Raw genomic sequence first — 60,832 nt, 5'->3', positions numbered from 1 at the left:
ACCCGTGGGTGTATCCCATCGGGTCCAGAAGTACCATAGATCTGCTTCTACGGGAATTGTTCAGCAAATAAATTTGTGTCCACTGGCAAAATTGAGTTGTTCCATTAGTTATACATTTTTCCCTTCCTTAGGATTATAAGAAGTTTGTGGTTATGATGTCTGGTGCTACTGTGCAGAAATCTATTTAACAAAGCGCGTGTCGTTTTGAATATTGTTTTTAAAATACTTTTCTCTTAAGATATTACTTCTGAGTGATTTCTGTTCCACTTTGCAAGAACACTGAGTCCTTGGAAAAAATAAATTAGTTGTTTGATAAAATAGGGCTTGAAGAAGAAAGAGAAAGTCAGCATAGCTAGTACCTATCACTGCCACATTAGCATGAAAGTTAGCTGTCTTTCTGTGCTGTGAGAGCAGCAGGTGGGATACACACTGTGTATCCCCAGTCGACTCTGGTCTGGCTTCTGTGCAGTCCCTGCTGCCAATAACAGCTGACTCATCCACCTGGGATACCTCTTTCCAAGGACTTACTGACCCTATCAGTACAAATATGTGCCATAGTTCACTACAAAAGATCCAATCTCTTAACTGACAGTATTTGATAAAGGAAGTGAAATGGGAGAATATGAATGTGATGTAGTCCTGGTGCTGATACAGAGCACTATTCATGTGCATTTGGCCTGCTGTTGAACAGTACGCATGACTAGGAGTGGTGCATGGCCAACATTTAGTTACCCACAGTCGCTTCTCTTGGAAATGCAGCAGCAAGTTTTGGGAACTCACACTGCAGTTACACTGACCCAGCAGGTGAGGAGTCTCACTGCAGACTTGCAGTTGATCATGTTGACAAAAGCCAACGTGCTACCTCCAGAGAATTTCTGTTTCTCATCTTCCTCAGTTCTGGCTGGCTTCTCTTCTCCCTGTTGTACAGTGCTGGAGTTTGTTCATAAGAAATTCTTTTCTGGTCAGTTACTTTCAAAAAAATAGAAGTCTCCATATCTTTTGCATATATCATCATTGAACATGCTCATAACTGTAAAGAATATGCAGTGACAGTTGTATATAGTGAAAACAATATATGCGACTATGACTTTTTAGAATTGCTAGTAGTAAAATTTTGTCCACAAACTTTATCTTAGAAATTGCAGAGGAAAATATATTTCTTTATGACAGCATAGTAAAACGCTCTTTATATATTTATCCTCTTCTCCATTGTGCTTTGTTCACTCTGACCAGCTATGGCATGAAATCATGTGGGAAAGGAGGAAGGAGATAGTCACTTTGCCAAGGGAACTGACAGAAGAAGGCATGAAATGAACAGCCAGTAAATGTGCCAGGAGCCAGAAAGTTTGTCATGGTTATTTTTCTCCTCTTCCCATTTTGTCAAAGAGCTCTAACTACAAGGATCTTAGTCCAGACTCGAACTGAGTCCAGAATTTAAAAGACCAATATGTGATAGCTGGGAAAATTTATGAGGTTTGTAAAACATAAGGAGTAATTCCTTTCAAAGATAACAGTGAAAGACGGGCCACATTTATAATGTCCCTCACATTTATTTACATGGGACTAGAAAACAGACAATATAGGTTCTAACTCCAGCCCTCTAACAGACCTCCAACATGATGATGATGATGATGATCAGGTCAGTCATCCTCTTCAGCCAACACCCTGGCATCACTGAAGTATTGGGGCCAGAATTTCACTTCTCATATTTCACATGGAGAGATCAAATGCACTTCTCACTTGAAAAGAAATATTGAAAACTATCCAGAAAATTACGATGTGTTGGCTAAAAATAAACAAGAAAATTTAAAGAGGAAAATCTGGTAAGATTCTTTATTCCTCACAGTTACTCTTCCTGTTCAGAGTCTGCTGTGCATGTAAATTCTTCATTTCTGTGTGCATGATTCAAATAGGACACAATCCTGAAAACTGTGGGTTTATTATTCATCTTGATTCACTGACCTCTACAACAGAAGACATAAGCAACCAATGCACCTTCTCTGTTTTTAATTGTCTTGAGAATGAATTTGTTATGTAGACTCATCTAATCATTCACTCTACAGCAGTTTCTTTGAAAAAGGATTTTTGCCCTTTGCCGATATCAGGATCCAGCTCATTTAGCAGTAGCTTGTTTCCCCCCACTCCATTTTATGCCACAGAAATGCTCAAAGGAGAAATGCTGGCACTTGTGGGTGGCAACTTCTCTTGGGGGAGACTCCCAGAATCCACAGCAGCAGAAAACAAAAGCTCAGATTTTGGAATTTGATTCCTGACAGCCAACAAGTTAAGAGTCAAGTAACCAAACCAGCAGGAAATATGGCTCCTGTTTATTCCTGCTTTTACTTCTTCTTCATAATTGTAGTATTTTACAATCGACACTAGGAAATTTTGCCTAGTTACTTTCAGACTATTCCTCCAATTTGTCAAATTAAATTTTAATTTTAATTATGTCCTCCAAATCACTCACAAGACAGTATGAGATGTTCTGCAGTGATTAAATCACTAATTTCTAGTTTATGCAAGACATTAAATGTAACATGAAGACATTACGCATAATATCACTTTCTAATTGAGCACTGTACTTAACTAAGAAGAACAGGTTTTGGCCAGCTCTACGAGGATGAGCCTGGAGGAGTGTTTTTTTCACATTGCAGTCACTGCAAATAACAGAAAAGCTGACAAAAAGTCTTTGGTTAATATTTTTTTCCCCTGAGTCTAGTATTCAGACTAGAGATTGGACTCTGTGATTGGTTCTGACACTGACCTAACTGGGTATTTTTTTAAGATTTCATTAGTGGCTTTAAGATTTCCTCCACAGTTTGCACTTTTGACTTCAAATGTGCAGCTCTGTCCAAAATATTATTTTTATGCTTACTTTATGTGATATATAAATCATCGGTTAGCTCCTAAACAGTGACAGCTTCTGATAGTCCAGCTCAGCTATGTCCAGAGACTTTTTTGGCATGTTTGTCTTCTGTGGACTGAGTCCAGGTTAAATTCTGAAACACCACAACTTCCCCAATGAACAAATAAGATAGCGCTGGTTATTTCCTACCCTTCTGGATATGGCTAAAGCCAGGGCTTGTCCACACCTCATTGCATTCCAGGGAAACACCTACATCAGCTTCACAAAGCCCCTCTTGTGAATCACACAAACAAGTGGCACCTCTCATCCTACAAGAGAAGTGATATAGCCCAACCCAAGTACATGCCCCTGCTCTAAACGTCCATTTCAATAGTTGTGTGATTTGTCACTGGAACTTGGCATAATATCCAGAGTGCATCATCTGACATCAGTTATTTCTCCACATTGACAGCCAAACAGATACTTATGTGTATGCTGAGAGAGTGGGAGGGAGGGAGAGATTCAGGCTTCAAAGAGTTAATTTAAAGCAGCTTCTTTGCTGAAGTTTTCCCTGTTATCAATCTTTCTTTAGTTTTCTAAGGAACCTTTTAATCTCTGTACTTCTACTCAAAGATCAAAGCCTTCCTTTTTCTTAAACAGCTAACCTTACATTATGGTTAATCCATGAAGCACTAGGTTTTCTAAGAGAGCCATATGTGGAACAACCTGAAGGTTCTTGGGCAGATACCCAAAATTACGACATCTCTGAAGAAGGCTAAATTGACTTTGTGGCTGATCTGCCTTCGGGGAAGCCAGGAAAGGTGTCAGGGCAAGGAGGAAAAATCCGACCACTTCTTAAAAAGAGCTTGAACCGGGTTTCATGACGCGTGTCAGGATGTTCAAACTGTATGGAGATGACTACATAGGAGGAAGTAGTTTTTTTAAGGTTAGTGAAAAAACATCTCTCCCCAAAATCATTTGCTTATGGAAAAAAAACCAAAACAAAACAAAACTGGAGTTACAGCAAAGCTTAGAGATCCCAGGTTGGGGGAGGGTAAATTCCAAAATCTGCCTTGTTTCAAAAAGCATGAAAACTGTACATCTTTCTGCACTTGGACTATTCATATTCATTGTATGAGTAATCTTTGCACAGATGTTTCAGAAATACTTTTAAACTGGGTAGGATATGAGTGCAAAGGAATAAAGCTTTTAGCTTCTTTGGTAGCCAAAAACAAAGTAAAGCTAAATTTGTCTGTTGATGATTTAACCCAGTCGAATACTGGATTAAAAAAATATTTAAAGTGTATTCAGTGTTCCTAGTGCAAAGTATTATTTCAGTTCCTACTGAGCAAAACTCACCACACATTGGCAATTAATACTAGATCTAATACAACAAACCCCTTAACATGTTGGTTACCAGACTGTTAAGTCACCACTGTATCAGCTCTAATCCATAAAACTTCTTTCTGTATCATTAAGACACTGCACAGAGACTTCAGTGGCTCTTGTTTGGTCTTACAGAAATTTTTACCTAAGTGATACATTAAATTGACAGGGCACCTGGAGAAAAGTTGGCACCGGTGCTGACTGCAGCTCCTGGGGACCGTAGAAAACTTCATCCCTCGGTGCTGTTGCTGTGCACAGTTCAGAAATGTTACAATTCGACAGCAAAGAAGTGAGATATTAGGTTGGATTAACAGCATTTTCAATGCCTTGGGGTTTTTTTTCCAGAATTCATCTGAGTTAAGCCAGCAAGAAATTAGTGGTTCATTGTTTGCTTTCTCATTGTACCTTGAGGGAAAAACATTTGAATCTAGGAAACAAGAAAATAAAATTTAACTCCTACATGTTTATCTGTAAAGTATGTCACACTGGAAACACACTAGATGACTTCCAAATTTAAACTTGTTAGAGATCCTGTAGGGGGTTCCTGGTTATTATCTGTACAATCTCACCAAAGCAGATGATGTAGTATCAATAGTAATGGAATTATAAGTTAATAGATTAATATTGAATTGTCAGGACAGCAGGTTATATTCTTCTCAAGAGATAACCTAAAGTGTATTGTTCAAAAATTTTTTCAATGAAAGTTAAAAACATGTTATCTGTATTCCCAAACTGAAAGAGAAAATCCTGCAAATACAGCAACTATTATAGTACAGTCAAGACACAGAGAGACTGGACAAAATAGTGCATTAGCCATAGATGATCAATACTATAATAGTAATTATAAAAAGCTGGCTTCCCCATAGTTTCATTTAAATATACAATAAAAAAATATTTTTCCTGGCTTATCCCCCTTTTCTCTTTCTCCATCTTTTTCTTCCTTTTTCTGTCTTATCACTGAAGAAGGTAGTAAAAAGATAGTAGAAGGAGAATACTGGAAATTTTTACTTTAATTAAAAAAAAAGGTTAAAAAATGCAACATGTTTAGAGAATAGTTTTCTAGGAATCATTGTTTTAGCAGAAGGTGCGTCGATGAGCAGGCTCTGCAGTCAAAGAATTCTGGGACCCCTGGAGAAGCAGCATAACCAAAGTCACTAAGACAAAAGATATCTTGAGCTAGGTACATATACACATATTATCTGGTTAAATAAAGACCCTATGTTTTATTCCAAACAGGAAGGATAAAAAAAAAAAAATTAAAAGAAACATTCCCATAACATTAAGAACTCATTGCCTTCCTCATGGAACATCCTAATTGATGAAGCAATTAAGTTTGAAACATTTTAAAATACTTTTGGTCAAATGCATTTGTGCTAAATGACTTCACTCTGACAAAGATCTATTCCTACTCGTAAAGACCGTACTCATCTGTACTTCATTTTCAAACAGGCTTTTTCAAGAAATGCTTCATACTGCAGAGCGCAAGATGATGAGTATCGCTTGGAAGTTACAACTCCTTTGCAGAGGGTTGACTTGTTCATGGGCCAGTTCAACAATGTCCTGTTAACTTCAATATCTGTCTTCACCAAAGGGAACCTTACTGTTGCTAATTTGGGAACTGCGGAGGGACGCTTCATGCAGGTAAATGTTACTACCACACCTTCACAATAAAGAAACCTGCTGGAGGTTAGCAGGATGGTGAAAAGTGAGGAGCAGTATTACCCCAGTTTAACAGGGCATGAGAAGATTGAAATCGCTAAGTAAAATAGATCTTCTGGAGTAGAAACAAAACACCTAATAAAGCATTCAACATTTTAAGTGTTTACATAGGCTTTGTGATTTGGAGCAATGGTTTTTAAGCAAATTCTACCGTGATCTCCAGTTAGTCCAACTGGCTCGGTTCACAGAGCAGTTTTGGTCTATACAAACTAGATTTCTTTCAAAGGAAACTAAACTGAAAGCCCTTTTTGGATACACATCAAATATGCTCCAACTCCAGCTGGGGCACAAAGGTCCAAAACAGTGACTGATTCTTCAAATAGCTTCAGATATACACTTCATGTGGTCTAGAGGATCAGCTTAAACTTAGTTCTGTGTAAAATGGCAAGACAGCTTAAAATGTAGAAGCAGAAGCCTCAGCATTATTTTTTTCTATATACTGATCCACTCCTTTGGCACCAAATTACTTGTTAATGTACCCCTAGCCTATGACTCACAGCTGTAGAATTGAGATTAGCGCCTCCTCCACGTACTTCCAAGTTTCTCTGAGTGCATCTTAAATTTTTGAGTTCTTGCTCATTCCCATCTCACTCTGTTCTTTTGGACAGCAATTCTTCCTTTTCTAGAACAGGTTTTCCATAATAAGCGGTAAATCACCTTCCTGAGAACCTGTCTTCCTCCACTGAGTACATAACTAATCTAGACAGGTAGATTATACTGCACGACTTCTTTGTAGGTGACTAAGAATAAATCTAACCCATAGAGCCAACAGACTTTTGAAAACTTGGCAGTCACAATCAAACATCATAAGACGAAGTACTGTGAAAGCACAAAGGGTTCCCTTTATTCACTCATCTTATTTCAAGCACTGTCATCCAACAAAGACCACCTTGGAGAGCTTGGCTTTTTCAGCTGCCACAGAGTCCAGCCTAGACATGCATGTCAGCCTGGATCCCTCTTGCACCCAAGCACCTCCGTCCTTTTACTGTACCAGTATTATTTGTCTTCTAGCAGGATTCCTGACGTATTGGCTGTCTTTGGACCTTCTTGCTCTGTATGCTGCAGAGAGTCATCAAAGTTAGTAGTGTTGTCCCTCAAACATCATTAACTGAAACCTGATGAGAAGGCCATCAGTTGCTGTGTCCTTCCAGTTTTCCCATTTCCTTTAACCTTCCATTAGAAAATATTTGGGCATATACTACTTTTCATAAAAACAAACCTTCCCTTTCTTCTCTCCCTTCACCTCCCCCCACCCTTACCACATGCAGTAAGTAGAGTTACATCTTGTCCCAAATATATGCCCCCTTTCTGGACAAAGGGAATCCTATACCTTCACTTCTGTCTTCTGCACAGACAGGACACAGAACCTGCCCATAATGCAAAAACTGTAATGCTCCTACAGAGGAGAGCAAAGTGATTTACCACAAAGGACAAACTGGAGAAAATCCTATTTCTCTTTACATCTAGAAGATAGGAATTTAATGAAATGTTCCATGCCAGTTTTACCTGAACTTCCTTCCCATGATGACCTTGGTAACATTAAGTGGCATTTTGTCTTCAGCGCGGGGAAGGCAAATGCCAAGAGCTGCACACTGAGCACAGGACCAACCTGTGTGCAGTTCTTAAATGTAGATACTGGTTCACCCAGAGAACATGAGCAATTTGTTTAACCTTTCTGAAGCCATTTTCTTATCTACAAAATACAGTTAATAACAACTACTGTCTTACAGCATTTCTTCTGGGCTGTCACAAAGCTTTTAGGGAGGTTTGGTGGAAAGTACAAGGCAGCATTAGTTTTATTTGTATTGCTCTTTAAATTATTCATTCAAGTCCTGCACCACACATTTCATTCAGACATTTGCCCAACCCAAGGAACAATTAAAATATTTCCAGACTACATTTCCCATTCCACGTTCAGTTACAGATCAAAAGAAAGGCTATTGTGTAAACTGCATGTTGCCATGAGCTGAAATTCTCATCATTGAATTAGATTGGCTTGAGCTACAGGGGGAAGTCAGCACTGGGCTCATACTGTAAGAAGTAGGAGCTTTTTCTTGGAGGGCTTGCTGCAACCAGCAGAATAAGCATACTGAGTACCTTTAATGACACTTCCTCCAAATAAAAAGGTCCGTATTTGTTTTGCCTTTAAATAATCTTGGAAGGGATATTAAGTCCATAGGATATAGCAGACACAGCTTGCTGCAGAATTTAATGTTCGATTACATTAATTTTTTTTTCTTTTTTTTCACTAATAGTTATCTAGGAAATGCTTTCAAACATGTTCATTAGCAAATGCCCCACTAAAGCAGATTTTCAGTGTTTCTATGGAAATATGGCTATTAACTGCAATGAGATGGAGATCATTAAAAATTGAGCTATTAAATGACCATTACTGAAGTAAAATGGGTTAAAAAAATCTGGATAATCTAACGACTTAATTATCAAAAAAGATATCCCCAAAAGCTTCCCCTCATTTTTTAGCAAAGAAATGTAACAATGTTCTTTTCTGTTTCATTCACAAATCTACTGGAACATATTGCAAAGAATCCTGCCCTTCATTTAATATGCATCACACTTCTGCACAGTCATTTGCACTCATGTTTTTAGCTCTTTGTACAAGCAAATATTCAATTTTCCTGTGCAATCCCTTTGTAACTTGTAGCTAGCTATTCAGCCTTCAGATAGGTATGTTTTAATTACAAAATTCTACCTATCAGGGAACCTGTTTTAAAAGTGGTTATATTGTATTAATATCTTGCGAACATATTTTCATGCCAACTATTTAAAAGCAAAACAAAAATATTCATATATATGTTTCTAAAATTAGAAAATAAGTTCAACCCTTCCAGTGAATCAAGTTCATCTTGTATCCTCTTTGAAATGCCAAATCTTACCATATTTAGACAATTTAGTTTGTGACATTAATTTCAGCACTAGCAGTCAGCCATGAGATTAAAAGGAATACAGTTATACAATACCTCTGTCGTTGACAACTGCACCCTGAAATGCACAAATCTGAAACAGCTTCCTCAAAGTAATGAATATTTAATTCATATTTTTTCGCTATTAATTTAAGGTTTCCTTTAATTGTTATGAAGCATTCTGGGGGGAAAAAAAAAAAAAAAGATGTTTCAAACATACTGATCATGTCACCTAAATCAAAGGGATGCTCCAAGCCCGTGCTGTGGAAGCCAGTAAGGTGCAGCTGCAAGCTACTAATGCTCAACCTGAGAGAAATTTATTTGAAAATATTTCTCATATTCTCCTATTATACCTCTCTATACTTGATCAGCAGCCAGCCACTTGATTCTCTTTATTTACTTCCTTTCCTTTTCCTTGCCATCTTTCCATCTCCTTTTGCATTTTTTCCGCTCTTCGCTTTTCTGCCTCCCTACTGCCCCATCAGCTCTGACTCTTATTTCCACCTCCATCCATTTTTCTCTCTTTACCCTGCAACTATAGCACAGCATTGCTGCAAAAATCAACAGAAGGTTTAACATGTAGTTTCTGAGAACAAAATTTTTGCTTCTGTAGATAGTAGCTACCTGTTTCTGGGGTTTTGATGTATTTAGAGATATTTCAATCACAATTAATAGTTCCTACCTTTACAAGTGATTCCGCTGAAGCTTATGGCATTACCCACCAAAACTGTGCTAATGACCTAACTCAGAACAAGGCCTGTATTTTGATTATTTCAAAAAAGTCATCTGAGGAGACAATAATACTCAGAATGCAAAAGCAGGTACGTTTTATCCAACCAAGTAGCAGTCACCTGTTGTTTGCTGCTTATGCTTTTAGTTTGATTAAATAGAATTATTGACTTAAACAGGTCTGGAAAGCACTAACACTAGAAAGGAAATGCAGCCTCCTTCACCAAATGTTTTTTTCAGCCAAAATCTAAAACTAAAATAAAATCAATCTGGATGGTCCAAATACAGAAGATTCATGAGTTCTTTTAAGGAGGATAATTGGGGCCAGGAGGTGAATTCCAAAGCTTTCCTGGAGAGTAATTGTAACCCATTGACATATTGAGCATGTTTTGGCTGCATCAGAAATGTTAAATCTGTATTTGGCTGTAAGTAGATTGGAGTTTGTAGTTTACAAATATTGTGGAGTTTTTGTTACAAAACAGAGCACTAATAATTTTTCTAAGACAGCTGACATGCATGAGACGGAAAAGAAAAATGGTTGTACTTCCTTCCTAAGCTGGAGCCTGACAACAAGCTTTTTTTTCCCCCTCTTTTTTTTCTGTTGAAAAGTTGCAGCTGTTTCAGCCTTTCTTATTGTGCTTATTTTCAAAGTGTGACTGGGAACACAGACTGAAAGTACAGCTGTTGGGTGCAAAATGAATCAGGTATTTCACAGTGGTTATTTGATTAGAAAACAGCACCAAGTCACACTGCTATAGCTGAGGAATCAGATTTTCAGCTGGTGTAAAGCAGCCTTACTCTGCTCAAGCTACAGAAGCTACTCTGATAATACAACTTAAAACTGGAAAAGACACTTTCATTACCAGCAAGTTTTTTGAGAACTTATAGTTTGTCAAAAAAAAACACCCAATCCATGATATATTAAGATAAAATATTTTCTGGTTTTGCTCAGTTCCAAGGTGATTTTTTTTTTCTCTGCCTGGAGCTTGGTATTATTTCAGAGAGTGACTTTTGAGTGATGAAGAAGAGAGCAAAGTTCTTCAGGAATGGGAAATCTTTCTGATAGCTCTGCGGAGAGTGGGATATGGGAAAGTTTTACAAGATTTGTTCTGAAAAGTTCACATTTGGTCTGGCCTTGACAATGAAGAAGAGACCAATGCACTTAGCAAGTGCAGAGGCTGGTTTTCAGCATAAAACACTACGTTTGGAAGTAGAATGCTGCATGTGCTCCCTATGCTTGAAGGTGGCCTTACCAAGGTAAAGTCCACGCAAATGCACTGCTTCTTGGTGACCTTGAGGAAGAGAGGGATAGAGAAGTTTTCACTGTACCATTTCCAACTACTATGGACAACCACTCTCTTTAGATGCAATTTTGGCAGCATGGCTGTTTCATCCTTCTGACTGAACCAGTGAAACTTGGCTCACAGTGGGGCAGAACTGGGCTGCGTGTGGAGCGAGGAGCTCCCCAGTGTGCCCTCTCATCTTCATGGGACAAGGACATCCATCTTGCTGCTTCTGGAGGTAAAGAAAGGGTCTCGCAACGGGTATACATACACCCTGAGATGCAGTCAGCCACTTGCTGGTGGCAGTCCTCCTGTCCAATCCAGCTGGACATAAGCCAGCACTAGCAAAACATGGTCGTGCACTCTTCTGTCTGAACAGATTCTGGAATGAAAATGTCTTAGGGCATGGGAACCAAAGCATGATGGCACAGATAGACCTCACTGGAGTAGAGCATGTCACACAACAGGCCACTCACCCTCCTCAGGGCCTCTCTGCATTTGTTAGACACAAAAGGATACAGAAAATAATAATACTTATTCTAGGGACCCATTGTATCCCAATACCTTTAACCACATTTCTAACTGAGAAATGATGTATGGGGTTAGAATAAAGGTCCAAGGCGCAGAGTTTCCTATCTCCAGCAGGGACTGAGATGGATAAAGAATAACTATGAGTCGAGTCAAAGCACACAGTGATACCTCTTCCAGTATCCTCCTTCTGTCACTCAGGAGCCCAGAGATTCACAGAGCTGGAAATTGCACCATATCTGGCATTTAAGAATCCTTTATGGACTTCTTTTCCATCAATTTTGCTGATTGCTTTTTGAAATTGTTTGTTGCTTTCTCCTCCATGGTACACTGTGACAGTGACTTCCATAATTTTATTCTGCTTTGAATGGTGAAGAGCTTCCTTTGGGGTTTCCTTAACCTGCTGCTTTATTGTTTCATTTGGTTGCCCTGATTCTGTCTAATGAGGAATAAGGAGGGACTTCCACAGACCAAAGGTTTGGGAAATGTTCACACGCTGAGCACGAACCTGCTGACTTTCACATCCAAGTAGACAGAACAATTCATAGTCATACTCTTTTCCCAGGAATACTTACGATTAAAAACACCACCACCACCACCACCAAACTTTAACACACATCTCATTTCCCTGCAAACAGAGAAATTAGCATGTGTCGTGGCTGCTTTCATAGATTACATGCCAGGGAATGTAATGCGTGCTACAGAAATTAGTACAGATAAAAATAATCACATCTGCTTTTTATTTGTAACTGCAGTCAAAGCTTGGAAAAATATGTCCCAGAATTCATCAAGAAGAGAGCCAAGCCTTCAGCATTGCTCTTCTCTTGCAAACAGTAAAGTGGCAAAGCCTCACCACCCCAAGAACTGAGGCTCAAAGCCATGGTGCCTATCAGCTAAATTAGTTGATGCAGAGCAAAGTACAGAACTTTGCATCTTTCAGCATGTCATTCAAATCCGGTTTATACCAGAGTAGACTGGAGGCCATTTCCGCCTTTGAACTGTTCAAACCTCTTCTCACATAGTTCCTGTCCTGCTAGACAAATGTAGTCATTACAAAACGCATGGGTACAAATGGCAAGGACATTGTTGGAAGCAAGTGGAAGGAAGTCAAGAAATACATCAGCATGGACCATAAACTTTATAGAGCCTAGAGTGGTGGGATGCCCATGGAGTCATTGCAAAGGTTGTCCTCAGTGCCTGCTGCTGTCCTACCTCTGTGACCCATCAATTCACCTGGCTTTTCAAGTATTGGCACTCTGACCCATTTAAGGCTAAATGCAAAGTATGCACACGTCCAGTTGTAGGACTGTGAACAGTTTCAATCCTTCCCACTTTATAATTTTCAAACCAACAGAAAACTCTGCCAAACTCTGGATAAGTAATATTTTCATATCTATAGCTCAACTTTTAACAGTTTTTTAATAGCTTTTTTTTTTTCCTGTGATAGTGTATATTGATGCTCCCAGAAAAAGAAAATAAATCAAATATTCCATAATGCAAAATCCATATAGTCAAATTAAAATTACCTCCTGGTGCCAAATAACAGTTTTGAGAGCACACATGTTTTAATATTCAGTTTGAGCAGAAAAGCTTATACTCTTCAGAGGAGATCCATTATACTCTCCATGGATTAGAATGATATACAGCATTTAGAGAGCTACATATGTGCCCTTTGCAAGGCTACGCTGCATATCCCAGGGCATTTGAGGCATTACACAATAAAGTTAACCCTGAGCCTATCTCTGCTGGGTAATGGCCTACACCTGCCAGACATCTAGGGAAAAAAATAACAACATGATACTTAGATGGGACTGCTTTTAGAAGGCCTCTCAATTTTGCAGAAGATATTTCAACATGTAGACAGCAACATTTGTAATTCAATCCTGCTGACCAGCAGATCTGAGCATCAGAATAGTTTTTAAAAGAAACTGTTGCATGCTTGTTTTCAACTCAAGATATTAGAGTCTTAATTTGCCATACTATGCATAAATGAACCTACAGTCAAGTCATCTTACTTAACATTAATACCAGCTGATGGCAAACAAAGAATATTTAAATGAAATATTTTAATATCCATGGACTTGAGTGATCACTGACTTCCAATATAAAAGATATATTAATTTATATATTCACTAATTAATTAACTGTTGACTATTATCTTCATGGAAATACTTTGAGCTATGCTAAAAAAACACATTTGTTTTTCTCTTAAATAGAGGGAAATAAATATAATTGTATTTACTGATAATTAATGTGATTATTGGAAGGATTATTTGGAAGGCAAGAACATCAGAAGAGCACATGGGTTTAAAAAAAGGGTCCATCTAGTTCAGTGCTTTGTCTCCAGCAGTGGTGAGAAGTGGATGCCTAGGTACCCAGGGAACATATATGATACCTTCTACCTTCAAGCTTCCAAGTATTTTCCATTCTGGGGATTTCCTGAGCTACTGGGTTTTGTCTGTTTTGCTCTTTCCACGTGCCTGTGGAGTTTCCCTTTGAATTCACACCCTTCAGCAAGAAGTCCCTAGGTCATCAGATATTGCTAGGAAGTCTTGTTCTTTTGTTTGCTTTGAACCTGACTCTCACTTTTGTCTTTTGATGCTGTTTAGTACTTTTATTAGCAGAGAGTAAATGATCAGTCTTTACCCACTCGTGGTTCTGTATGCCTTTTTCATAGTTTCCACATCTGCTCTACTCAGTCGTTCATTACAGGCTTTTGATCATCTTTTTTTTACCCTTCTCTGAATGTTTTCCCATTTTAAGATTCTCTTTTTGTCATGAGGCAACCAGAACTGCACAGAGAATTCAAGGTTTGAGCAAGCCATGAATTTGTATGACATTTAGATGCTTTCTGATTTGTTCTCTAATCATCTTCTAATAATTCCTAAGGTTTTTTGTTTGGTTCTTTTTTGACTGCTGTTGAACAGTGAGATGATGTTTTCATGGAACTATCTATCATATACTGCTTTAAATTAATCTTCTTTGTTGTCTTTCACCTGCCATTTTATTGTCTTGACATGCTGTCTTGTAAAGTCCTTCTGCCATCCTTCATAGTCTGTCCTCATCATTATCACCTTGAATACCTTCAGATCATCAGAAACCCTATCACTGATCTGTTCAACCACTTTTCCAACTCATTCATGCGTATGTTGAACAATATGGATCCCAGCACAGATACCTTGCTGAACACCTCTGGTGACTTCTCACTATTGCAAGGACTGTCCCTTGACTGCTAACGTCTGTTCTCTTTTAGTCAGTTATCTATCTGTTCAAGACATTCCCGTTCTTCTAACTTCTTGAACGCAGACACACAGATATACTTTCTTTTCTCTTATGCTCTGGAGAAATGCTTGGTTATTTAATTATTCAGTTGTAAAAAAAAAAAGAAAAAAAAAAAAACTGGAAAAAAAACCTGCCCCCCCCAAAAAATCTAAAGAACTAAACCAGCACTTTATAGTCTTTGTAAAGAGAAATCTTTCTATAGTACTGAACCATTTCCACAGTAGAAGTAGCCCCTGTGTGGTGTTGCATCCATGGTAGATTAAAGCCACACTGTACACATACCAGCCCAGTCCCAAGCAATAAAAACCAGAGGTTTCTGAGAATGACACTGGAGTCCTAAGTAGCTTCTTCTTCCTGCTGTAGAAGCTGTCTTCAAATTGCCTTTTTCTTCAGGATTATGTTGGATAAGGGTAGGATAGAATTTCAAGGACTGGGCTGATGCATGCAAAAACTGCACAGTTATATAGACCAGAAAGAGCATTTTTACATCTAGTATCTGTTACGGCAGCACTGCAGGCTGGTAGATTAGTTCTAAGCAAAATCCAAACTTTTATTCCATAGTCCCAAATGAGTTAGGAATTGTAATTTGAGCTCCCTGTATGTCATGAGGTCAAAGTCTATTAACATGGGCTTTGAGCAGGTGATTTGACTATGAGCCTCAATAAAATAAAGGTCAGTCAGTGTTGAAAGTACCGAATAATTTTTCCAAGATTGTAGGGATGGGATCCAAATTTTCATGTATTGCTCTAAGGTTGCAATGCAGATGTGTTTAAAGGGTTAACACTGTGGCTCAATCAGAAAGAATGCTTGGCAATAAGAGGACGCCTGGATTAATGATAGAAAGGAATTCTTAGCATTTTATAGCAGTGGGTATTCGAGATGAGACACGGCTAATGATCAACTAAAAAGGTATTTGCAGCTGTGGTGCTACCTCTCCCCATAATGCCAACATTAATCAAGCTTTTTCATGCAGCTTTGCAATCTATTCTATTTTTCATTGTCCTGAATATAAAAACAGAGCTCATGCCCTAATGCACTGAGTCAGAGACTGTACTCCTGTGTCACCAAAAATGATCAGACCTTAATGATTCCTAAAAGTTGCACTTTCTGTACTGTGTGACAGATCCAAAGCAAAGTCTTCAACAAAGCCTTTCATTTTAAAGAAAAAAAAATCCTCTTGTAACCCTGAACTGTGGATACCTCTGGGAGGTGAAGCACTTACCGCCGTGAATAAACTGCTCATATATTTTATTTAAGTCTTGAATTACAACAAAATATCAGCTGTAATTACAGCATCTCTAAGTCTAGTTTTGGAGTCAGCCATCTTGTTGAAAGACCTTGGCAGTGTGAAAAGCCAGTGAAACTGTGTAAGTCAATGTCCTAGCTGTTCTGATGCTGCCTTCGGAGGCAAAAGAAAAGCTTCATTATAGTAAAAAATTAAACATTTGACATACAAGTTATTTCCAGAATGGCTTCAATCTTTTTAAATAATGCACCCCATTGAATCTCAACTTCTCAGCAAATGTTCATTATCTGAATTCCTTAAGTAAACTACACGTGATGCAGCTTTTGAAACATGAACATGATCTTCCCTCATGTAAACAATCCTCTGCCTTTCTTGCCTGATGCTATCACGTTTGGGCGCACATCCCTCTGGATTGAAGGCCCAAGCCTATAAAATCTTGCTATCGAATATCCACCCCAATCTGCAGATGCTTTATGCCTCTGCTTAACAGCCATGACTCATCCCATTAAAGTCAACAGAGTTACAGTAGTAAAGTTAAGCGTGTGTTTGCAGGAATAGGCCCGAATTCTCAGAAGTATTTGGGTAACTCAAGATGCAAAGAGATGACTAGTGGGGGAATTTCATACTGGTGTGACTAATCTACCTAAGATCTCCAAAAATCAAGAGAGAGAGAGGGCTTCTGCAAAGGGGCTTCAGGACATCTAAATTAGGCTCCTGTTTTGGAGCATCTTCCAAAGAAGTCTCCAGCTCTCCCTATCATTTAAGAAGTGCTTTGAGTGCTCTGTCCTGGACACTTGGCTTTACCTCGAGGTGCCAAGCCGTGCCTTGCAAGGAGCCTGTCTGCAGCAGTAGCCACCTCAACACCTCTGGGAGTCCAGCTCCCTGTGGCTGTGTCTCTGCAGTGCTGCTCACAGCAACAGCCCGTGCTTGCCATAGCTTTGCTCTCTAATGGCCTCATGTGCATCAAGACCAGATATTGCTGCCACAGGATAAAGTTCACTTTTCAAACTGACCAAAGGGAAAATAAATAGAAATATCTTTGACTTTTAAAGACCTGGAGGTTTAAGATTCTTTTGTATAGATAAGATTCTTTCTTAAATGTACAGGGCTGAATAAACTTCCCATCTTCACTTTTTATGGTAGATTTATAGATACCTGATATTAAAGGACTAGAAAACATGCAATGATTCCTTCATATTTTAATAAATACAATATATTTTGAGGATCCTCCAACAGCCGTGATTTAGCTGTGTTAAATAAAGTATATTTTATAGAGCTTTAATCAGTTCATGATGGAACATTATGCAAAATATTATGCAATGTAATGCGAAGTAATTAATGCAAGCAGAGAAGTGGTAGGAACGTGAGACTGCTGAGCAGCACGCATTTATGTCACACATTGCTTGCTGATTTTCCCCATTTCTTTCTTTCTTAGATAGTGGTTTCCCGTTCAGAACCGACATCTCCACATGTCAGCTTTCAGTTAGATTCCCACCCCGTCTCTCCCCAGGTTGTTGTTGAGAATTCCTTAGCAGACGATGGCTACACCCTGGTAGTGACTGGGAAAAAGGTGAGTGGTTAATAATCTAATCCTTCTGTGCACTGTGTAAACCTGCCTTCAGAGCAGCAACTTTCAGTAAGAGCAACTATTCACACTGCTGCTTTATGCTCTGCATCCTCCCAGCCTTGCCATTCCCTTGGGAACAGTGGAAGGACAAGTTTCCTCCACAACATTTTTTTTCCCCCAACTACAGAAACCAAGAGCCTAATATTGAGAAATGTTTAAATAACGTAAGAGCTGTGATATAAACCAACAAAAGCCAGGAAATGCAAATTTTAAGGCTGAAACCATGTCCTTAATTCAAGTCCTTGCAAAGAAAAAACACAATGGCTTAAGAAAAGAATGGTGTGCAGTTTCCTGGCTTTCGTTTGTTTGTGTCATAACACTATAACTTTTTTAAGGAGGGGTGTGTGTGCAAGTGCTACATTGATCTGTTTAAAATTGGAAGACAATGTGCATAATAAGGTTTAAAATTGCTTTATCATGCAGTCTACAAAGGGTTAATAGAAGACGATGAGCTGTCATAAATATGCAGTTGCCATAAGTAGATATGCATTGTAGAATAGGTTTAAAACATCAGCAGATAATATTACAGATAATCCTAAACCATAATCGTAAGCAATAATTTGACCCCTTGAGTTCTATAAGAATTTACAGAAATACATCAGCCATTTTTAAAGATGGTTATTAATCATTTACTAGAAATGTATGAGATATTTATAAGAGTAATCTTCAAGAAAATGTACAAAATAAGTTTAAGGAAGGTACTGAAGTGTAAAGAAGTATGATGTGTAGTAACGTAATCATATACTAATTTTAATATTTAGGCTAAAAGATTTCTTCTATATTTTGAGTTACTATTATCATAATTATCCTGATACTTTAAATATTATACAAATTATCCTAAATATTTAATTAATATTCTAGGTATAGTATAGGTTTTTTTGTGGATAGGTGTTAAAAAAACAAGTACTTGGGCTGTCACATGCTGTAAGTGTGTCACATATTAATACAGCCTTGCCAAAGTTGAAATATTCCTATTTTTACAAACATATGAACTAAGACATACTGAGATACACTGTTTTTTCCAAAAACTAGTGCAGAACTGGGAGGAGCACACTGCTGTTTTCTTTTTCCATCAGCAAAAAATGCTATCTTGCTGTAAACACCAGATGCTGGTAGTAACTGTATATAACATTAACATGCCTTTAGGGTTTCTCCCAAGTGAATTTAAAATCATGTCAGTTAAATTACTTATAAGATCCTATAATTACCGAGCTAAAGAGAAGCCGAACGGTGGCTTGCACATCTGAAATCTGAGGAGCACCACAACACGTTGCATAAATAGAGACTCTCCTTGCTGCTTAGTGTATGTATTAAAAGGCTTGTGCACCGTGTCATTCCCTCGACAGATAACGAGGATCCCGCTGAAGGGGCCGGGCTGCCATCACTTCAGGTCCTGCAGCCAGTGCCTGCTGGCACCTGCCTTCATGCAGTGTGGCTGGTGCAGCCAGCAGTGCCTCAGGTCCCCCGAGTGCCCCGGCGGCACCTGGACCCAGGAGACCTGCTTGCCTAGAGTCTATGAGGTAAAAGAGTGGATTTCTAGCGTTTGTCTCTGAGGGAAGAATGCGCTCTGCACTCTGCAGACATTTTCTGTTCGTTTTTATGCAGTTATGATAAATGAAGTGTCTGCCCTCCTCGACTGCCCCTCAGCCTCAGTGTCCATAAAGCCTCTGGGTGGGTGCACGTGCTCTCCCTGAGCGCTGCGGGGTCCGGCACTCGCACGGACGGGTCCATCTGTGCTGTGCCACGGGAGAGCCCCGGCCCTGCAAAGCGCTCGTGGTGGGGAGACAACATGGGGCTGAGCCAACCTGGCAGGGGTCTGGTGGGAAAGGACAGTCACAAAAAGGAGCACCCTTCCTCTCGGACCCCTCTCAAAGGGAGGAGGTGGAGGAAAATGCTTCCCACTCACAGCTGCCACAGCCTGACCCAACACAGGAGATGTTTGGTCAGTGCTTCTCATCCATCCCCGTGCTGGCTCCCGTGATGGAGGAAAGGGTGGTGTTTCCCTGAGGGGAAAAGTCCCTTGCTCCCCTGCCTAAGCTCTACCACAGAGCTGTCAACCAAAACACCACCCTGGGGGAGTTTTTTTTTCCTAACGTCCCTCCCTGGCTCATTGTTCCCATGGGTCCACTCACGGAGGGGAATGAGCACATAGCTGCACCCATGCTTGGGAGAGGGGACAGCCAGGGGCTGCTACCCACCAGCCAAAGCCCATGAAGAGTCTGCAAGAATGAAACCACACAGGTGAGCAGAGAGCTGCACAGGCACATTCCTGTTTGATTTAGCAATGGTTAACACAGGATGCATATGGGCTGGCTGTACATGTAACTAAATCACCCCCTGTGAAGTGTGGCAGAGCTGTGAAGGGGGAGGATTATGGGGCAGTTAACAGACTAGAAACTTGAAGGAAGGACAAGCATAAAACTTTCTGGTAGCACTTATACCCATTTAGTTTTGCTGGTGTATTTAAACTATACCATGTAGTTAAAACTGCATTTTCATTTATGGACATACAGCTTATAAACAGAGATGAAAATTTGACATGCCAAACTCTCAAAGAGAAAGGGAGATAAAAGGTTTATTAAAATACTGAATGTATTTAATGTATGCCCCCTCCCTGGAAGTGTTCAAGGCCAGGTTGGAAGGGACTTTGAGCAACATGATCTAGTGGGAGGTATCCCTGCCCATGGCAACAGGTTTGGAACTAGGTATCTGAAAGGTCTCTTCCACGTCAAACCATTTCAACCAGGCAGATGATTTCTTTTATGACAACTTTTTAAAAAGCAGACAAGCAAAACTGCTAATAATCTAGAAACAGTTCTAGAAATACATTTACAGAGTAGTTTTTTTCTTTTCCATGTTCACCTTTCAGTTTAAAAATTTAGGACTAACACAGGCAAAATTCAATGAACAAACAATGAAGCATTATACGAATCAAACCCAAAATGGGTGGAAAGGGGGAGGTGCCCTTGCCTTCTATTTCCATCTACCTTTGGGCAAAGGAGATGTCAAGAAATTGCTAACACAGAATGTGAATAGTTTACTTTCCCTTTATATGAGAACACATTTATTTCAAAACCACTGTACTAGATGATCAAATCATCCTTTTGGCCTTAGACTGTATGAAACTATGAATCAAGAGTTCAAAAGGATATGCTGAGAATTAGTCCTGATACATTTTTATATACCTCTGCAGGCCCAAGCCACTCACTTATACCTGCACAGCTCATTTTTTCTTTCCTGGAGCTCAAACACAAGTAGCATCCCTTAATGTTTTTTTCTTGGCAAAACATTCCAACAGTAGCTGTATATGGTCATGGCTCCAAAAAGATTTTTAAGGCTCTGAACCACTTAATTTCTGATTTTTGGAGGTGCTGAGCTTGTATAGCCCTCTTTAATTTCATTTATGAGTGTGCGCACTCAGCAGGTTTAAGAATCAAGCAGCTGAAACCCATGCAGAGATACTTAGACCAAGAATTGTGTCCCCACAACCACTTCTGCAGTCCCTATGAAGTCGCTGGCAGGACTCATCCAGGGATGCATGCCTTGGATCTGTGGGGTGGTGCAAGCAGGTGTGGGGCCGGCTAGGTGCCCCCCTTTCCCATGTGGCTCAGCTCTGCCTGCTCAGCACAAGCCCAGTCTACACCTGTAATGAATATGGATCTGTGGCATTGATGGATCTTGAAGTCAATCTCAAATTACAGCATGCCCACGTTGGTAGAAGTTGCTTCTAGAAGGCTTGTAAGGAAAAAAAATGCAGCTGAGTACTTAAATCCCTTTGGATTGCTAGCTGTTAAGATAGATTTCATGCTCTACTGGACCATGACATTTAACATTATTACTGAAAAAAAATATAAAACAGATTATTCATCATCCTCTGATCTGTCTTTAAACTCATATGCATAAAATATGAGAAACAAGCTTGTTTTGTTCCTAACAAACAGAGGATGACCTGATTTGCATAGTATCTGAAATTCAGTCCAATCCCCCCCAATATTTTGCAGCTTTCAGAGGGAAAGATTGCTTGAGGTATGTCATACGATCACTTTAACCTGAGGGGAACACAGGAGCTTCTCTGAGGGTCTGGTCCAACGGATGTGACCAAAGCCTCCAACAAAGGTTTTGCAGGTTATTACGCAGAGTGGTGCGCAGTGGGGAAAAAAAAAAGTTATACTTTCCTCTCAGGAGAAAGAGCAGAGAAGAAAACCAGAGTTTTCCCATGGAGCACTGCAGATCCTTTGTCCTTCTGCCCTGCTTTAAGCACTTTTCCTCCTCGGAGCTGTGGGTGGCAGGGGGCAGCCCCGTGGGGATTGCAGAGCTCTTAACTGTGCCTGCCAGGATATCCACTGCTACAGAAAGGTCTGCCACCAGGACACGTCCCCACCACAGCCCAGCTCCCCCCCCACACCTCGGCTCCGTACCCCACCCCCATCCACCGCTTCTGCCAACATCAAGGTGGGTTTTGTGAGCCTGGGCAAGCCGTGCTAGAGGAGAGCGGGGAGCCCGAGGGTGTCTCCTCAGAGATCACTTGGTGCTGGAACAAATTGCTGGCATCTGTGTGCAACATTCAGATGGTTCTGAAAGGTGAGCAGCGTAAAAGAAGAAATAAATTGGTCTCCCTTTTGATTCTTTGTTGTGGTTAAAAATCTGACACGGTTTGTTGTTGGTTGTAAAGTAAGTCATTTTTAGCTGGCTTTTGTTTCAGACATATCAAGAACATTAGGCCTTCTGCCGCCTGTTTGGGTTGGAGGTTTTGCTGGAAATTTCATATGTGGCCTGTACATGTTCTTGCCTCTTAATTAAAATGAATGGGCCATTGAAACTTTAATAAATAGATACTTTGTTCCAACAATTTATAAAGTGTGTCAGTGGATATTAGCATAATGGCTTTCAATGTAAACAAAGGGAAAACACAATGCTTTGAATTTTTCCAAAAAGAAAAGTTAACTTTCTCTCCCTTAACCCAAAGTCCATAGAGCAGCAGGGACGAGCAGAAGGACTTGCTGCATATTATCAGTGGAATTGCATTGCTATACAAAACTTTTGAATCTTGAACATCATAGCATTTATAACTGATTTGGGTTTTGCTTACTTTCTGTTACCACCTGCATGGTGTAAGCACAAAGAAGATGCCTACGTGTACCTCAATTCAAAGCCCAGGAGGTTCACTATTCATTTGTGTTGACTCTCTCAAGAACAAGTCTGGGAAACCGTATTTGACTTTCAGAGGTTTTATCATACAGAATAAATGGAACAAAAATAAAGGCATGAATAAAGACACTTTGGGGTTATTTCTACAGAACTTAAATAAAAAAGTTTAAGATTTGGTTTATTTCTTGATATCCACTTAGAGCTCTTGCCTCCTAGTTTTGCTGGCAGAATGTAGTAAATACCTTTACTTTCTGTCAGCTAAGGCACATAGGCTGCTACCACAAGTCCCTTTTGCCAGATAAGATCACTCAAAACCAGTTAAGTGCCTTCAGTTTTTATTCTGTATGGCTTTGTGAAGCCTGATTTTAATGCCTCTTTTTTTGCTAACTTATGGATTACATTTTGAACTCTTCAAATGCCATATGTCAATGCATTATTGTACAAAACATCGAGACATCCTGTACCCCCACAGAGCAATTTCAGTTTCTGGTAGGATTTTGTTACTCCAAAAATAGATAGTGTACTGAGATATTAAATAGAGTGGAACACTGGGATCTGAATCCAGATTTTGAAGGAAAAAAAGAAAAAAAACAAAGAAATAAGGGAAAGTTAAGTTTAGGAATAGCACAAGCTCCACATGATACAGTACTGCTCCACACTCTTAGCTGCAGTGTTGTGTGTCAGGTGTGTCAAGGACTGTGTGAGCATTCCCCCTTTTTTATGAGACTTATACAATGTAGTGTTCTTGCATAGATTCCCTCTCCTTTGCTCATTGAGAGCTGATTCTAAGCTCATTAAAATAGGAAAGGATCCTACTGGCTTCGGTGCATTTTAGATCAGACTCTTTGTCTGGTTTCTAATGAGGGCAGTAAATTTCCCCATATAGAATATATGGTATAATTCTTTTGAAGTATTCTTCAGCTGCCTTTCTATCTGCAATAGTTCATTTGTGAGGGTCTTGAAGTATAGCTACGAGAGAGGTGAGATGAAATGTGCTGTCTTACTGGATTTCCAGATGAAATAATAGCCAAGTCTCTCCCAAGCACTTTCCGTTCAGCTTGAAAATTGTCAGGTCCTCTGAAAGGCACAGCTGTGTTGCATTTTAGGGACAAAATTGCTACCACTAAAGCATTATGTTTAAAACATTTAGGCACTATGACCACAAATAGAAATTCAGTCTTTCATTCTCTGTTATTTGTCCAGTGGTACTGGTATGTTTGCAAAATTACGTGGTATTGTTAAATTGGTAAGTCCCCGTAAACCCTGAACCAATGGGGTTTGGGGTTTGTTTCTTTTTTTTTTTTTTTACTGGTAGTATTGACCAGTACTTTACTGAGTTTTTTAAGACTTCTATAGTGTTCCTACATTTTTCCCACCATTGTTATATTTTACAGGACAATTTACAATATACAGAAAAAAAAAAAGCATTTCCTTTGTAGATTTTCTCTGTGTTTCTGAGGGGTAGTTTATTTTTAACTCGGCATTAGAGGTGACCAAAAGTAAAAGATTTAAGGAAAGAATAGCAGAAGTCACGTTAACTTTATCACAGCCAACACGATATTGGATTATGGTGTCTTTGAAGCTACTTCACTCTGAACCTGACTTTCATCAAGCTGACAAAAAATGGTCATTTTGGGGCTCTTTTGTGTTCAGTGTTCAACTTCTTACAAAATAACTACATTGTATGTTTAACATGCCAGAAATAAGATGTGAAAGACAAGAACAGTAGGATCTAAAAGACTATAACAATGCACAGCTTGTTCAGTGCCCCTAAACACTATCCTTCAAAGCTTTCTAGTATGGGTTTTGTTATTTATTGCTACTGTCAGAGAAAGCTCATAATGTGACAAATGAAAGGTGAGGAACAATTAAGATGAATGGTAGAACATAGTCTACCAGAAGAAATGCTTTCTAAAATTATTCCTTTGCAGATTCTTTTAAGTCCATCTGAAGTTCAGGAAAACCTGGTATAACTAACACAATTTTTTTTAACAGATTCTCCCAAGCAGTGCTCCCTTAGAAGGCGGGACAAAACTCACGCTGTGTGGATGGGACTTTGGATTCAGCAAAAATAATAGATTTGAATTAAAAAATACCGTAGTCCATATTGGAGGACAAATTTGTGCTCTGGAAGCAAAATCTAGCAACAAAAACAAGTAAGAAACCTAAAATATTAATTTATTTTTATACAGATGTTATTTATGTGGCATGAATTTTTTTTTATAATATAAACATTCTGTCTATAAGTGTCATCTCTGATTCTGAAATTTCAGACTGGAAACAATCCCTTGGTTTGATAAGCTCCCCAAGAAAAAAGTGTTCAAAGCAGAGATCAAATAAATCTAGGTAATGCTGATAGCTCCTGCAGCAGCTTTTTCTAGTTTGTATGCAAAATGCTGTTCAACATCTGTGGGAGCTGGCAAGAACGAAACTATTCAAAGGTTTGAAAGAGGGCAGGTTCATTTGACGGGATCCTGCTGGGCTCAGTTATGTCACCTCCATTTTCCTCATCTGTGGAGCTGCTGGAGAGAAATGTGAGAAGATGCAGGTATTTTGTCATCCAGAGGCTTATGACCCTCAGCTGCACCTCTTCTCCTCAGAAATAAGTATTTGAGACAGTGGGATAATGGCTTAAGACAGAGGTTATTCTGATTGTTATCTTGAAGAAATTAGAAGTTCACTGAATATCCTCTCATTTCAAAGCACGTGACTATCTACTACCAAAGCAGTGTGCAAATCATGGCACGTTTTCCCTATTCATATATATAGCAGCAAAAAGATCACCCTCTCAGAAGTACTGAGCACTCTTCTAACTGCTATTTTGAACAGTCTTAATGCAAACAAAATGATTTAAGGAGACGAGTTTATATATGAGACTGTAAAAGACTGTAAATGTACTGTAAAACATTGACACATGCTGCCACTAAAGTTCAAGTTTAGTTTTTGGTAATATTTATACAACAAACATGTATATATGATGCATTTTTTCTAATCCTGTTGTCTGCCAGAATTTGGCACTGAAGGAAAATTAAAAAAAAACTCAGCCATTGAATGGGAGGTATTTTTTTTTTTTCTATCATGCTCCTTTTTTTTCTGAAATTTATTCAATATACTAAAATTATTTTCTCTGGTGAAGTATAAACACTACAGTGTTTTTTTTAGTTTTTAAAAAGATGACCACAGTTCTTTTAGCTGTTATTTCTGAAATGTCCCTGACATACGTAGATTGGTGATTTGTGTAGTATGGATCCTCCATTATTACGAGTTTAAAGTGGTTCTATTTTAATACAAAAAAAATAAATCAGACCAGAAAAAAAAATGTAATCCCATCTTTTTCCTTGTTTTCCAAAGGCTGGAATGCACAGTTCCTGCTGCAAAAAATCCAGGTTTTAATATATCCAGTAGTGTTTCTGTTGGACATGGCAAAACACTATTCAATACATTTTCATACGTGGTAAGCACTATGATTAAAACTTTATTGTCAAAATTAGCTTCAGTATTAACTGGAAAGAGACTCCTCATGAGTCCGATCTAGAATAGTAATTCTATATTCCTGTTTACTTTATTGTTACTTTATGAAAATGCTAATTAATGTTTTAAGTTTCTTCCTCTTCACATTTTGAAAATTAACAATACGTTCTTTTTATTTTTATACCCTCCTCAGAATCCTGTAATAACAAGTATCTCTCCCACCTATGGCCCCAAATCTGGAGGAACATTGCTAACTATAGCTGGAAAATACCTAAACAGTGGAAAATCCAAAAGGATTTTTGTTGGTGAGAAACCGTGCACCTTGAAAAGGTAGTGTACTTAGTAAACCCTAATGCCTTTAATATTGAAATAGCTTGATTAAAATGTCTTGGAGTAAAAAAAAAACCTGCAAATGTGCATTGCTCTCCTCTCCCTCTGTTACATATCAGAGAATTCATACTGCAGTAAGCATACAGTTCTGGTTTACATCCTGAGCTTAGGATGTCTGAAAGGTTCCTAGAAGGGACTAGAGTTCCACAGAAGACTTGTTTATTCTGTAATGCCTTCATTAACCTCATTAAAAGGTTGCATAGGGAAGCAGCAAATCAGCTTCTAATGGACTAGCAACTGCCCGTTTCCCATCAGTTTTGTCCCGTGGACTCCCGCACACTCAGCCCTCTCTTGTATTAGCAAGAGCTGCTGTCCATCCAGTGGCTCTCTGTGAGCATCCAGTGGGTGCAGGTGACCATTGCCTACCTGTCTCTTTGGTGGAAACCTGACCAGTGTGGGAAAGTGCATCACATGCAGAGGAGCAGCCATGTCTGTGCTACAGTCAGTGAACAGCCTCCAAACCAGAGGCAGCATCAGTCTGGGGCTTTTCCTGGTATATCTATGTCTATGTGTATATATAGATAGATAGATATGTATATAGATATAAAACATTGTTCTGAGGATTAAGCCAGAATTTGTTGTGGCTCTGTCCTGGTTCCAGTAGGAGCTCAGTCAAGAATCTTTGATATGCTCTCTGTGGAAATGCCTTCAATCCCAGCTGAATACAAATGTTAAATACTAAGCACAGATTATCTGCTGTGGCCAGACAAGTGTTCTGAACCTGGTAGCCATTCTACCATGGCACAACTCCTGCTTGGTCCTGTTTTCCAAGTACAGCAGAGTGGCTCCAGAATTGTCACCTCTACAGCCAAGGGCATAATATGGCCCACTGTGTTCCAGGAACAGGATGTCCAGCAATTCCTTTAAATTTTGAGTGTCTGCTAATGATTATTATTATTGCACTGGTGGAACATCAAAGTTGTGGAGAACAGAGGAAAGCAATAGCCTATTTGTTAATGTCAGACTCAAAGTCAGGAGAGATAAATTTTATTCTTTCTGCTAAATAATTTATTGTACGTTTTTGATCAAATCAGCTAAATCTGACCAAATCAAGAAAGGAATTTAGGTATTCAAATCTGATATTTAAACTCTACCAAGTTCTTGAACACTTCTGTTCAGTGGCTCCTTAATAGTTTAGAATGGCATTTATTGATGTCATCATCTCAGCTGGTCAGCTAATGGACAAATATATAAACCTTTTGGGAATGTTTAATGTGATTCATTTGAGACATCTACTGTGGGGGTAAGGTGACAGCCAGCTCAGAGGCAGACATCTGCTTTGGTCAGGGGGCCTCTAGGTATTGAAATGTAGTTGGGGCTTATCCATCCCCAGCACCACTCTTTCTTACCAGCCAAGTTGTCTGGAAACTTCTACACAGGTCTTAGCCAGTTTCTCAGGGCAGGTATTTCTCGACGTAAACAGGCAGCTTTCCCCAGTTCTGAGGGCAACTAGATCAAAAGTTTATTTTTTCTGTTAAATGATAACAAAAAGCTTCCAGACACATATGAACAAATCACTAACCCCTACACCACACAGTAAACCCCATCTTCCTGGAAAGCTTTAGAAGTGGCAGCAAATGCCCCTTTTGTCTAATTTGGAGACAATCTCTCACATCCTTTGAGAATAGCCTCACTTGGAGGGCTCCTGGATGTGGCTGGGCCCAAATTACTGAAACCAGCTGACATTAGATTTGCTTGTCTAATCAGCTAGTACCTTTGCCTTTGGTGTGCCCTACTGTCAGGGGCCACACTTCATGTGCTTCAAGCTTCAGGATCCTTCACACCTCCACTCACTCACCCACTGAGCTCAGTGTAGGAAGAGACTTCCAGAGCCAAGCATGAGAGATCAGGGGGAAGGTGAATACCCCAGAGACTGTGCTGCTGTGCTGAATCCAGCCAGCTCTTCCAAAATTTTCACCTTCTGCTCTCTTCTCCTTGCCCTCTGCCTGACCCTCAGCACTTCCTGGAGTTGGCAGTGCCTCCAGAGTAGGACATCTCTGACTGTGCTAGTAGCTACCTCACCAGCAGCTTTTCTTGGAGTTTTTAACACAGGGTAAATCCTGTGGATTGGAAAGGGAACAATGTAAACCTTTGGTTACACAGAAAAAAGTCATTCTCCTTAATCTTGGGCATGCTGTCATTTTCCAGGCTGGAAGCTGTCACCAGTAGTGCAGAAAGTCCTTCCAGCAGGCAAGGTGCAAGTCAACCAAATTCAGATGATTCTTCATCTTAAGCAGTGCTGTTGCTGTTTCTACCCTATGCTTATGTGTTGCATATGTTGCTTTTGCGGGTCCAAAGAGAAGCAACTAAGCTGGTGAAGGGCCTAGAGAACAAGTCTTCTGAGAAGTGGCTGAGGGAACTGGGGCTATTTAGTCTGAAGAAAAGGAGGCTGAGGGGAGACCTGGTAGGCGCTTGTCTCTTCTCACAAGTAACTAGCGATAGAACAAGAGGAGATGGTCTCAAGCTGCTCCAGAGGAGGTTTAGACTGGACATTAGGAAGAACTTTTTCACTGAAAGGGTTGTCAGGCATTGGAACGTTCTGGCCAGGGTGGTGGTTGAGTTACCATCCCTGGATATGTTTAAAAGTCATGTAGATGTGGTGCTTGGGTGTATGGCTTAGGGGTGGATTTGGTAGAGTAGGGTTAATGGTAGGACTCGATGATCTTAGAGGTCTTTTCCAACCAAAGTGATTCTATGACCATCCAGTGTGGGAATCAATGACATTTTTTGACAAGCAAATCCTTAGGCGGGGTTGGGCTCACTAAAGGGCAGTGTTTTAAACGGAGCCCAGGTTTTATCATGCTGACAAGGAAGCCTTTCTCTGGCCTTCCAGCGTTTCAGTGAGCACTGTGGAGTGCTACACCCCGGCACAACGACTTCCCCAGGAGTATCCTGTCAGGGTGGGGATCGACGGAGCTGTTCGAGATGCAAGTGGTCATTTCACGTACAGAGAAGACCCTGTTGTTTTAAAAATTCATCCAGCCAAATCTTTTCTAAGGTGAGTAAAAGTTTCTTAGGGAAACAAGAAAAGTAATGAATGAAAGAAGAATGGCTACGCTGCCCAGCAATCTATCAAAAGAAATTGCATTTTTATCTCTATCTGCCATGCCAATTGCTTCTATTATGGTGCAGTTGCAGAGGGCAGATCATTTCCTTTCAGAGGTGAAGGAGAAGGGGGAAGGGCGCTTCTTTTCTTTATCTGATTTAACTCCTAGCTGCTGCTGAGCGTACCTGTGATGTCCTGCTGAGATACCTACTGTCCAGCTAAGTGTGTCTCCTATGCTGTGTCTGGATATCACACTGATTAGTGAGGAAAATCATTTAATGTGACAAGTCAGTGGTACTCGGAGGGCAAATGGATTTTAAAATAGTCTAAATCCAGCGCTACATAAATATTATGAATATATACGTATGGTAGCATGTGTGTGTTTTTAAGTGACACATTTATGGTCTCAGTAGCTCTAATTCAAGCTGTCTGCCTTTGCCAAAAAAATGTCATCATTAAAAAAGACACCTTTTCCAGCACAACTGAAAGCAATAAGTTAAGTAAGTTAGCAAATGCCAACTACAAGTATACGCCCTTCTTTAAAATGCATGCCTTTGTTTTATAGCCTGGCATACCACAATTTTTAGAAGTATTTTTCTTCTACTTGATCAGTTGTAGCAAGTGTGAAATTTGTTTCCCAAGAAAATAATCTCACTGCTCAAAGCTATGTATTTGCATTCACCACATATATCCCTAATTCTGGTTTTATGTTGTCATTTCTGCTAAAATATAATTTGTAATTAAGATTATCATTGCAGATTATCATTATCCCGCTCATCTTTTTTCCTTTTTTTTTTTTTTTTTTTCCTAGTGGTGGAAGTACAATCACAGCTCAGGGAATCAACTTGAACTCAGTGTGCTTTCCTCAGATGGTGATTACTGTACCTAAACTGGGAATGAACTTCTCTGTGGTGAGTCATTCTTGGAGAAGACAATCTGTTATCTCGTCATCTTTGTGTAGTGAATGGCACAGAATTTTCAGTCAAAATACCTTGATTTTTGCCTTGAAACTTTGGGGTGTCCACCAACATTTTAGTGTTTTCTGCACAAACTGTTTCCACTGCACAAGGCAAAGCTCAACAACAAATTTGAAATTGAGCTGGGAGTAGAAAACAGTTTCCAAGGAATGTCTTCCAGAGAAATAAGGCTTTTACAGTATCTGATAACAAGATCTTTATATTGAAATTTCACAATGCAAATTCAATGACTAAACACAGAACAGTGCAAGACAGGTACGGCAGATTACATGGCAAGTTCAAGAGCTACTGTGATAGGCAGGAAATATATCCAAGTGGTGACTGCAGATATAAAATGAAAATGGAACAAGTGTCAAAGAAAGAGGACAAGTAGAAAGGTAAAAACAAAAGTGAGTATTATTTTGAAGAATTTGATTGCCATATTACCTACTGGGGCAAATCTGTCCTAACTTATTGAAGTTCAGCAACTAAGTTTTAAGAGAAGTTTGGGCTTTTGTAGTTGGGTACTCTGTATAAAGGGTCAGTCAAGTCTCTGAGCCTTCTTTTGGTACCTGAGTGAATAACACACAGTGTCTAAATCTAAATAAGGTGTTCAGATATGACCATGTGATCTGCTTTAATATTCATAAGGCAAAGATGACATTTATTGCCTAGTTGTGGAGGAAGTGTTCCCTGCAAGCTTTTGCCTACACATTTGTCTTGCACCTCAAGCATTTTCTTATCCTGTAAGGTCTGTTTAGCCTAACTCAAGCTAAATTGACCTACATGCTTTATGACATGCTAAGTTGCTGCTCATATTCTCTGCTTGTTGGTAATGATCATCACATGCTGTTACCTGTGTTGAACTCTTAAGTATTAAACCTAGGTTGGTTCAAACCATTTTAAATGGTATGTCTGAAAATTTGCAGTCCTTTATAGCTTCAAGGTCATAATATTCTTCATGGTCCTAATTTGTATAATATTATGAGGGACCTGAATTTCAGCTGGAGGTAATCATGGCTTGTAATTTAATTGGTTCAGATTTTAATCTGTAAATCAGTGTCCCTGCAGTGCAACACAGTGTTCAAAGAAACTTTACCCATGAGTCAGAAAGCAAAATATTTCAGTGAAATCAACAAAACTCAAAATTTGTTAGGTTTTGAGTAATGTGGGCATAATTATTTCTTAGTACAAAAGATTTCCAAAGATCATTGCTGAAATCAGCTCTTTTGAGCAGTCTTTCTTTTGAAGTGAAGATGATTCACTTGCTTTCTCTGTTCCTCCATGTTCTCTTCAGGCCCTTATTCTGCATACCTTGCTTTCCAAATATTAGGGACTTCCTCAGAATTTGGACAGATTTGAAAAGAACAGAAGTTTTAAAGAACCAAATCCACTATCCAAAAGTGACTGGCAACTCCAGGCAATGAACACTGTAGAGCTTACTCTCTCCCAGATATTGGGAAATAAACTTCCTTCTCAGCAGTGGTTTGCTGCTGTCTTGCCTTTTAACCTGGTATTGAAGAAATTATGGACATAGACAGTAAGAGTTATGTCTCCTTTTCCTGTTCCTTTTCCTTTTCTCCTTCTCCTTTCCTCTTTCCTTTTTCTCTTTTCTTTCTCTTTCTCTTTTTTTCCTTTCTCTTTCTCTTTCTCTTTCTCTTTTTCTTTTTCTTTTTCTTTCTCTTTTTCTTTCACTTTTTCTTCCTTTCTTACCTTTTCTTTTTCTTTTTCTTGTCATATCTTTGCCAACACACAAGAAGAGGCAAGTCTGACCCTCCTTTTCCATAAGGATATCTGTCCCCTACCACTGCTGGTCTCTAAGAATCCACCCCAGCGTAAAAGCAGCTATACACAAATTCATTCTCCTTGCACAAAGGGTGGAATATAACCTCAATCCAGGGTGTCTTCTACTTTGACACTGCCCAAGCAATATGTTTTATTCTATTACAGTTAAAGGCTTCTGGCACTCAGTGGCTTTCCTGCCTCTGTGGCAGCCCAGCTCTGCTTGCCATTTGTTCTGCCACTAATCTTTACCTCAAGCTTATTTTTCAGGGAAGGATATTTGTTCTCAGAGAGAAAAAGATTTATAAGTGGCAAAACAAGACTGCACTGTGTAACTGAGGAAATTGCTGGCAGAAGATGACTATGGCTGCAGCCTGTCCCACCCTGCACTGGAGATTCTGGGCCCTATGCATGAAAAATATGCCAAAACCCCAAACTTTCATCCAGTCATTACAAAAATAAACAGCGATAAGGGTCTATTTACAGCAGGGATCCAGAGCACTGAAATGACCAGCTATCCTATTTCTAAAGGAGAAAACGGGTTGTGGTCCTGAGTAGACCAAACCCAGACAAACAGTACAATACAAACCAAAATAATCAAGAAGTCCTGTAGCTGAGGTTATATATCTTTCCTTCCTTAGTTTGGGAGAGGTGAGCTGAGTCATTTTTTTAATTGTTGTTTAAGCCCTTTTTCCTCTTCAGTTTTCTCTCACCAGCCTCCTCCAGGAAGCTGCTTTTGTCAGCATTCAGAAACTCTGGCTCTTGGGAAAACCAAAGCCAGCACTGAAACACATCCCAAAGCATCAAAGGAAAGTACTGCTGGGAGGGACCACAAAAACCTAGCCTGGCTTGTTTCCCTGAAGCAGGAGCAAATGTACCCAGACCACTGCCTGATGGATATTTGTCTAGGCTGTTATTAAAACTCCTTGTGAAAGAAATTTCACAACCTTGCTTAAACAAGCTTTGGGGAGAGCTGCTCTACCTGCTTACCTAGTGGTTTGGAAAGACTTCTTTCTAATAATTAACCCAAATCCTAGCTGCTAATTAGCTATCTTCTTGCTTAACCCTCAGTGGACACAAACAACAGGTCTCTCTGGACACAAACCAGTCTCTCCTGCTAATTTTACATATTTGCAGTACTATGATTCAGCTTTTCTCTTTTCCAGTTAAAATAAATCAAACTGCTCCAAATTCTTCTGGTAAGCATTGTTTCCTAGAGCTCTGCTCATTCTTTCTGCCCCCTCCCGGACCATCTCCCACCTGCCTAAAACTGGTGGTGCCCGATTTGGAAGAAATCTCACCTTTTCCTGTCACATTTCTGCCCCCAGACCCTTAATTCTCTTCCTGAGGCTTAATTGTGGCCTAGAGCCCTCAGGGAGTCACAGTGTGAATGGAGTGCCACTTCTGTAAGCAGCAGGAGCTGTTTGGGATGCTCCCCATCCCAAAGCCTCAGGAAGCAGAGCCAGCTGACACACCCTGGGGCATCTGTTCTTCTCTGCCTGTTTTCTTTCCATTATGGTGGAATAGATGAGCAGCACAACTGGTAAAAGAGTTTATATGGAACAACTCCCCATAAGAAATGGAGTTTCACTGAGACTGAAAAGTTTTGGGGGCAATATGCCAGTCCTTTATAGCAGACACATTTAAGTTGATCTTTTCAGCTTTCGTGTTCAAAGTTGAGTATTTCTGAAATTTTTTTTCTATACAGCAAAAATGCCTTGCTTCAACTTTATAATTTTCATTCATATTTACTTAAATTTCCTTAAAATTATTCAATGCTATGTTCACACTAGTTGTGTTTATATTGTATCCTATGATAACACTATCAAAATAATACATTTTGCCTTCTTTGAATTTGGTATTTCAAGGAGTGAAAAGATGTCCTAGAGTTATTGAACCATATGTTTCAATACTTGCAATGTGTTTCTTTTTAATTACATTTTTGTGAGTTCTTTCGACCGTTTGTTCTGACTAGGAACAAAAAATACGGATTTAGGCAGCGCTGCATAAATCCCAGCAGCTCTAGATAGTGCATAAGGATACACAAACCCTCTCACTTCTGCTCATCTCTTCCCGTGTGAGGTGCACAGGGAGGGAAGCAGCTCAGTCCTTCCTTTCACTTGTCATTGCGCCTGGGCAAAAGCTTTGCACAGTTTGGAATGATGCTTGATCAGGAGCCTGTTTACAAAATAAGTGTATTCTAACCTGTACTATAGGTTGTGCTAGATGATTCTTCTGCTTCTGTAGTACTTGGGGCAAATATTTTCTCTTTAGAAGACTGTACTTTGCATTGATTCTTCAATAGTGAACAAGTGATCATCTGAGGATCTTTTGCTATAGCATTTTTAATATCCCATCTATTAACAAATTTGGTTATATATCCCCACGGCTTCATCTCTTCTAACCATGAATGGCCCAAGGTAGGCAAGGTTGCAGAATTAGAGAGAAGCACCTTTTAATGCATGACCTTCAACAACTGACCCTGTAGCTATGCAAGACAATCTCTTCCACAGACTTTTAATTAGTTCTTCAGTAAGTAGTGTCTTGAATGATCTTTAGCATTTCTTAATTGCTCCCTGCTAGATGCTGCTTATTGCTATATTACAGGAGAATTTTAAAATGCCCTAAAGTTCCTTCAGTGCTTAGAAGCCTATGAACAGTCCGTACTCACCAAAATTCCTAGAATTCAGCTGAAAATGTCTACCTTAGATTTATTAAATAATTGTAGAAGACATTCCCTGGAAACTGGGGATGCTGAGCCTATGATTATTGAACATATTCCTGACTACCTATCTGAAGACACTCAGGGTTGGATCCTCTATCTGTGTTGACTAAGTGTATGAAACTGCCATAGAAACCTAGCAAAGAATTTTCTTCACAAATGGGAACCATTGGCCTTTCTTTCTGTGTTGAATTTGCACCTCCTGCACATCTCCTGTCAAGGAAACAGTGCAGCAAGGGGTGTCAGGTAAAAGCCCATGCTGTGAAATCACTGGGGTGCCGGGGATGTGGTGCTAGCAGGTACAGTGATCATCTCAAGCCCAGGGAGGAATTTAGACTTCTAGTCAGTATTGGTCATGTTACGCAAAGGACTAGCTCTCAGACCAAGAGAGGTTTTACTCTACCTTGTGGTCCAATGATCTGATTGACTAGAAGTATCATCTCCCATGCCTTCATCCAAGAAGGCAACTAGAATGAAAATGCTACCAATCCTTCAGGGCCGTTCATTGTGCTACCTGAAATGACAGCAAAAGTCCATGAGTTCCCTGAAAAGTCTTGGTTCCAAGATACCCTGCTTGAGTGTCACTGCTCGGTTTCTAACCTATGCAAGAAAACTTTCTGAATAGGCTTTCCTCAAGTCAGACCTGGATTCTCATCTCCTTCTACTGAGAAATCACCCTTTGGCAAAGATAGTTGGAGTCTCCCTGTCCGTCTTTAACCTCATTCATCTTTCATTTCTCACTGGAACTCCAAAAGTTTACTTTTTATTAAAAGATAAATTGGCCCTTTTCTCCCTTCTGACTGTTACAGTTCCTATAATACACATCCAACTGCCCCTCTCATATCTGAATCAGCTGCTGGGAGACCTCTGAAATTCAGAGTTTCTCCCTCATACTTTTCCTGTTTTTCTATCAGATGAAAAAATTGAAATTGAATTGAGTACTGAATTTCAGATTCTGTAGGTCAGGTTTGAATCAATTGCCTTAAGGCTCATATTTTACAAAGGAAAGAGGAATACGTACCTTTAAGTGATGAGTCATATGCTTTATTATTATTCTTTTGGGGTATAGTATTTACTTATGCTTGTGAGATGCTCCATAATTTTTACATCTTTTCTTTCTTATTGGCTTCAGATGTAGATTATAGTCACAAGAGGAACATAGGCTTTTCTCTTAAAGTAAATGTACTTTAAATCTTAATTAAATAGAAGTTAAAGGTGCTGGGTGATTGGCAGTATCTTAAGTGAGAAGACAATAGATTGAATTAGGGTTTTTTTCTTATAGATCCTCAATCCAATATTTCTTGAAAACTAAACCGTCATATTCTTCAATTGCTAAAACCAATTTCAAGGTAAAAATGTCATGTCAAATCATGTACCAATAAGGGCATTGCAAATAAGATTTTTCTTGACCTTACCAATCAGTCACATTGCATCCCTTCCAAAGAGTATTATTAGATTTTTATCATTTTCTGAAAGCTTTCTCTTCAGAGACCAGCCTGATAAAGTAAAGTATCTGATTCTAATAGATAGCCACAAACAAAGTTATGAATACCACTGCTATTCATTTAAGGTACATCACTACTCTACAGTAGATAAAAAGTCTAATGAATTTACATTAATCAAAAATCTAATGATTACCTGGGTTATATTTGGGTTTATGATTATATATATTTTTAGTAATCCCTTTTTAGAATCGACACAATATGATAAATATCTTAACAAATATTCTTGTATCGTGGAAAAGTATGACTTGATCATCCATTATACTAATGATGCACCTTATTATTACCATACTGATTCAAATGAGTTTCTAGATCCATGTGATGTAACAAAGACTGAGATATAGTCAATGGTGTATAACAAGGTACCCAAAAGTGAAAGAACAGTCTAATACTGTAGGCAAACGGAGCAAAATTCTGCCTTGTCTTGTGTCCCACAGATTACCTTGCTGTGATGAGGGATGCACAGACATTTCTGAAATTGTGCTAGGAATTGTGTGTTAGTCACATGAGCAGGAGTCCCACCAGCACCACTGAGGGCGGCACCAGGTTATTTAGCCAAGTGCTGAACTCACAGCGCACAGGCGCGTGACCCTTGTAGTAGAGCTCTAAAACTCTAGTGCTCAGCTTCAGAGCCTTGATAGTGTTTCCCTTGGCAGAATCGAGATTTCACAGTATTATGCACAGAAACATGAATTGCTGTGGTGATAAGAAAAAGCATTAATTAGTAGATAGTTAATTTAATCCCACTTTTCAAGTTAATGTGCATATATAACTGACTTAGCTTGAATGGTTATGTCACTGATATGAAACAGCAAAATTACCCTGCATTAATTTAGCATATTAGAAACAAATGTAACCTAATTTCACAGCTCCTTTAGGCAGCATTTTCCAATGAGAACCAATTTAATTTGAAAAACAGAACAGAAAAAAAATATATATTTTGGGCTTTAGATGCGCAAAGGTACTCAACAGCACTGTTAGTTTTCCAGGGAAATTTCTTACAGAACAAATGTAAGATTTATGAGGACTAGGAGCTAAGCCCCATTCTTATTAGGGCACATGTCAGCCAGTTTTGGTTTGGTTTGGTTTTTTTAAGTGTAACCTCTACTGTCAGGCCACAGTGTACAGGGAGCTACTTACAGAAGGTTTATACAGTTTAAAGAGAAATACTTCTGTGAAGCTGAAGCAACTCTGTTTTTTCCAGAAGTCCTTCAACCATATCCAGAGTAGGCAGCATGAAAGGGAGGCAGAGAGAAGGGATTATACAATACAATGACAAACAAGCCATTCTGCAGCTTGCGTGATGCTGCCCAGCACCCACTGTGCCTCCCATCGATGCTTGTAGATGTGCTGTTGGCATTATAATTGAATTAGTTGTGTAGAAACCTTCACAGTCAAGAGAGAGAAGTTGACCCTTCTAGAGCACCGTTAATCTAATTAAAGCTGTTGTCTAAAATGGATCAGATGAATCCCACTCTAGGTGAGCTTGTTTCCTTCTGTTTACTATAAAGACAATTTTGACAACTAACCCCAGTGCCGGTGTCTGGATGCAGGCCGGATCCCATCTGAAAGGATTCCTATTATCCCTGCAAACTGCAATTTCAGCTTCAGATCAGGCTGCCTGCAAATCTCCTTTGTCTGTGGTTGCAACACATCAATCGTTTTAGGAAGGACCTGTCTTGTCTGTCTCACGAGTCCTGTGTCAAGGTGGTATGGGACAGAGGGAAGCACCCTGGCCAGGCATTTCACACTGGATCACGCCCCCACGGCACAAAGCATGCTCTGGACAGTCTTCTGGAGTGTGGGGTGCACCAGCAGCTTTCCCTCAGATAGCATCTCCAGAGCAGGCCCTCACAAGGAATAACAGCAGTGAGGGGCAAGCATGGCTTCATGCCTGTTGTCAGGTGGCTCCTCAAGCACCTCAAACCCACTGGTCCAAGATACAGTGTGAAGCAGGTCCTGCAGGCAACACTCCTGCAAGGAGCCTGCATGGCACCTGTGTACCTAAGCACCAAATACCACATTTCTGGAGCCTTACACAAGCACTTTTAGAAAGAAGATAAACTCTGCTGAGCTTTCATGACCCAGAATCCCATGGTGGCTTTGGCTTTAAAGCACTTGCTCACAGAGTCCGTAGGGCCTTTTTGGAAACTGTGACTTAGCTACACTGCAGGTAAATGATGCCTTACTTCCCTTTTCTGCTATTTCAGTCAAATTCATTGGCACTGTTTTAACTGCCGCCTCTGATCCCTTGCTATTGCTTTGGAAGTGAAAAGGGAAGAGAAGCCCATGTGGCAGCCACTCTGACATAGGCTGAGTAAGCTGAATTATGGCTGCTCAGTACATCAGGGTAGCCTCCTGATGGTCCTTGGCTTTGGAAATAATTTTCCATTAATTATCTACAAAATATTTACTTTAAAAGTGCTGTGAACAATCAGGCCAGGAAGCTTGTTTACTTGAACATTTCCTCAACAAGAGTGCAAACACCATTGACATGAAGTTTTTATACTTTTCTCCCAGCTCTAAATAAACTCTGTGTAGCACTGATCAGGATTTTGCTTTGGTTAAAGAAGAACAAGGCCCCCGGTGTTTATTTTTTCAATATATGAGTATTGTCAAAGAACAGTTACGTTCATCAGTGACTTCCTATACACGTACTTACTGCAATTACTTCTTTCTTTCTCTCTTGTAGGCATGTAGCCACCGCTCTAGCTCAGAGATAATCTGCTGTACAACTCCTTCATTGAAAGCCTTCGATCTCCAGCCACCCTTTGTAACCAAAGTGTTCTTTATTTTTGATGGCGTCAGCTCTTTGTACTTTGATTTTGATTATGTAAATAATCCTGTATTTAAGCATTTTGAAAAGCCAGTGTTCATCTCAAGAGGCAACCAAAACATTCTGGAGATTAAGGTAAGAAACGCTGAAATAAGTTTTTCAATTATTCACAAGTGCACATCAGCAGCATAGCATGGAACAGACAGTTGACAAAATAAGTGAAGCAAGGGCAGAAAGAGCGTGTTCAGTACTGCACTCACCCCAGCCCCCAGCTGTCACAACTTATAAGATGCAGAGCTGAAAACAAAGATGGATACCAGGGTGGTTGTTGGCATCAGATGCGTTGGCGAGGGGCTTTCCTCGTCCTCGTGGGAGGACCACGCAGCATCGGCTTCTGATTCCAATGAGCTGCGTCACCACTTCAGGACTAAATATGGCCAGCAGCCCAGAACCTGAAGTGTATGGTCTGGGCATGAGTCTCGGCTCTTACTGTCACATGGTTTTGTGTCCTTCCTCATGAAAGACACGGAGTTGCCTTTAGCAAACTGCCGAGTGGCTTTGGCGCTACACAGCTGAGGGAAACTCTGGCCTATGCACAAAGTCACTCATGAAGATCAGTCACCATTGTAACATAAATATTTATGGATGTATGAAAAATGCAAAGCTGATGCTGAGTGCTTCTTAAAAGAGCTTTGAGAATAGCCTACACGGCACTGAGAAACATCTCTGAGGAATCTGGGGTCCTTGCAGGCACAGGCCACTCTCTACTACAGTGAGAATGTTAAACCTATTTTGTGAGAGTCTGATTTCTTGAAATCTAGTGCTTTTCCAAGTCAGAGTATCAAATAGAAACAGTATAGATGCTGGTATTTATAATTTACACTGAATGCTTCTGAAAACTTATTATTATGTACATGTAAGTTATTCTGTATAATTATAATTCAACAGTTGTTATATAATATAATATCTTGGAAATGCTTCTCAGAAGAGAATCAGTCTTAATGCTGGGGTCATGTCTTTTTGTAGCTCCTCCACAGCTCTGTAAGCCAAAACTTTTTCCCCCTATGACAGTCATGAAATCTTGAAACCCTCTTGGAGGTCTTTAACTCCAAGATGGTCCAGTGGGCCAGCTCCTGAGCTGCAGGCAGTGAGGAGTTACCTCAGAGCCTCTGTCAGCCATGCTGGGTTCCAGTCAAACTCTCTTAACATTGATCTATCTCCACAAAGTGTTTTGGGAAAATTCCAAAGAATAATCAATCTGATTTTTTTTTTGCTTTGTTTTTCTACTCAGAACTCGTGGCCGTACAATCACCCTTCTCTCAATGCAGACCAATTCTCTGGTTCAGTTATGGAGAAACGCTAGCAAGAGTTGTGGTGCGCGGGTCAGTGGAGAGCTGGGAATATGTAGCTGCTGCATGGCTCAGTGCCTCTGTGCAGTGACAGCAGTGTTTCCCAGCATTTTCCAGGTCATGCATATCAGCCAATTGGAAGGAAGACTTAATTTGAAAACAGTCATAGAATAACTTGGATTGGAAGGAACCTCTGGAGGTCTTCATAATCTAACCCTCTTGCTCAAAACAAGGTTAAGTTAAAAATTCGGTCAGATTGCCTCAGGCCTTGTCTAGATGAGTTTTTAAGATTTCCAAGAACGGAGATTTTACAGCTTTAAAAAGCCCAGCTCCTCTAGCCTTGCCTTGTGCATCCTGTGCTGTACTTCATCCAGCTTGTCAGTATAATTCTTGTGCTGTGGCATTCAGAATTTGACACTGTTCCCTAAGTGTGCTCCCACAAGTGCTGAGCAGAGGAAAACAATCACCTTCAATCTCGTGGCTTTGCTGCTGCTAAAGTATGTGGTGAGCCTTCACCACTCCAATGGCACACTGCTGCCTCAGCTCACCTTGTGGTCCACAGGGACCGCAAGTCCTTTTCTAGAGAATGTTTTCCTGCCCTGCTGTCCATAGCCTGTCCTGGTGCATAGGGTTCTTCCAGTCCAGGTGCAGGACTTTGCATCTGTCTTTGTTGACTTTACGAGGTTCCTGTTGGCCCAGTACTCCAGCTTGCCACAGCCACTCTAAGGAGCTTTCCTGCCCTCCAGTGTCTCAGTCATTTTCCTAAATCTGAAAGCGCAAGTGCATCCTATCCCTTTGTCTAGGTTGTTGATGAAGATTTTTAGCAATATTGGTCCCAGTCCCAGCCAATGAGGTATGACATTTGTTAAACTTCTAACCTTTGATCTGATGTCCAGTCAGTTTTTCACTCACCTTATGGTCCATCCATCCAGCCCATATCATCCCAATTTGTTTTCAATGCTAGGAGAGATTGTGTGGCAAGCCTTGCTAAAATCAAGGTAAATGTTGTCCACTTCTCACTCTTCATCCACAGAACCAGTTATCTCATGGAAGGCAATCAGGCTGCTCGGGACAAACTCACCCTTAGGAGTGATGCTGGTTGCTCTCAATGGCGTTCTTGTCCTTCCTCTGCCTGGAAAAGCTTCCATAAGGACTTGCTCCATAATCTTACCATGGACTGAGGTTAAAAATTAGATGCATTTTAACTCTCTTCTTTCTTTTACTCTTGAACCTTTCATACTTCCTTAAGGAGATGAGAAAGGCTGGCTGGGAACTGTCCCACTGACAATGGACCAGTGTCACAATTTTGTAGCATTGATGTCACCTGTAGTCATGGCACCCAAGGCAGATGTCTACCTAAGCCTAATGCCCTGATTATTTCCTGGCAACCAACTGGGGAATAACATTATTGAAAGCTGGTCTCCTAGAATAAAGCATGAACAAGCACCAATGTAACATCTTCCTTTAAATAGAATTAGTTATAGTGGGATGCTTCTATCAAAACACTGAGGCGACTTTCAGAAATTATAGTCAGGAGCCAAAGGATCATTACAAGCCATATTAGCAACTTTTCCCTCACCCCATACCCGCATTCAAAAATACATACACACAAGTTTACATGCCTCATGGTCATATTTTGTGCAGTAATTAAGCAAACTCAGCATGAAATTAAATGGCAGCTTGCTTCAGTGAACAGTCTGGTCTACCAAACCAAAGTTCTTTTATCTTTTTCTTAATTAGTTTCAGAGGGGTGGAGGGAGGTTTTATCACCAGTTTTTCAGTCAGACTAATCTAGTGTGACATATTTGGCTTTCATCAGATGGCAGTGGATACCAACTGAAAGGTTCTATTTGGTTTCCCCTGATGACCACAAGATGGTTTTGTAAGTAAATGTTACACACAAGAAAACATTAAGTCTTCTATCTAAAACACAGTTAGGGCACTGTGTGCCACAAATGCCAGCCCTCCTTCTGCTCAGTGCCAGCTCTTTTGTCTTCCACACGACAGAGCCTCTCAAGGTCCCACATCATCATTGTCTTCCTCTGCCAAGTATATGGCTCTTTGAAGTCTCCAGTCCCTACCATGCCCCAGTCAGAGGGGTCATGGCAGAGTGGCTTGAGGCACTTCTCTGCTTTGACACCGTGAAGGCACCATTTCAGCAGTGCTCCCATCTCCCACCAGCACCAGAAAGTCTCGGTGCAGGAGAAATTCTGGTGTTCTGCTGTTGGGGTAACCAAAGACCTGAGTCTGCAGAAGAGGACAGAGTTTCCTTGCTGCTTCCTGCAGGAGCCACTGGCCCAGATCTGCAAACTGGCCTGCTGACAGCCCAGTGTGTTGAGTCGTGAAAAAAAAAAAAAATAAGGAAAGACATAGCTTCTCCTGTCAATCTGCCCAGAGGCCTGATCTTGTCTGGTGTTGTGCTTGTACACCAAGGCAGCGTGGGGAGTCAGTGCACGCTTCCAGAGGAGGCCGAGGAATGGGCTGCTAGGTGACTGAAGTGCATTTATAAACATAAATCTTCCACTACAGAAATAAGTAGCACAATTGCATTTCATGTTACACGGCACATCTGAGATCTTGTCTGTCCTTTGACACATCTGTCCTAAAACTCAGAGCAGGACAAGACTTACAAAATTGCCAACTCCATTCCTAAGCCAGTACAACACTTTCTTTGTGAGACAGTCTTAAGGAACTCTTCTTGTCTGTTTATAGGTCACTCTATTTCCAATCTTCTTCCACATTGCATAGAAAATAATGTTTCTCTCAATGTCTAGTCCAAGAAAGTGAAACATGGAAACCCTCATATTTCTGAGCAAGCTGAAGTGGAAGCTCTGCAGCTGTGGTAACTCCTTATTCTTCCCAAGTCAACACAGTCTACTTAGGAACCTCAAAAATTCTTTTGACCCAAGTCTCAAAATTTCCATGCCTTGGTTTGTTGTCTTTCTACTGCTCCTAGACTTTCACTCAGATTATTCCCATGTCTCTAAAGCTGTGAGGTAGTTGGTCTGTCAGATTGGTTTCCAACAGCCACTGCAGTTTGCATGACAGCATGCAAGGGCATTGCTCAGCAAGAAGGGGGTAATACACATTCTAAAATAGGAAATACTCTTTTCCAGTTCTCACAGGAGCCAGTTTCCTCCTTTTATTAAAAATGGGCAAATTATGTGGTCCTGAGAAGAGCAGAAACACTGCTGAAAGCATTTTGAATCTCTTAATACATCGAGATATTATAGTGAATATATTTGAAATTATATTAAAGGTAATATAATGGTAATGGTAGTAAGTAAAAGCTACTATCTTCATTATGATTTACTAAGGACCACCTTTTCAGTGTGATTTTTTTCCCCCTTTGGGCAAGTATCGGTTTTGGTGGAGGAAAAAATTCTAAGATTTCATATAGAAGAAAAAGAGACCACTCACCCACACTCTCCAGGATAATACATTTATCCTGAAGATGGAAAACTCAAATTCAAGTCTTTTCAGGTACGCCATTCAAAGGAAAGGTTTGAACATGAATGGCTCACAGTCTGCAGCAATTTTCCATACTAATAAGCAATCATCAGTCAATCACACGCTCCCTGGCCCATTGAATAATTACTTAATTAGCACCAAACTGAATGTCTCCAAGTAGACTGAAGCTAGAGTGCAAAATGGGCTTTTTTACCAGCAATTAAAAAGCGTTTACCTAGAGCATGGCTTTGGCAGTCAGAGTAGGACATCAACCTGGCTCTTCTATATGTTTATTAAAACTTTCCCAGGGCTCAGTCTGGTTCTGCAACAGACCTAAAATATGTGCCAAAATAAGATTTTTTAAAGCCATGACACCTTCCTCCCTTCTTGTGAAAAACTCCCAGATCCAGCCCATATAAGCAGCCTGTGTGCCTTTTCTTTCAGCTTAAACAGGGTTACACACGGGCTGGGGCAGCTTCCTAAATCCTGATGCACTCCTGAGCACAAGACATCCTGAACTTGGCCTTTGGAGACTAATGTCACACTACCAGAAGGAATAATATTTCATCTAAGTCTGGGATGTGAAAGCAGGTTTTCTGAGTAGACAGTGCACTTTTCATGCTGTCATCTTTACCAGGGTTTTTTTCTTTTTTGGTCTGTGGAATGTGATTTTAACAGATTTGTGCATTTTTATGATTATAATTAATTAGTTTGCTTTGAAAGCTTCACTCCTGCTACTGTAACCACTTGCAAAACAAAACGTCTGAGATGCCTTTAGTTTGTGGATAATATAATGCCAGTTTTGTATAAACAAAAGGGTCACATAATGTGTCCTTTCTTGTGCAAATTATGCAAAAATCTAAACACAACCAACAGAATTTATCCTTCAGACATTTACATTTTTAGAAGTCTGCATGTGATATATGAGTATTTAATGACAGCAAATTTTTATCATCCTCTTCTGACTTGTCTGTCAAATTCCCATTTACATGAAAAAAACCTGATACGTGCATATTGACGGGGCAATGTAAATTTGTGTTAGTCATTTATTTCACAATTGTTTTTCTATTAAAAACATTTTCCAAGGTAATAAAAGGACTTCTTGAATTTTATGAAATGGTTATGTAATATGGCACTGATTTTTTTTTTTTTCAAGGGAAATTATATTGATTCAGAAGCTGTTAAAGGAGAGGTGCTAAAAGTTGGAAATAAAAGCTGCGAAAACCTCCTCCTGCAGTCGGAATCAATTCTGTGCACAGTTCCCAGAGACCTCCTGAAATCCAACAGAGAGCTAAATATAGAGGTGAGGCAGCCACACCACGCATGAGATATTAATGCCATATTAATGTCACTATTGAACCTATAAACTTTAAATTTAAGGCTAAACCTGTGTTTACAGAGATATCTCCCTGTTTGTTTGGGGTGGAAATTCAAATAATATAGATTTTTGAAGAAATATTATCGTCATTGTTGTTATTACCTGTTTGTAAAGAGACTCTCTGGAGCCTTAGGCACAAAGTAGGACCTGAACTAGGCACAGAAATAGAATGGTAGTTATTAATCCAAACACAAGAGGAAACATATGGAGAAGAACGGGAAGCTATAATGGAGCAGGTTCACTTTGGAGCTTGCAAGCTCTTTTTCCAGAAAAAAAAATCTGCTGCCGTTAAGAGGATCAGAAACCTTCTGAAAGATTTTTTTTTGTCTGCTTTTTAGAGTTTAGTTTCAATTCTTTTTGTAAGATGCAGACCCTTAGAACAAATGTTTGAGTTCCACCATTGTTCTAAAGGTGGTTTCACTTGAGTCATTCAGCGTTCTACTGCAAATCTAAATTGTAAACAGTTTCGACCTACTGATTCATGGAATAAGACACAAACCTTTCAGCATCTGTGGAGGTTTTTTTAAATAATAAAAAGGGGAAAATCACATCAGAATGGGATTACCTTTAAACTATGGAATTTGCTGATCACAGATTCTGATTCACTGAAAACAGTGGAGACTTTGCCAGTCATTTAAGGGTGATTAAGATCTAAGGCTATGTAAGCTCTTTGGAGGAGGGACCATCTATTTTTTTCTATGTCTTTATGGTATTAATCTCAATAGGATCCTGGGCTGTGAATGGTATTCCTATGTGCTATTTCAATCTAAGTAAATAGTAATAACTAATTTGCTCTGTTAATATAGTAAATATTAAATTCTTTTAATATTCATTTATTTTTTAAAGTACAGATTAGATTTCTGGGATGTATCAGGCAAACTATAAAATTAGATGCAGCTCTCCTTTTGGTGTGTCTGTTTCCCAGCCCTGTAAATGCCTAATTGTATAGAATACTTGATCACATGTTGCATTCAGGACCTGTTTGTATATTTACATATGTAACTGGGACTAGCACTACATTCATAGCCCTGCTATCGTATACCACTATATGATATTTCCCTAACCTGTAAGAAACAGATAGGTGTGACGTTTTGTGCATAGAAAAGAACACAACATAAAGGGGTTAAATAAGGTTTCTGCTTGTTTACTGGCAAGGAGCCTCAGAAATTGCAGTCTGCCCAGCGAAGAAGAAAATTTGCTCTTTTGACGGGCAAATCCATCATTACAGTACCCAGAGGAATGAATTCCACAGGAGGAAGAGAAAAGATGGCCAAACGCATTCCAACTGACTGAGCTAGTGCCACGTGACCTAAACAGTTTTTCCCTGTTAGCTGCTTGGTGTTTGTTTGCTTGTTGATTTTTGGGGTTGTTTTTTTGTTTTGTTTTGTTTTGTCTCTTTAAACTGTCAACAAGCTGGCAAGGGACAGGCTCACGTGACCTTGGGAACTAAAACACAGGCACGCTGTCAACAGAGAGTTTGATGTTACAGCGTATTTATGCCAGAACGACACATATTAAAGACATGTGGGCTATTTTTTTTTAACATACATCTCAATCCATATACCCATAGGCCCATATATTCCCGTGCACCATTTGAGTAGAAGTATGAATTGAGTTAATTCTGAATTAACATCTGGTAGCAGTGGGACCCTGTTATCCGCAGTGCGTGTGAGAGTGCGTGCCGTGTGTGTGGTGTGGCACATACATAGCCGTGTCACGACCAGAGCTCTCAAAGGCATGTAATGAATCATAAAAATTTAGATCTGCTTTCATGTCCCCCAATATAATAGTTTCTCCACTCCCCAGTGTCTTATCGCAGTACAGCATCACAAAATCAAGATTTAATACATATGGGACATATCAGCTTATACTTCAGTACTAATAATTTACTTCTTGCTTGTCTTTTGAAATCATCACTCTGATTTTTTTCTTTTCTTTGTTTTTTTTTTTTCAGTGGAGGCAAGAAGTTTTGTCAACAGTCATCGGAAAAGTGCTGGTCCGGCAAGATCAGAATTTCACGGGACTAATTGCTGGAGTTGTTTCAACATCCATTTTAATTTTTATCTTTTTGGTGTTTTTCCTCTGGAGAAGGAAGAAGAAACAAATTAAAGGTCCATCATTGTTAAATCCATCAAATAATTCCATTATTATATCTTAGATTTTAAAAACTGACATCAATTTATGCTTTGTCCAATTGCCATGCAGTGCCCTGTTGTAACCTGTCAGCAGAGGTTTCACAATCAAGTCCAATGTTTAGCTGCATTTTGGGCTTGGGCTCTTGCCTGAGCTGGGTGAAGGGCCACACTGTGCCTGAAGAGAATGATTTCGAAGGAACTCTGAGTTATTAGGACAACTCAGTAACCTCTCTTCCCCAATCAGCCTTGGAAGAGGGGACAAGTAAATGACATTCATGGAATCTCGAGTACTCCAGCTTCATCCAGTTGCCTTGTAGTCCTCTAGGATGTGCCTAAATTGTGTAAGACATAGAGCCCTGCAGTGTCCCCATCTCCTGTTTACCCAAATTAGGAACTTGGTCAGAGTGTGCCTACTCTCTGGACCCCATGTCTGGGTTTCCTTCCAGTGGGAACTGCTGCACTATGTAAGAGGAGAGGAGCTAGTACATAATTGGGCCTAGTTTTAATGCAGTATCACAGTCAGATTATGAAGCTGGCCTCAGAGTCTTCAGAGCTCTCTTAGATCTTCCAGTGTGGCCTAGAGTGGGACTTAGCACAAATTAACAGCAAATCTTGTGCTATACAAATAGCTCAAGTTCAGGTCCTGCACATATCTGCCTCAGTAACAACCCAGCCCTCTTCCCAGCACAGCAGAACGTCTAAACTTAAATAAATCCCTACCTGAATGTTGGGATACAGCAAACATGAGGGTTTTCTAATAAGTCTTTCTCCTCCCGCTTCAGATGTGGGAAGCGACCTAGTGCGCTACGATGGCAGAGTGCACACTCCTCACCTGGACAGGCTGGTGAGCGCGAGGAGTGTGAGTCCCACAACGGAGATGGTTTCAAGCGAATCTGTAGACTACAGATCAACTTTTCTGGAAGGTATGCCTCTATTAGGAGTCTGCGTGCATGATACTTTGTACAGCTTCCTTATCGTCTGTCTTCAGGTGATAGCTATTTCAGTCTTAACCTCAATTTCTCATCTGGTTTCTCTGTGTCTGTGTTGTTTTGGGCTTCTGTATGTTCAGAGGCTTGCTATCTGAACTGAGCTGCTCAGCCTCCTCCCCAGATTAAGGTACAAAGGATTTTTACTTTTATTCGGTTGGAGAAAATATATAAAATACTGTTAGTAAAAACTCTCTGTAAATATGCTCCACAGTTTATTAGGAGCTACTGAATACAATGGGTTTTTTGTTATCATGAGGTCCGTCACAGCACACGCAAATCCACTCTGAAAAAAGTGATTTTAAGGATAGCATTGGGTGGTTGTAGGTTTAGTGTGTCTCTGTGACTTCATACAGTCATTATAAAGCAGTTCTCTCAACCCTACATGGGACATGGAGTTTTGTAAACTGATATTCTTTTATCTGTTCATGTCCCTCCTGTAAAATGCCACATCGTATAACACAGAAATGGTGATTTTTAAAATTAAGCTAGAGGGAGTGAAAACTGTGACAAATTGAGCGAAGTTCCATGTATGCCGAGACGCCAGTCTACAAAAACACACTGCTCATTTTCAAGCCTGTAGGCGTGAGGGAATAATAACCCTATCCTGCATACGTTTTTATGCCTTTTAACACCATTTTAGAGTGGGTATTCTCCAGAAGAGCACTCTGCTGCATTTATCATACCACGTTAGGCTGAACATGTCCTTTAAGACGTGTGGAGACCATGTTCCGTGATTACCATTAAAGAGTATGTATCTATTGGGAGTTACTGTGTAATGATATTGGAGATATCACAGATATTTGTATTGATACAGATCTAGTTTTGTCCTGTTCAGGTGCTGCCATATATAGCTCAATAGAAATCACTCCAAATCCTTATTTCACCTTTGTAGTTCCCAACCGCGGAGCTGCTGGAGACCTGGGCCCATTCCCAGCTTCCTTTATGATTCTTTAACTGCTGCCGCCAGCTCGCACAGGAAGTTTCTTGATTGAAAGATTCCCAAAGGAACAGGAAAGTTTATGCCACAGCTTAGAGGGGAAAGTGATACCCGAAACAAAACTAGGCAGAGATCCTTCATGGGGCGTGAATCTGCAGTGGTCCTGGGGCCACTGTGCACTGGCAAAGCACAGCACAGACTGTACCCAAGAAGAAGGTGCATTCACTTAGAGTTACTGTGGGAATGTTTACTTCAGCTACTGTCAAAGAATAAAATGAGAGGAACATTAGAAAACATGCAGATTTACATGTAGCAGCTGTAAAAATTATTTTGCAGCCATGGCTAGAATATCTTATTGTGATTATTAAATAGATATTTTCCCTTGCAGGCATAAATATGGCTTTGCAAATGTAAGAGTTTGTATTTTTGCTTCTAGATAAAGCAGCACTGAGTTTTTCTCAGCACCTGGGGTGATAATAGCACTACATGAAAATTTCCCAAGTTTTATGCATAAATACATAAAGCATGTCTGTACAACATCTTTTACTCTTTGTGATAAAATGTCTGATAATTTCTGTTGTTATATTTATACCCTTTTTATTTTTCTTTTTAACCTTGGGCTAAATTCTGCTCATTGACTCCACTGGAATCATCCCAGACTTAAATTGATGTAAATTAAACTTAGCTCTTTGATTCTATTACAAAAAAATACTAGGAAAAAAAATTATGAAATAAATGAAAGCAATTTAAAATACCTGAACAACATGCTGTTCACAAAAATAATTTTCTCAGATAAATACTCTTTGCTTGACTGAAACATTTTAATTTCTGCCATTTTAAATCAGCTGGCTCATGTTATTTTCATGAGTAGCACCAACTGTATTATCTTCAGCAGTAACAGGATATGAATCACCTCTAGGCATTTCCCTGGTTGAATATTTACCATTGGATAAATATAGCTAGTCACCAGCAGTTTGGAAACCTTCATGAAATGTAGAGTTCCCTACCAAATTAGAACATGGCAATAATAAAAGGTTTCATGTTTTTAATTGTCCACTACTTCCTCCTCCCATATTGCCATCATTTTTCCATTTTGCTCTTGTTACTCCCAGTTACTAGAAATGCTATAACCTACACTTGGCAAGAAGTGACAAGGCTTCATTCCATCCCCTCAGAAAAGTGGAATTTTTGCCATTTGCTTTCATAAAAGCAGAGCTGAGACAAGCATAAGTTTCTAGTGACATGGTTTTCCCGGAGTTTGGCAGATTAGCAATGCATATTTTCATTTTCCCTTTGTGACCAAAACTTCTGCAAAGCCAAGCCACTTCCAAACTGATAAACTGAAACCTTGCTTACCAATGAAATAAAACTCTTCCCTTTCCAAGGAGAAGTCTGAAAGGATTACAACAGTTTCTGTTCATCTTGCAGATCAGTTTCCAAGCATGTCTCAGAATGGATCGTGCAGACCTGCCCAGTATCCTCACTCTGACCTCTCCCCAATTCTGTCTAGCGGAGACTCAGATTTAGCCAGTCCACTTCTCCAAACTAATGTCCACATTGACATCAGTGCCTTAAACCCTGACCTGGTCAAAGAAGTGCAGCATGTGGTTATTGGTGCTGACAGCCTGATTGTGCACTTCAGCGAAGTAATAGGAAGAGGTGAGTACTGCAACTCTTACCTTGCAAACTGCCATTCTTTTTGCACACCTTTTCGTTACAAATCATTCTGAATAAGGTGCCTACGTGGAGGCATTTCAAGCTTTTTTCCTCTTACGGCACTGCATCCCATGCACCGAATCCAGAGGGGAACCAAGGGGCTCTCCTTTGAAGTCAGATGAAGGGTTGTGCATTTGATCGCTTGGAGAAGACACCAAAGGGAGGAAAGAGTCTGCCAATTAATGGTGCTCCTTTGAACTCTGAGACTTGCTGGTTCCCCCTCAGCTGCCTCACTCTCGCCCTTTTCCAGGCTACAGAAAAGCTCAGACAGGGTTTCTGATAGGCGAGGCGGCGGCGCAGGAGGAAGCCTGCCGCAGAGTATCGCACGAGCCTAAGGCGCACGCCTGAACAGCAGGGGATGGGTGCTGAGGCAAGGGCCCCAGCAACCTCACACTCAGGGCCTGGGAGCCAGCAGGGTTGCTACACGACACAGGAAACTCCTGCATCCAGTAACAGTCCCCGTGGGTGAGGTGAAATGCACACACCCCTTCTCCCTCTGCAAGTTTTCCCCAGCTCTGAAGAATCCACTGTCTCCTCCTTCCAACGGCTCTCCATTCCCCCTCTTTCTTCTCCCATCCTAGCTGCAGTGATGTGTAGCTCCTGATTCACTTCCCCTTATTTTTTTCCCTGATATAGCAAGCCCCCTATCCTTCTGAAATTTCTCCCGTCACTCCTACTCCTCTACATCTCCATATGCAGGTTCCCTCCTTCCTTCATAGCCCAAGCCAGTATTTTTGTTGGGAGCATTTATTAGATTCTGTACTATTGAGCACCTATTGGTAATGCAAGCAGAAACTGCATTTTCAGTACTTCTGCAGATCATGCAGAGAGGTCTCTTGTTGAATGTCAGAATACTGATAAAAATTTGGCTATAAATGATATTCCTAATGCCTATTCTGCAGGAAAATAGCCACAAATCAAACAGTGTGTTTCCCTTCCATGTATTACACTTCATCATCCCCAAAGCAAGGGTGGGCTTTCTCATTCCAGAAAAATCCAAGTAGTTTCCCATTTTTTAAATGTTGAAAAATATCAGGAATGACACTGACATAATTAACCATTTTTAATTCTCTCCTCCATAACAAGAAATGGGCCAAGCCCAAAAACATTTTAGACACACCCAATCCAAGCTTTAGGATTTGTGCCCAGGCTCCAAACAATCTGTGGTCTGATGGGATTTTAGTTGCTTTTATAAAACAAACTTTTTATTAATTTTACCTCAAGCCAAAAGCAAAGCCAGCTGGGCTCTGACCAGCTTTTATAACTGGAAACTAGTAGAATTAATCAAATAGTCTTGTTCTCTGCTGAACTCACACTTGACAATAAACTATTTTGCTTTCTAACTGCAAATATTAATATTTTTTAAGTGTCCAGTAGATGGAACATTTCTGAAGGAAAACCACCATTACACATACATAATTTGATTTGGATAAATTAACACACATGCCTGGATCTCAAAGTTCTTTGTTTCCCAAACAGGCTGACCTGACTTTTCATAGTAGGTTTCTGTAGACTGCCCCATTTGCTTGGCAGGGAAGCACAGGATCAGAAAGGATTCCTGTGTACCTGGCAGTTTATTTCACTGCTTAGATGGCGAGAAAGAAGGCAATTTTTGTTTATCGTCTTTTAGTGACATTTTGCTCTCAGAACTAAGCTATAGCACAGACCATAGAGTGCTGCCTAGTGATGTGGTTCGTCTGTGATCAGCAGAACAACTCCCAATCCATTCATGGCCAACACACCACTTCTAACACTCAACATTTTCCAGGGAACAGCAAGACCTGAGAGACTGTAAGCCCACAGAGACCCTCCTTATGCAGCTTTCCACTGAAGAGGCATCAAGGCTGGACAGTCCAGTGTGAATGGTCCAGTGGTCATGTCAGCTACCAGCTGCTCCCAGTGCCCTCTTTTGACATGTATCTCACAGGAGAGTGTGGTGGGAAGGGGCTGACATGGTTTTTGTGCACATAGACTTTAGGAGAACATGAAGCATCTGTGGCGCCAGCCTTGTCATTTTTTATACTCTCCATCCACGTCAAGAAATATCAATTATGCAGCAAATAGAGTTTTATTTTATGTAATGGTAGTTTTATGTGTTAGTTATGAAGTACAGATTACAAATGTTGGGAATTGGACAGAAATTGAGTGTGATCACTTTCTTAAAGCATAATTGCCAGCCAGTGGAAAATACCAGAAAGCTAATTTTACTTATTAAAGCTAATCTTGCTCCTTTTTTACACAGGACATTTTGGGTGTGTGTACCATGGGACATTGCTGGATAACGATGGCAGGAAAATTCATTGTGCTGTGAAGTCACTGAATAGTGAGTTACATGTTTAATAGTGAGACATTACCGTAATTACAAAGATAATCGGGGTGAAATAATTAATAACAATGAGGTGTGCTTTCACAAATAAAGATTCTTAGTTGCGGCTGGATCAGATATATCTCTGGAGCAATTCCAATGACTTCAGATTACCACAAGGCATTGCTATATACTTGTACATCAAATGAAATGCTCATGTATTTCTTCTACGAAGAAAAGGACACAGGAAAATTAGGGAAAGGCAGTGTAATTTTTAATTCTACTGACTACTGAAGCTTTGGTTTTGGAAGTTAAATTGCTAAAGGGTGGGCAAAGCTGCTGGAAAAACGGGAAGAGACTATAACATTTAATAAAGGCTTTACTCAACTCTTGTCATTCAGTTCTAAATAATTCACAATAAGAAAAAGAGAATTGGAATTAAAATCACCAACAAACTGTAATTGGTCATTGTAAGAAAACCAATGCATGCAACCTAGTTGTAATGTGAGAGCTGAGGAGCATGTTTGTAGCTTCTCATTATCACTTTTTTGTGCAATGACATGCTGCACAGAAATAAATTGTACTTTGTTTGGGTATCTTTTAATTAACTCATCTTATTACTGAATCTCGCAGGGATTACAGACCTGGAAGAAGTAGCTCAGTTTCTGAAAGAAGGAATAATCATGAAAGATTTCACTCATCCCAATGTTCTGTCGCTCCTGGGAATCTGTTTGCCCAATGAAGGATCCCCCTTAGTTGTTCTTCCATACATGAAACATGGAGATCTTCGAAACTTCATTAGGAATGAGACTCATGTAAGTACATGGTGAGGTCTACCAAATGGTAATGCAAGTCTGACCACGCCCTGCTCCAACACCACAGGTTATAAGCCCTGATAATTATATTACGTCTATAACTTGCTGCTGTGACTACACCTTAACCCTTAGCACTTGCTCAGGCTGGCACCAAGCCCAACCATAGTGCTGCCACTCCTTCCCTTCCCCCTCAAATTCCTCTCTAGAATGTTTCCCAGAAATTATCAGCAATAAGTACTTCTCATTTCCCATCCATAAGCCTCTTTATAAACAAATGTGTTTATGAGATCTAAGTCAAGGGGCCCAACCATCTGGTGGTTTAAACTGGCATATCTCTGCTGACTTCAGCACAGCTGTGCCAGTCATCACCATCTGCTCTTCCAGCTCCTAGGTAAGGGATCTTCATGTCCAGCTAGTGTCACAGTGCTGTTATTATCAGTATTTTTTCTTTTTAAGAAAGAAAAACACTAATTGTTATACAAACTGGGAGTACTCTAATATCAGAGACTTTCCATGGTTCTCAAGTGTGCCTCACTGCTTTCTCTCAACTATGAGACTACAGGTCTTGACCTAGGTAGTGTAAGCCCACTTTGTACTGCAGTATTTCACCTGAATAGTGCCGTGGTCCTTACTGAAATAGAGAAGAAAATCACTGTTGAACAACATTGTTCCACAGAAGAAAATTATATGGAGCAATGTGAACAACATAAAAAATCTGTCGGATAACAAGTCATGCTGTTAGATAAAAGAATTACAGGTTTATGTTTATACTTATTTTGATATTTAACATTTTCAGTAAGGTCTCACCTTGTAGACCAGCAGAAAGAGTTACCAAATTTTGTGGAAGATCTTTCTCTGGTAACTGCTAAGGTCTCATTTGACTTTTCCTTGGCATCACACTGTTCATAGCTTGCACTTATTTTGCCTCAAATAGGACTCTTTCCTTTCTTGGTCATTGCCAGCTGATGAGCTCCAAGTTCATCATTAGCACCTTCTACTATATGCTGTTCTACTACATGCTATTACTCCAAGTCCACAAATGTGAATTTTGTGTATAAGCTGTGATGCTGAACTCTCAGCATGCTGCTCCACTTCCCAGCCCAGGTCATGGTGCTTATGCTGCAAATTCCATTCCTCTGGAGTCTGTCAGCTTTTCTGATTTCTTAAAGTGTGTCTCCTCACTGGAGGTAAGAACTTACACCAGTTTTACTGCAAGCACCAACCTGTCTTAATCATCCTGGTGGCAAGATAGGCACGTAAAAAACTTACAGTCACAGCACAGAACAGTCTGTTCCTTGGTCTTCTGCATACAATGGATCACAAATGTTTGTATTTTACAGAACCCGACAGTAAAAGATTTGATTGGATTTGGCCTTCAGGTTGCAAAAGGCATGAAATACCTTGCAAGCAAAAAGTTTGTCCATAGAGATTTGGCAGCAAGAAACTGTATGTAAGTACAAACTGCCAGTTCTGTCCGTGTTATCACACTTGTCTGTGTAAGGCGGTGAGATGAGATAAATGAAAATTTCCAGAATTCTGCTTTTTTTAGTCAAAATGGAGTGTTTGTTTCACTGTACCATAATTATACTGGTGTTTTTCTTGCATATTGATGAGCTACTCAGCTTGCTAAGGGCTCACTTCTCACACGTAAGCTTTTTCGAGTGTGAGAAAAGCTGAGGTGAAAGTGTAGCCTCTCAAAATCATTGGTTAGAGAGTTTAAAAGGCATCTCCTAAGGGAAGTTAAACTGCTGTTGTCTCAACTTGCTGTGCTTCCACCCAACCTCTTCAAAAGCAGCATGTCTCTGCTGCCACACCTAGCAGGAGGGAGAGGAACACAGGGGAACTTTGTGAGAAAAACAGGAACACAAAGAAACAGCAGTGAGACCTCTTGACAGTAATCTTCCATTACATGAGTATGAGCTTATTTTGGCTCAATTGCACATGCAAATTAACACTAAAAAATCAGAGCATGCAAAGCATCTTACTAGTGTCTGGGTAGCCAGACAGCTCAGTTCACACAGAGACTAACTGATACAGGAGTTGCTGATACTATTATGCTGATTCATCAGCTACATTGTGAATTAATGAGGTACAGGATTAATGTTAGAGTTTCTTTTTAGCACGACATCATTGGTAACTCTGGCTGTAAAAAGTTTATTCACTAATGATGTCGTATTTCTTCTTTTCTCAAAGGGTGCACTCTGTGCAGCTGAACAGCCTCTGTAAAAGAACATTTTCTTGCAGCTGCTGTTTTTTTAAGGGGGGGAAAAATGCCACAAACATGGTTCTCAGGTTTTCTAAGAAGAAAGGAATTGGATTACTGGATTAAAGTCCTGGTTCATCTAATCAAAGTCCAACTAGTGGCAACAGGACATTCCCTCTGGCCTACTGTCTCTTCCTTGGGTGAAGAGGGATCCACTATCAGGATGTCCCACATTGCCAGCTGAATGGCTGCTTTTGTGCCTTTGCATGGCGCAGCACTTCACAGCCCGGAGAACTGCTGCCACATGAGAGGAACATGTAGGGTTGAAGACCCACATTCTCCAGTGGCCATGCACAATCAGGTACTCAGAAGCACAGGCCAGCAGAAAGGAAGCCAGGATGCAACTACAGTCCCCGTGGACTCTTAACTCTATTCCACTATCCTGAAAGAGGTGCAGGAAGCTGCTATGGCATAAGCTGTCCCCTGCTGACCCATCAAAGTATCCTCCTACTCCCTTCATTGGTATTGGCTTGGGTATTACACCAGTAAATACAGCAGATGGTTGTGCACCATTCAGAGGGACTTCAACAGACCTGAGAGTTTTCCAGAGAGAAATCTCATAAATCCAAGACAGGGAAATCCCACAGGTAGAGGCAGAAACAGAATTGTTTAGCCTGGAGAAGGCTAAGGGGGATCTCATCTGTGTGTATAAATACCTAACATGGTGGAGTAAGGAAGATGAAGCTAGATTCTTAGTGATCCCCAGGGACAGGCCAAGAGGCAATGGGCATAAATTGAAATAGAGAAAATTGCATTTAAACATCAGAAGAAATGCTTTATTGTAAGGATGACTGAACACTAGCACAGGTTGCCCAGAGAGGTTGTCATGTCTCCATCCTTGCAGATATTCCAAACTCAGCTGATCATGGTCCTGGACAACCTGCAGTGGCTGACCCTCCTTTGAGTGGGGGAGGTGGTGAATTAGATGATCTTCAGAGTTTTCCCTTCCAACCTTACCTTTTCTGTGGTTGTGTGGGTCTGTAAAGAAGCCCAAAAGCAGGTGCTTGCAGTGGCTAGGTCTGCACATATAATGAAGAATAAGCTTAATCACGTCAACACCCATGTTCTGTTTTCCAACAATGATACTGCTTATCAGGACAAACACCAAGCCTAGGAGGAGCAAAGCTAGGGAGATGTGCTATGGCAGAGCTGTCAACCCAACAGAACTCTCCTTATGCCACTATTCTTTCCCAGTACAGAACCCAAATCTGTCCTTAGTTACAGGACTATGTTACTATATACAGGCAATTACTGAGATAATGATGGGTCCTTCCTTATCAAAACTGAGAGTGAGTGGGAAAGGTGATGCCTTGTCTTGGAAACAAAAATGAGAGGTTTCTAAGGATATGGAAGAAGCAGCAGCTGTGGAAGAAATGATGTACACTCAATCAGGATGTATAGGCTATTAGCAGAAATCTTTATACAGAGGAATTGTTTTAAAGGAATTGTAATTCAAATTATATTATCAAAACAGTATCAGTAATTTTCTGAATTCATTCATTGTGTTAAATGGTTATCAAATATTGCTGCACTTTTGGTTTCACTGTTACATCAGTTAATAGATCCAAGATGAAGTACTGCCTTCCAAAGTCACGGGCTCAAAAATGCAAGTCACTCATTATAACCCAGCATCACTCTAAATCTCACCTGCTCAGTTGCAGATAATACTTTCTGTCATTTCTCTAGGTTGGATGAAAAATTCACTGTCAAGGTTGCTGATTTTGGTCTTGCTAGAGATGTCTATGATAAAGAATACTACAGCGTGCACAATAAAACAGGAGCTAAGCTGCCCGTGAAATGGATGGCTTTAGAAAGTTTACAAACTCAGAAGTTCACAACAAAGTCAGATGTGGTAATGTGCATATTTGTATCACCTCTTAAATCCTCTTATAAGGCCTGAGGCATCTCTCTAGTGTTTAATGAATAAACTAACTCCAACCCCAAACTTAGATTTAAATCTGGCTTTAGCTCACACAGGAGACTGTTCCTTCATCCGGAAAGGGTATTTGTCCCACTCACAAAGCAACGAGTCGTCGGCCTGTTAATCTGTTATTGCTGAGGGAAGAATTAGGCGTTTCATCCCACTCCAAGGGAAGCTAAGGAAATTCCAAGAAGTGAAGCTGGATCTGAACCCTCCTATAGGAGGGGCTCTGGAAAGCCTGACAAAACAGGTTAACTTTGAGACTCATAAAACTTAATAGTTCTCAAAAAAAACTTTATTTATAAATACTTACCGAATGCCTACAGCAATTTCAAGTATTACCTGGCCGTTAATGAAGAAAAAAATTTGTAAGATGAAGTCATTAGTTGGCTGTATGACTTTGTATTTTAGCTCTCCTTTCAATCCAGACTCAACGAACCTGCGATGCATAGAATTTTCACCACGTATATTCTCCTCAGTGTGTATTTACACAGGGTTAGTCAGATCATCGACGCATGCAAATTGGCAGAGTTCCATTAACCTCAAAAGAGGTCTACCAATTTACACTAGCTAAGTAGCAAGCCTATAGGCTTTTTTTTTTTTTCCATTTACTTAGTTGAGTTTCTCTGGCTGTAATGTAAGTGCCTCTTCAAGTCCCTACAGCATTTATTAGCCCACTTAAAAGAAAGCTGAATGCAGTAAAACAACTTTTCAAGGGAAAAATCTGTGGATTTGAATGCTTAAGTCTGTCAAATCACCTTCTAAAACTGGAATGTAAAGCCCTTCAAGCCTTTGACTTATGATTTATTTCTTTGTTTTCTTAGTGGTCTTTTGGTGTGTTGTTATGGGAACTTATGACAAGAGGGGCACCGCCGTATCCTGATGTAAATTCTTTTGATATAACTGTTTACTTATTGCAAGGAAGAAGGCTGCTACAACCTGAATACTGCCCCGACCCACTGTAAGTGAACAGTTTGCAAAGCCTTCTGCAAATGCTGCCGATTCTAAAATTATAGTGGGAGGAAAGAGGGGGTTTCTCTTCCCTTTTTACATGATTTCATAATTGAATATTTCTTTTATTTGAATGGCAGGTATGAAGTCATGCTGAAGTGCTGGCATCCAAAGCCTGAGATGCGTCCAGCATTTTCTGAACTCGTTTCAAAAATATCAACAATCTTCTCCACTTTTATTGGGGAACACTATGTTCATGTCAATGCTACTTATGTCAACGTGAAGTGCATTGCTCCCTATCCTTCTCTTCTATCATCACAAGACAACACAGACATGGATGTTGACACATGATCGGTATGTCTGAAATAGAGGAAAATCCATTCTTAGTTGTATGAACAAAAAACAAAACGTTTTGTCCACTACTTTTTACTGCCCAGTCTTTGTGAGAACACTGTTGCACATGTTTATGTTGTTGCCCAAGTTGCACTAGTACAAGGACATGATATCCTATTGTGTAAGGCTATGGGATTCTATGAACCATCACAGTAATTATCAAGTATTTGGACAACTGCATCAGATTACCAAACGGAAATGTTGTGTGCTACCATCCAGAGCTAGTTCCCACTAGCTCTCATTAATGTGTGTTCAGACCCAAGAACAAAGATTCATCATTAATGCCATGAAGGAGAAAGTACAATACCAGTCAGTATGGATGGAAGGACTATTACTGTTGCATGTACTTTAGGATAATGAGCAGTGCAGAAATGGTTTTCACACAAAAGGCTACGACAAACAATGAGATTTACAAGAGTTTAAAATGTGTTTTCCTATGGCTTAGTCCAAACTTTGGATTTTTGCACAACATCAACAAGGTTTCTCAGAACATAGGCCGTCAAGAGAGCCATCCCCATGGTAAATGTCTTAACAGAAATCAACATCAAAGCATGGTGTTCAGTAAAATAAGTCTGCCAGCCTTGCCGGTCCTCTAGTGCAGTCAGACGGTACATAAAACAAAGGGAAAATCACCTAGCTTAAAGCATTCCTAGTGTCAACTTTATTCCAGCATTCAACCACTTCTTTCAGTCAGACAGCCTGTATCGACAGACCTCTTGCTGCAAAATGCAAAGCCTCCTTTCGGTAAAAATTAACCGCTCCCTGCGAGTAAAGAGGTGAAGACACCCCTATGAAGTGGCAGGCCGCTCGCCGGCAGGCGGTCCCAGGGGCGGCGTTACTCCGGGGGGGGAGGAGAGGCGGGCTGGCAGCC

At 40.1% G+C, this 60,832-nt stretch overlaps 1 protein-coding gene across 1 annotated transcript; it reads left to right on the top strand.

The window, feature by feature from the left end:
* Positions 1–5,680: 5,680 nt before the first annotated feature.
* MET (MET proto-oncogene, receptor tyrosine kinase) lies at positions 5,681–59,954 on the top strand (the record flags this gene model as incomplete). Its single annotated transcript, XM_008937364.1, has 19 exons — positions 5,681–5,872; positions 17,375–17,509; positions 18,913–19,086; positions 24,710–24,870; positions 26,066–26,168; positions 26,379–26,515; positions 29,409–29,573; positions 30,433–30,532; positions 39,276–39,494; positions 45,315–45,461; positions 47,491–47,647; positions 48,454–48,594; positions 51,026–51,256; positions 53,556–53,636; positions 54,252–54,433; positions 55,774–55,883; positions 58,383–58,548; positions 59,442–59,578; positions 59,709–59,954. Coding segments are annotated over 19 exons (2,949 nt in total), but the record flags the coding sequence as incomplete, so codon positions are not given.
* Between the last annotated feature and the right edge of the window lie 878 nt (positions 59,955–60,832).

Source organism: Merops nubicus, unplaced genomic scaffold, assembly GCF_000691845.1.
Source record: "Merops nubicus isolate BGI_N331 unplaced genomic scaffold, ASM69184v1 scaffold4003, whole genome shotgun sequence".
NCBI lineage: Eukaryota > Metazoa > Chordata > Aves > Coraciiformes > Meropidae > Merops > Merops nubicus.
The sequence above is the reverse complement of the archived record's forward strand: the minus strand, read 5'-3'. Positions and strand labels throughout refer to the sequence as shown.